The following is a 72,089-nucleotide window of genomic DNA, read 5'->3' as shown; positions in this document are numbered from 1 at the left end:
TTTCATCAGTGTAATGGGATTATATTTCAAATCACCACTCCTTTGTTCATTACACATTTAAACTCCTCTGACAGACAAAAACTTAAAGAAAATGTGCATGTCAACCCTGGTTGACTTCGCCAGCTCTCGTACTTGATTAGACAAACAGTGCACCAGGGCTCCGGAACGGGAGGAAATAATGTGCTCATTTATTCATTTTTCAGACGAGTCACAATAGATTTTTAACGACCAATGTCTGACCTCCCTTGGGTGCTTCATGTTTAGGGGGTTTAATAAAGCCTAACACTCTGGCACTGAAACGCTCCACAGAAGAGCCGGGTGAGGAGACGCCTGCAATGAAATAAAGAGTATTAGAACACCAGCCCCAACTCCAGAGAGAAAGAGAAGAGAGAGGGGAGAGAGGAAGAGAGAGAGAGAGAGAGAGAGAGAGAGAGAGAGAGAGAGAGAGAGAGAAGAGAGAGAGAGAGAGAGAGAGAGAGAGAGAGAGAGAGAGAGAGAGAGACTGGTATTCTACTTAGATTCCAATTCCACAGGTCTCTAAGGGACAATTAAACCAAGTGAGGAAGAAGTACTCTTTTTTCACAATGCGCTGGGGCATACATATTAGAAGCATTACCCATGGCAATATACGTACAGCAGGACCTGCCAAGGCAAGAAGGGGGGAGCCTGTAAGGCGGCCCCTAAACTTAATAACTATTTATTTCATGACAGAAATAAATCTGTCCTTTCAATGTTTTAAAAGTTCTGAAACCCAGTGTTTATACATCAAGGGTTACATAAACAGAGTACAGTATAAAAGCAGTCTCTCTTTCTCAGGAGAATATTGAAATATACCAGAAACGTCTTGAATCATGTGATGTCAACATAATAGTCCATAGAACGTTTTGTTAGTTATTTTCATGTCAATCACTTTTCAAAACTTGAAAATGAAATATTAGCAGCTTTGCTTTTATGTAGCTGGAGAAAATGTGAAAGTTTAGGCTTACTTACTCTCCACAGTGAGAAAAGGCCTGTGGTGTGTTGTAGTGTTGCCAGCAGACATCCATCTTGTTTCCCCTCAGCACAGTGCTCTATTTGTCTGAATCTATGTCATTTTAGCTCAGTCAGGTCAATGGCAATTCAACCTCCTCTTTCGTCGGAGGCACTTCAGATTCCTAATGTGATGCATGTACGATAGGAACCAGCTAAACACAATCCCTGTCACTGCACACACATAGCTGGATATAAATGATATATCCTGAGCTCACATTCTCCATATTTTACTCCTCATTTGGAAATACTGAATGATATGTTCTGTTTCCTTTCTTTTTGATCCATGACCGGCATGCAAGCTCCCTTCTCACAACCTCTAAGGTAGAACCTTGTCATAGTGTTACATTGTAACCATTCCCCGCAGAAACAGCCGCCATCCCAAATGTAAGCAATATAATGTGAAGAGAGAAGTAAAGTAGAATAGTTTCTGTTAATTCATTCTGGTTTCTCTCCTCTACGTTAGTGCAGCTCTTTGTCAGTGGACCACATGGGAGAAGAGAAAATTACAGACTACCTGATAATTACTAAAGTTCAGAGCAAACTAAAATCTGCAGGGCTCTCCCAGCTCTCCCAGCTTCCCGCTACTGGCACATTTCTCTTAGCAACTAATTAAGTCCGCCTCTGAGGTTCCAAGCAGCAATGGTGGTGGATGCTGTAACAGCAAAATTAAAAAAGAAAAAGACAGGGAGAGGAAAGTGGGGAGAGAGAGAATCAGAGAGTGAGTGAGGTTGAGTATTTTATTCTCGTTTTGTGTAGAAGAATAAAAAATGTCACTGGGGGCTTATTATTGTTTCACACTTGAATGGATTCAAATAGAAATAACAGTGGTGGTCACCATTATGTGCAGTTGCAAATAGCATGGCTCCCTCTGTTCAAACTATTCTTTAATTATTATAATGTCATTATCCATATGCGGCAATGTTGCATGAAAAAGAAACCCAGGCCCACCGGGTATTAAGTGCAGGTTTTTAATCTCCTCACTGTTAAATGAGATAACACCATAAAGAAGGCATTATTAGTGATGCTATCATCATCAGTGCAACACAATATTGGAGACTTTTGGCAGATGTACCACACAAAGCCTTTTTCCTATAGTATTCTCTGTTGTCTCCCTACATGATAATACTATGATGCATATTTTTGTTATGCTGCATTTGAGTATTTTCTTTTGAAATTGTCAAGCCAGATATATATATGCTCTAACCACTAGGCTACCCTGCCGTGATGACTCCATAGAGCCAGGCAGAGCCGAGAGGGAAGACATATCTACTGGGGCCATGTATATATATTTATACAAGCTACTTTAGACAGGCAAGTTAGAAAATGAATCCAACATGTTCCCCTTGAGTATCTATATTAGAACATGTATTAGTAGGCAACAAAAAAGGAAATACCAAAGACCAGGATCTAGCAGTAGAGGAAGAAATAGACACTGGAGCTAAATAACGCAAAAACCAAATACGCCACTTCATTCATAAAAAACAACAACATAGCAGACATTAGAATAGAAACCAATGGTAATCTGTCATAAAGCTGAAGTTAAACACTTTGAAGTAAGCACCTCATTAAAGACATCTGAGCCATTGGACCACTCTGATGACTAGCATTGCAAATTGAGGATGCTTTCAAAGAGGACAGAGTGGCCTCCCTGATAAAGTTCCTGGTTTCACTTAGACTGTTTGTGATGCGCAATCCATGAGAGACACAGCAACCAGGCAGGCAGTCATTATTTTCTCCACAATTACCTGAAGTCCTTGATAATGAGCAACAAAAAAAAGACACATAATTAGAAAAACACCACAAACACCATTATTGTAAGGAGAACACAACTGTATAATGAAGCAATTATAAATGAGCGCCTTTGTGCTTGTCATTCATTTCTGCTTTTAAGGATGTGGAGATGAATCATGGCTAAACGCTGGAACCTTGGAGAGTTTAGAGCATGTTTAGTAGGTTAGACTAGCGAGGCCTCTGCAGGGTTTCTCCATAGTCAGACCAGGTATGGAAAGGAAAGCCCTTGGTGATTTTTTAAAATGTAACTTACCTTTATTTAACTAGGCAAGTCAGTTAAGAACAAATTCTTATTTTCATTGACTGCCTAGGAAAAGTGGGGGCAGAACGACAGATTTGTACCTTGTCAGCTTGGGGATTCGAACTTACAACCTTTTGGTTACTAATCCAATGCTCTAACCACTAGGCTACCCTGCCGTGATGAATACATAGAGCCAGGCAGAGTCGAAAGGGAAGACATATCTACTGGGGCCAATTCAAGATATTACAACCCTCTCAGACACACTTCAATGGTACCAGTCTGCCTGGCCTCCCTAGCGTACATGACATTACATTCAGTGTAAAAACTGTGAGCCATGTGAGTGGCCTGTAAAACATGGCGTAGATACTAAGGGATACACACCAAGCTTTCACTGCTTTTGTGACAAAAGTTTTCCATGTGTTATCTGGGTGTTTGTTTGTATTGTGAGTGGTGTTAGAGGATAGTGATCGGGCTACAACTGAAAGGTAATGAGGAGAAAGTTTGCTGAGCGAGAAGCATAATAGAGAGTGATCTCTACTGGGATTGGATTTAGGAAATAAATTCCTCATCTGATTTGAAATAGACCCATGTTTACTGTAGCTTTCCCTTTGAAATGCACACAGCACTCCTTGTAAAGCCACGCAATTAAGCCTGGAGATGTATTTCATTCAAATAGCGTGCTCTTCCTCCCCGACCACTGAGCGGATTGGAGACACAACTTTTTATTAATTAGCATTTTTTCTCTTTGATTTTCAGCCCATATTTAGATTCGTCGTGACATGCAGAAATCCCAGGTTCCTCCAGATATGTGAAGAGTTTCAATGAGCTCAGTTGTTTTGCTGCCTCCACAAAGACATCAAACAATAAACATGTGAACAAAGAAAAAAGAGGAAGAGTGAGAGGAGTCACTCCGCCTAGTATACACAGGGAATTGAACTCCAAAGGAATTGTCCTCCTCATTTAGAAACACCATCTTATTAATAGGCAGACACATGCTACAGGCACACTGCATCATTATTGTCTGGAGAATGCAATTGTATGGAAGGGGCAATTAGGATGGAGAAGCTGTGAGGTTGCCATTATTTTAGCATTTAATGACCAGGCAGTACGGCAGGAGCTTGATGTAGAAATGAGGGCTGCAATACTAAAATTATGCATAATCTGGCAGATTTTACTGCACCCCCCCACACTCTCTTCCTTAGCCTTGAATAAATTTACATGGAAATGCTTATTCCTCTAATTTATTCGGGGAATTAGAATATACATTACAAATATTTCCATAGAAGACATCAACGACATGCAGTTAGGTTTTTAACGACTTATTTCTTTGTTTTCAATGGGTGTGGATTGGATTCTTACCCTCCCTAAAAAAAGCTTTTTAGGAAATCAGATAAATAATTACTGTAGCGGTATGAATATGCATTTGGATTTGTCTTAAATACTGTAGGAAGACCTATATAATTAAAAAGCTTTCAGGAGGAAAAACAGTGGCACATACTGTAGGTAGTGCACATACGATAAATACCACAGACATACCACAGGATATGAATGTAAGATGCATGGGTATACGGACACAATCCAAAAGCATGTGATATTGACATGTATGCTAGACCATTAATAAGCTGCTGTATCCGCTGTGTTCAGGGTCACCATTGCCTGCTATAACTATACCTTGTCAAGACTGCTCCAGCCTCACAATATGTACCTCATGTACCTCCTGTCAGCAGACATAATTCCTGTGTGCTGGCACACCACTGACTTCTGCATAAGTGATGCAAGCCTTCCACTAGAGTTAGGAGCTGGCGTTTTTTCACCACTGAGAGATGTTCATCATTCTTGATCTGTCTCTGTCAGGGCCTAGTGTTTTAGTGCCTCTCACGATTAGGCAGAATTGACAGGCCAAGAAGGCAGCGAATAGCAGAAACGTGTGCAACTAAGGGAGGTGTGGTGTAGGGTGGAGGATGAAGTGAAGTGTGGCCGTCATTTAATCTGCAATTTATCAGTTTAGGCTGCACCATGTAACATCAGGATATTACATTCCACAGAGGAGAAGCAGTATCTCTCCTCTGCCTTCTCTTGTATGCTTCTTAATGTCGTCTAGGGAGGCTGGAAGAAGAGAGGGGGCGGGATTTCTTTATTGTTATTATTATTATTTCTGAAACCCTTCATTAATATATAGCATTGTGGACTCATCTGTGGGGTAGATGTGGAGTGTTGGTGACAGAGTGATGGAGTGAAAGAGGTGTGCTGCAGGAAGAGAGAAAGTGAGAGAGCATCTCGCATGGTGACTGCGTCATTGCCTGTCGTGAGACCGAGGTCATACAGTATTGACACACACACATACACACCTGCAGCACACACTCATGCACACATGCACACACAGACACACACACAGAGCGAGAGAACTGATGCCAACTTTGTCTACTAAAACAGTATCTGCTATTATACATGTTCTCTCTAACAACACTGACTTCGATACATGACCTCTAACAACACTGACCTCTATACATGACCTCTAACAACACTGACCTCTATACATGACCTCTAACAACACTGACCTCTATACATGACCTCTAACAACACTGACCTCTATACATGACCTCTAACAACACTGACCTCTATACATGACCTCTAACAACACTGATCACATTTTGGAGTAATCAATGTTTAATTGGCACGTTTTCCATTAGGAATCTATTGATCCAAACGCATCTAATACATATGAAGTGCTTGCTGGTCCCACTCTACACTAAATAGATGTATTGATTTAGTAGATGGTTACATTCACTGTATAACCTTCAGTTGAAATTCCTTTACAAGACAAAAAAGTATGTAAATGATCCTGATGCATTATAATTTGATAAGATGTGTGTTTTCCTCAATAGCATTTCCCTGTGGTAACCCCTAGGATGGGAAGCCCAGGGGCATTGTCTCCTGCTTGTAGACAGGGAGCAGTGGCCAGTGGCCAAATAAACTCCCTCCTCCAGAGGTGTCACTCAGATTACCTCCCAGTAAGTGATCCCCAGCCCAGTGTTTAGTGGACTGTTACAAAGCCAAATCACAGTTAGTGGCAAGGGGCATTGCGTTTCTCTCTCAAAATGGATTCATTTCCTCCTTTCTTGGGAGAGCTTACTCCACCTCATGTCCTGCACATACGGCTAGTAGTAGTAGTGAGCAGACACTGCAAGTAGGGCCTAGTACAGGGGTGGGAAATTCCAGTCCTTGAGGGCCTGATTGGTCTCACAGTTTTGCCCCAGCTAACACACCTTACTCCAACAATCACCTAATCATGATCTTCAGTTTAGAATGCAATTTGATTATTCAGCTGTGTTTGCTAGGGAAGGAGAAAAGTAGGATGTGTGCAAAATTATGAACCAAAAAGTATGCTAAATGAAAAGAGAAATGCATTGATAATTATTCAAGTTAAAGTATACCTCAATTTTAAATCACGAATATACAACAATAGCATAGTCATCATCATACGGATAATGTAGTCTGCCCAGTACATCACTGGAGCCAAGCTTCCTGCCATCCAGGACCTCTATACCAGGCGGTGTCAGAAGAAGGCTCTAAAAAGGATCAAAGACTCCAGCCACCCAGGTCATAGACTGTTCTCTCTGCTGCCGCACGACAAGCGGTACCGGAGCGCCAAGTCTAGATCCAAAGGGCTCTTTAACAGCTTCTACCCCCAAGCCATAACCCTGCTAAACAGTTCAATCAAATGGCTACCCGTACTACTTGCTTTGACCCCCTTTTTTTACACTGCTGCTACACACTGTTTTTTTATCTATGCATAGTCAGTTTACTTCTACCTACATGTACTGTACATATTACATCAATTACCTTGACTAACCTGTACCCCAGCACATTGACTCAGTACCAGTACTCGCTGTTTATAGCCTCGTTATTATTATTTTATTGTGTTACTTTTTTAAACTTTAGTTTATCTATTTATATATTTTTAGCATTTTTTTTTTTACTTACTCTACATAAAAACTCTGCATTGTTGATTAAGGGCCTGTAAGTAAGCATTTCACGGTAAGGTCCACACCTGTTGTATTTGGCTCATGTGACAAATACAATTTGATTTGATTTGTACAGTCAGTATGTATTAATAAGGCTGAGAGCAGCAGCTATTGATCAAGCTACATTGTGTTTTTAGTGGTTGATCCATTTGGCTTCCAGAGCAAGAGTTAACCTGGAAGTGCAATGGGTGTTTAGGTTACAAAAGGCAGACAGGATAATAAGAGCAGACCAAGGTGACCAATCTGAGCTGGGTGTCTGTGCGCAGTCCACCTACAGCTAACGACAGACTGGAGCCTGGGCTGACACACTGTGCAGGGAATCAGGCTCTGAACCCTTTTAAGCTAGTGTTCGACAAACAGACTTGCACAGCAGAAAAATTCTGTGCAAGTCAAGTACCTTCAGGGCATACGGAGGGGAAGAGAGGGGGAGCGATCTAGGGCATCTGAAAAGGTAAATTAGTAGGGAGCTATGACTGGATTATGCAGGCAGCAAGAAATAAATGTTTTAGTTATGCATTGACTCTAGAAATACATTTACAGTGCCTTCGGAAAGTATTCAGTCCCCTTGACTTATTCCCAATTTTGTTGCGTTAAAGCCTTATTCTAAAATTAATTAAATAGTTTATCTACACACAATACTTCACTATCTCATAATGACAAAGCAAAAACAGGTTTTTAGAAATGTTGGCTGATTTATATATTTAAAAAAAAACGGAAATATCACATTTACATTAGTATTGAGACCCTTTACTCAGTACTTTGTTGAAGCACCTTTGGCAGCGGCTACAGCCTTGAGTCTTCTTGGGTATGACTCTACAAGATTGGCACACCTGTATTTGAGGAGTTTCTCCCATTCTTCTTCCCATTCTCATTGCAGAACCTCTCAAACTCTGTCAGGTTGGATGGGGAGCGATGCTGCATAGCTATTTTCAGGTCTCTCCAGAGATATTTGACCAGGTTCAAGTCCCTGCTCTGGCTGGGCCACTCAAGGACATTCAGAGACTTGTCCTGAAGCCGCTCCTGCGTTGTCTTGGCTGTGTGCTTAGGGTTGTTGTCCTGTTGGAAGGTGAACCTTTGTTCCAGTCTGAGGTTCTGAGCAATCTGGAGCAAGTTTTCATGAAGCATCTCTCTGTACTTTGCTCCATTCATCTTTGCCTAGATCCTGAATAGTCTCCCAGTCCCTGCCACTGAAAAACATCCCCACAGCATGATGCTGCCACCACCATTCTTCACTGTAGGGATGGTGCCAGGTTTCCTCCTGACCTGATGCTTGGCATTTAAGCCAAAGAGTTCAATATTGGTTTCATCAGACCAGATAATCTTATTTCTCATGGTCTGGGAGTCTTTAGGTGCCTTTCGGCAAACTCCAAGCGGGCTGTCATTTGCCTTTTACTGAGGAGTGGCTTCCGTCTGGTCACTCTACCATAAAGGCCCGATTGGTGGAGTTTTGCAGAGATGGTTGTCCTTCTCCCATCTCCACAGACGACCTCTAGAGTGACTGTTGGGTTCTTGGTCACCTCCCTGACCAAGGCCCTTCTCCCCCGATTGGTCAGTTTGGCTGGGCGGCCAGCTCTAGAAAGAGTCTTGGTGGTTCTAAACTTCTTCAATTTAAGAATGATGGAGGCCACTGTGTTCTTGGGGCCTTCAATGCTGCAGATATTTTTTGTTACCCTTCCTCAGATCTGTGCCTCGACACAATCCTGTATCAGAGCTCTACGGACAATTCCTTCAAACTCATGGCTTGTTTGTTTTTTGCTGTGGGACCTTTTATAGACAGTTGTGTGCCTTTCCAAATCATGTCCAATCAATTGAATTTACCACAGGTGGACTCCAATCAAGTTGTAGAAACATCTCAAGGATGATCAAAGTGTCTGAATAATTATTTAAATAAGGTATTTCTATTTTTTATTTTTTTAATGTCATTATGAGGTATTGTGTGTAGATTGCTGAGAATTTTAATTTATTTAATCGATTTTAGAATAAGGCTGTAATGTAACAACATTTGACTGAGGTTCACCACAATTTATATTTTTATATTCCTTTGCAAACAATTATGAATTTATTGGTTTTACTGTAACTATTTAAACGATACCCATAACATATCCATGACATGTACTTCAACTATTTAAAAAACAGCATATAAGGTTACCATTTTGAATTACTTAGATAAGTGACTTACTGTATTTTCTCCCACAAAAATCGTGTTGCCCACCATGGAATAATCTACCCTTCCAGGAGGATCATAAGCTTTACTGCATGCAGGAGCAGCACAGTACTGTAGTTAAGTCTCAACAGACAGCTCTCCTCTCTCTCTCTCTCTCTCTCCACAGCAGAGAGAAGCCTGCTTCCCTCACTACAGCCTCCTATTCCCACCTGGATGCCTGTAACCTGAATACCGGACAGCTAGCCTGGGTTCATCCAGATCCTTCACAGTGCATGGCTTCTCACTGAACCCTGCACTGACACAGAGCTGTAGTAAAATGTTAATGCCTTTGTGCAATGCCTAAAAGAGATGGATGGGACACAAGCACAAGAATTACTGACTTTTAAATGGCTCCAATTGTAAATTGTGTCAATGCTACTGTTTTTGTAGCATGCGTGTTCATATATTTTAGATATAGACTGTGACAATGTATGAGTATACAGAAATGTCAAAAGTGAAAAGCAGTTCTGTTCCTACCATCTTACATAATGAAGCAAGAGATAATTTAAATGTAATCTTTACACCTTGATTAAATGCCATATTTTTAAATAGTGTATGATAGGGCAACTGTATGTCTGAAAAGGATAGGGATCTGAGGATACACGTATCTTCATGGGTTCTCTCCAATGACAGAAAACTCGATTCCTCCTGAAATGTGGATTGAACTCTTCCAAGATGAAGACATGACATGACATCTTCCGCTCACTTGATGTCAATGATAGGACAGCTCACTTCTAGATCGGGCACGTTGCCAGCCAGCCCTCCTCGGGTCCTGAGATCCAGTTGTCGTCTCAGAGCCCATATGAAAAAATACTATGGTATACTATGTTGAAATACCGTAGTATTTACTGTAGTTTTGGGGGCATGACTGTAGTATACTGTAGTAGTTACAGTTTACTACAGTAGAAATACTGCAGTGAGGAAAAAACTGTAGTGTATACTATAGTAATTACTGTACTGTTTTTGTGGACTTTAATATACTGTAGAATTTACTGTATGGTTTTGCAGACATTACTGTAGTATTTACTATAGTGTTTTTGTTTTATTATCTTTGACATAGCAGTGGGGGCTTTATCCTTCAGGAAACCTACTGGACAAAATACGAAAAGAGAAAATGTTCCATAACCTGTTGGTAGGTAGATAAGATTGATGTCTGAAGAGAAAGTTCAGCTCTTTTGCTATTTTTTTTAATAACCAGTAGGGACCACAAAATATGCTCTATACTTGGGCATGTAGATTTCTCACGTATGGATGGCACAAATTGGGATATGGGGGATGTGAATGGGCAGGGTATATGCAAAATAAATACTGTAGTATATACTAGTAATTACAGTAGTGTTTTTGCAGACTGTGGTGTTTTTGTGGACATTACTGTACAATTCACTGAAGTAATTTTTGCAGACAGTAGTGTTAATGCAAACATTACTATAGTATTTACTGTAGTGGTATTGTGGTCTATACTATACTGTAGTATTTACTAAAGTATTCTACATTATAATACAATATTCTATACTAAGTACTGCACATGATTGATATATACTACAGTGTGTAGTATAGTATTCTACAGTATACTACAGTTTACAGTAAAATCCTATAGTAAGTAATGTAGTATTCTATAGTAAACTGTAGCATTGTTTCATGTGGGGGCAGAGGCTGATGACACAGACAATGCCTAGGAAAGCCCATCAGCTATTGCTGAAAAGGGAAATCTGCAGTTGAAACCCTGTTATAGTTTTGAAACTATACAGTGTTTGTTAACAATTGAACAAAGATGTAAAACAAGCTTATATTTTGGGTTCTGATTGGTTGAGCTATATTTAATCTGTATCGCTGTCGCGTTACAGATTGCCCGATAGAAATGAAAAGGTAATTTCCGATTGAGCCGACATATGCAGCGTTTACCGTGAATCCAGTCTCTGCTTACGCAGGATCATAGCCTTGAAATTTAAATCACGCTGTAACTCTGAACTTCCACAATACAGATTGAATAGATCCATAAAGCAGATGAGCTAAGCTCATGAGTCATGTATAAGTTATACTCTTCAAGAATCAATGGGTATATATCATGAATTTAAAAGTCAAAAAATGGATGTAGAAAATCGCAGATTGCCCTTTTAAGGACAGCATAACCAAAGTAGGTCACACAAGGACAGAGGAGGTACCCAAGACATCTTCAGTGCATGTGGGTGGGATGATCATCTAACCAATCCGATGCGCCCAGTCAAATCCCTTCTCAAGCTCACAACTGATCTGTGATATCCATCCTGACAGAGATCAACATAATCAGAAACAGCATCACATGCCCTGTCCAGATCACACTCACTGTGAAGGCCAGGCATTGACAGTACGTCCTGCTGGACAGCATGTGTGTAGTAGTAGCTGACGTTTTTGAGGGAATGATTCAGTTGAGAATAGTCTGTGGCACTTAGGCTGATTGTGACAGTATTGTAGGACTATGACTAGTTCATGTAACTGATGAATGGTACAGTTTAATAAGAAAGAAGTATCACTTTTTGACTGAATACATCACACGCTCATGCACGAACGCACACACACAATTCACAAAACTCTATATTGCTGTAAACAATACATAAGAGCTCAATTCATTTAGAAGCATCATAGAAAAATGCATGGTTCAGGAATCACATCTTTCTCCAGGGGATTTTCTTTTTAGAATAGAAGTCTTCCCTAACTATGCTGCTTAATTTGAAGAACAAAGGAAAGTGCATGTACAGTAATAGCAGCATCTCATTGTTGCCATGTATGGGAATGCTATAATAATGTATGAAAGTGAAATGAGGGGTTTGTGCACCTTCACGTGTCAAGTCCACCAGGTAATTGCATGTTGATTGTTTCCATTTACATGATGGCTAAGTGCATCTAATTCTTGTTATATTTCCATTTCCATGGTTCAATTTGATGTCACCACCTACACTTTCACCCGTAGGTGATTAGACATGCATAGAAAACTGTTTGTCTCAAATGGTGTAGGTAAGTGCAATTTTATGAAGGTGTGCTGTGTTCTAACCACCACAAGCACAGATGTAAATGACACCAATGCCTAATTAACACTTTTTAGTACACAATAAAGGAACATGACAGACACATTTAATTTCCTATCTCTTATTTCAGAACTAAACCACTTCTATTCACTGGCAAGGATGGATTTGGCAGGGCTGTCTTTGACCATACAGCCTAATTCAATGTTATATTATATCTGCCTCTCTGTCTGTGAGTCTAGGTTGATACAGTCTCAGAGGAACAAAAATGTTCTCTTGAATAATTTTCCTGATCATGTTAATGAAATCAGCTTTTTTATATTATGCACCAATACCACAGGCTCCTCCATTTTTTTGTTGTCAATTATTTTGTACTGCATTTCAGTTTGTAGAATGGGTCTATTGACGTGAGACAGTGCTGAGTTTTCAGCTGCATCATATCAGCGGGAGATCTCCATCACATTCATTCCCAGTCTGTGTAGTTTGGGAATCATCATAGAGAAGAAAGCTGAGTTTCATTATTTACGCCTGTTATCACCTCAGGCACAGATACTCTGTATCCTCCTGGGTTTTAATCTGCTCGTCTCCTAGCATCCTCCAGGCTATTTCATTTAGGTTTTAATATGTGTATTTGACATTTTGTTCATTTAGCCTCTCCTTTAATTTAATTGACGTGCTGCTGCCTTGTGCTGTTGGTTTTCTCCTCGGTGAAAGGACTCCTTACAATTGCATGCCTACTTCTCATAGTTGGCCTATTGCTTATTCAACTTCTTCTCTTCACTGCATCCCCAGGTGGAGTAGGTTGATTAGTATTAGAGAGGAGGGAAGAAAAAAACAGAAATAGGACTTTTGAACATTTGAACTAAAGTATTAATAGTGACCATTTAGACATACATAACACATAGACACACACACACACACAGTCCAACTTCCAATGTATTTAGACAGTTGGTGTACTACTTTGAGCCATAAATATATACATGTAAACCTATATTGGGTTAGATAGGGAGTTTTGCAATGCCATCATCAACTGTTTTACCACTTGAATACATGCAATGTATGAAAAGTAGTTAGGAATAGAGGAATTATAAAACAGTGGTGACCACAGACAGGTATGTGCATGTAAATATGTATCGATTCTGTCTGTCTACCCAGTAATTTGAATGTAGGGCTGTGTGATGGTAATATGCATTACTTCGAAAATAGCTTCGGCTGTGGCGATTTGTTTGAGAGCGCAACTGTGCAACGCTAATGGTGAACTGCCCAAATTAATGGGGACGCACACCTTTCATTATTACGATTAGATTAGGTGGCGCCAATTGATGGATTCACTTGTGGCCAAATTTACCGCATTACCGCGGTTCCCATCAATTTGGTTTAATACCAAATACAGGTCTTAATGTTATGGGCACTTGCTAAGTAGCTTTTTGTCTTTGTCAGTCATTCATTAATTGTAATGATAAGTTTACTTCTATCCTTAGGGATTTTGATATCATCTTTATTTAGCAGGGCACCACATAACCTAGCGGTTAAAAGCGTTGGGCCATTAACCGAAAGATTTCCGGTTCGAATACCCGAGCCGACCGTCTGAAAAATGTTTAGGCCTACTTGGGCAAGGCACATAAACCTTGTTGCTCTGGATAAGAGCGTCTGCTTAATGACTAAGGTGTATATAGACAACAAATAAAGAACATAGGCTTCTCTACAAAAGTAAAGCTTTATTGATATAATAAATTAAAGATATAGAGACAATAATAATAAAGCGAATAGGCTTTATAACATTTGTGTATAACTTACTTTCTAACGCTTTATTTGTCCATACATTTAGATATATATATTTTTTAATAATCCACGTTCGCTCTATCATGGATATTGTTTACAATTACATCAACCGACATGCCTGTGTCCATAGACTTTTAACTTGGTAATGTTCCATAGGTCCCTGGTGTTCTTTGTCTAAACTCAGCTCAGGAGACCGTCGTCGGGAATGGTGCGTCTGCCATCTGCAGGAGAGCGACCGCACGCCACATTAAATGACCGTTCCATTGGCCACAGTCCACACATTCAGACGTTCTCAAGGCTGCACCTCTTCTTTTCAGACTATTGATTTACCACATATCGTTAAAAAGGAAAGTGCACTAAACATGTCCAGTTAGAGTGAACATTCATTTCCCTCAGTTCCCATGGTTTGGGTAGGCCTATTTTCCATTAGAAAACGTCAATTAACACAGTGGAGGCCCACTGTACACTAGTAGCCTAAATTCCTCCCTGAAGCTAACCTTTCAAATATGGATTGGTGAGGCTTACAGAAATGTACCATGGTACTGCTATGGTACTTTAATTCATACCATAGTACTACTATGGTACTGGCATAGATGTGGATCATGGAAATATCATGGTTTTAAAATGCGTCATAGCATACATTCTACCACAGTAACGCACCATTATGATAAATGGTACCAAAAATGATCATATGGTCCCATCTTTATCAATGTGTTAGTTACCATAGTACAATTGCAGTATAATGCACTAACCCCCTGATTTCAAAAGAGGTTGGTTGGCATTATATTGATTAATCTATATACCATTATAGGCTAGTTTCTGATAAAGTCAGAGGCAGGCTACTAGTGGTCCTGGTTTGTCTGTAACATCAAAGAAAAAGGGAAATAGTTGCTGTTAAAAAGGAGTAATACCTTCTATATTAATAGTACAGTTTTTTTTCTCATGTTTGGGTTCCCTGTGTTGCCAACCTGAAATATCGATCATGTGAGATTTTGTAACGTAATTTTGGGCATTTTGTCATCATTTTCAGTATTTATAGTCAAGGGGTGTTACTCTTGTTTTGGCCCGCAGAGGGAGCCGCTCGTTGCGCTAGCCTGCCTCGTCATTGAGTCAGTTGAATGAGATCCAACTGAAAACTAAAGAGTGAAGAACCGAATAAACTAAATATTTTAAACGTTATTATCACGATGAGTGAGTTATAACGCATATAATATGAAACCAAGTTAGACGGAGTGTAATGATATGATTGTTGTTATTTTTTGACGATGCTTAATGAATTTCAATAAAAAAACGTAGTTAGCTCCAGTCAAGCTAACCTGTCTATTCATGGCAGCAGGACCACCGAAAGTTCACACAGTGTAAACAAAGGGAAACATTGTAACTCGTTGTTTTGATGGATATGTGTAGAATTACATGATGGAAATGTATCTATGAGATATTATGATAATTTATACATTTTTGCAAATAGTTTTTTAGTATGTTGACTATTTAGAATTGTATAAGACTAGCCAAGTCAGTTGAATGAGAGAGAGACAACTGAAAACTGTAATGAAGAGAGAAGCACCAGATTAAATAACTTTTTTATATCTTCAAGGTGTCAGACTCAATTCTTCTCACCATACCCTATCCAGGTTTTTATTTTATTTTTCATTTAAGCTTTATTTAACTAGGCAAGTCAGTTAAGAACACATGCATATTTACAATGACGGCCTACCCCATCCAAACCCGGATGACGCTGGGCCAATTGTGCGCCGCCCTATGGGACTCCCAATCACAGCCGGTTGTGATACAGCCTGGAATCAAACCAGGGTCTGTAGTGGCGCCTCTAGCACTGAGATGCAGTGCCTTAGACTGCTGCGCCAATCAGGAGCCAGGTCCCCAGGTTTAAGAGGATGCACTACTCTATTGGACCATGTGTGTTGTGGTTTTTTACTATGACCTAAAGTGGTTTAAGAGGGTACTACAGCTAGACTTTGCCATTGCAGAGCGGGTAGTCAATGTTGCATTATGTTCATTTTTGTACCATGGTAGCTAGACATAAATGCAACATGCAACAATGTCAAAGATTTTACTGAGTTACAGTTCATGTAAGGAAATCAGTCAATTGAAATAAATTAAATGGAAATAAATGGATTTCACATGACTGAGAATACAGACATGCATCCGTTGGTCACCGATACCTTAAAGAAAAAAGTAGGGGCGTGGATCAGAAAACCAGTCAGTATCTGGTGTGACCACCATTTGCCTCATGCAGCGTGACACAGCGTGACATCTCCTTCGCATAGAGTTGATCAGGCTGTTGATTGTGGCCTGTGGAATGTTGTCCCACTCTTCTTCAATGGCTGTGCGAAGTTGCTGGATATTGTTGGGAAATGGAACACACTGTTGTACATGTCGATCCAGAGCATCCCAAACATGCTCAATGGATGACATGTCTGGTGAGTATGCAGGCCATGAAAGAACTGGGGCATTTTCAGCTTCCAGGAATTGTGTACAGATCCTTGTGACATGGGGCTGTGCATAATCATGCTGAAACATGAGATGATGACGGCGGATGAATGGCACGACAATGGGCCTCAGGATCTCGTCACGGTATCTATGCATTCAAATAGCCATTGATAAAATGCAATCGTGTTCGTTGTCCGTAGCTTATGTCTGCCCCTACCATAACCCCACCGCCACCATGGGGCACTCTGTTCACAATGTTCACATCAGCAAACCACTCGCCCAGACGATGCCATACACGTGGTCTGCGGTTGTGAGACCGGTTGGACGTACTGACAAATTCTCAAAAATTACGTTGGAAGCTGTTTATGTTAGAGAAATTAATATTAGATTATCTGGCAACAGCTCTGGTGGACAATCCTGCAGTCAGCATGCCAATTGCACACTCCCTCAAAACTTGAGACATCTGTGGCATTGTGTTCTGTAACAAAACTACACATTTTAAAGTAGCCTTTTATTGTCCCCTGCACAAGGTGGACCTGTGTAATGATCATGCTATTTAATCAGCTTCTTGAAATGCCACACCTGTCAGCTGGATGGATTATCTTGGTAAAGGAGAAATGCTCACTAATAGGGATGTAAAGAAATTTGTTCACAAAATTTGAGAGAAATAAGCTTTTTGTGTGTATGGAACATTTCTGGGATCTTTTATTTCAGCTCACGAAACATGGAACCAACACTTAACATGTGGTGTTCATCACTACCATAGCACAGAAATACCATGGTATTTGTGACCAAAATATCTTTATAGTACCATGGTATTTTTTCATTGTAGTATCATGGTACATTTTTGTAATGGACAGTATTAATATCTACCTAATCGTGAAATAACTTAGCAAAGAAAAAAGAGCCTCTCAATAATTGAGTTTGTTCTAAGTTCACTGAGGTCAGACTTACATTACATTTGCAAACACTATTCAATTCCCTCCTAATTCAAGGAACTTACTGCACTGAGGCTGGACTACAGTATGTCCCCTGTAATAAATGTTATCATTAAAGAATATAGATGACCACAGTACTCTATTTTGTCTATAGACCTGTAACACAGATATAATTTAACCTCTCAATGTAGGCTACTAGTGGAGGAGCAAGGAGAGATATGACTCTCCATGGTTCCCCCAGAGTCAATGGAAGTGTTTGGTGCAGACCAGTGTGTGTGAAGTCATGCACAGGCCCCGCTGGACTGATCATCTGTTATTCCAGAGCCATCTGGGCCAGGCTCCAGGGCTGTTTATATCCTCAACAATCTGACATCAATATGAAACAACAGTTGCGTCAGAGAAGCCCAGTCCACATTTTCTTCAATTCATCCGCCAAAAAATAAAAACTGCAAGCATCTTTTGTATCTAATTTAAACATCAGCATAGAACAAAATGTATGCTGTTGCCCATACAGCAGAGGAAATTAGAGCGGTCTAATATGACCACATTGGGATCATGTACAAGCAGAGAAGGGGGAAACAAAGACCTCATCCTCTATATATCTGAAATCAACAGAGTAACAAATAAACAAAAGAGCCAATCTGCAAATGAGGCCAGTTTAGCTATTGGCTTATTAATCCATCTAATAAACTTCACAACATTTTGTATTTAAATGAACAATCGGGAGATATCAGGAGATGCAAGGCACCCCACGAGTAGTTATGATCTTGCTCGAATGCCCTCTCCAACAGTTATGTTCCATGTAAAAAATGTGGTCAACATGAACCACCTATCGTGCAGCCTAAATCTCAGAATTTCTCAGAACCTAAATCTGAATTAGGAAAAGGAGGCCCGAGCACGCCCCCATTCTCATCAACGGGGCTGTAGTGGAGCAGGTTGAGAGCTTCAAGTTCCTTGGTGTCCATATCAACAACAAAGTAGAATGGTCCAAACACACCAAGACAGTCGTGAAGAGGGCACGACAAAGCCTATTCCCCCTCAGGAAACTAAAAAGATTTGGCTAGGGTCCTGAGATCCTCAAAAGGTTCTACAGCTGCAACATCGAGAGCATCCTGACTTGTTGCATCACTGCCTGGTACGGCAACTGCTCGGCCTCTGACCGCAAGGCACTACAAAGGGTAGTGCGTACGGCCCAGTACATCACTGGGGCTAAGATGCCTGCCATCCAGGACCTCCACACCAGGCAGTGTCAAAGGAAGGCCCTAAAAATTGTCAAAGACCCCAGCCACCCCAGTCATAGACTGTTCTCTCTACTACCACATGGCAAGCAAACTGCCTTTCTCTCTACTACCGGAGTGCCAAGTCTAGGACAAAAAGGCTTCTCAACAGTTTTTACACCCAAGCCATAAGACTCCTGAACAGGTAAACAAATGGCTAACTGGACAATTTGCATTGTGAGCCCCCCCCCACACACAACCCATCTTTTTTTACACTGCCGCTACTCTGTTTATCATATATGCATAGTCACTATAACTATACACTCATGTACATACTAACTCAATTGGGCCGACCAACCACTGCTCCCGCACATTGGCTAACCGGGCTATCTGCATTGTGTCCCACCCACCACCCCCTTTTACGCTACCGTTACTCTGTTTATCATATATGCATAGTCACTTTAACCATATCTACAATGTACATATTACCTCAATCAGCCTGACTAACCGGTGTCTATGTAGCCTCGCTACTGTTTTTCACTCTTTTTACTGGTGTTTTTATTTCTTTACCTACCCATTGTTCACCTAATACCTTTTTTGCACTATTGGTTAGAGCCTGTAAGTAAGCATTTCACTGTAAAGTCTACACCTTGCACGTGACAAAAACTTTGATTTGAATTACAGAGCTCTCTCTCCCATAGCATGATATTTATGCATTTTATTTAACCTTTATTTAACTAGGCAAGTCAGCTAAGAACAGATTCTTATCTACAATGATGGCCTACACCGGCCAACGCACGTCCGGTTGTGATACAGCCTGGATTCAAACCAGGGTGTCTGTAGCCGCCACTCGGGAACTAAATGGAACAAGACTAAACTACAGCATACACCTTCCCTCCGTCCACAAGAGAGCCCTCACATACTATTACCTGCATGCACAGAAATAACAGGATACAGGTACAGAAAAATGCATTTTATTGTTTTAAAGAATTATATAAGACAAACGCCTTCCCCTTCGCATATGTCATAATTGTGCAAGCTTACAAATGTACAATGGATTATTTTCTGCTTGTTCTGCCTACTCTGTACCGGGACTAGAGCACAGAGAGGATTGTAAAGCTTTGAAGACCAGATTTCCATAGTCAAGTCTCTTTTAGTCCACCATTCTGGCAACTGTCCACTTGTTTGCATACAATCAATGCTAAACTTAGGCTATAGTACAGAATTATTCTCAATGTTAGGATGTGTATTTGTACTTTAACTTCACAATGTGAGGTATTCTGTCACTGTGTATGAACAGTATGAATCAGGTCAGACACAAAGGCTGGTTGTAGTTTTCTAGCTATTGAAAAGTATCTTTGTTCACTGATATGTAGAAGGCAACATTAATACACAAGCCAGGTCCAGATTGTTTGATCACATTGGTCTGTACTGTACATACTTCTAAAGTGACATCACAAACACTTCTGGTTACAGTCTATCTACATTTTGTGACCAATCAGTACATGGGTATGTTTTCAAACAGGTTAAACAGCAGTATCATCCATTTTGCACAGGTGTATTTAAAAACCATTAGATGCTGTACACACATTACTCAAAAAACAGGAACATAAGTCAGGAAATGGGGAGACAACACTAATATCACAACTTGAGATTGCTTATAAATGTGTGTCCTTGACTGATGTTATTGGATAAAGTGTAACAGTCAGACCTAGCTAAGCTACCCATATAAATCTCTGTTACAGTATCATTTGTAATGTCAGAGGCTTTAGTTAAAACGAGTGTGACTCATTACTAAAGAGCAGAGTAGAAAACATGTGAAGTTCTGCATGTCAAATGTACGGAGCAAGCTTCGCTTACCTTGTACAAAAAAATCCAGAGTAATTAAACTCCGAACATTGAAAAAGAAATTACATCAGTGAGACAGACAAGAAAACCCAGCCTCATTCTTCACAACCCTTTCAGAACTGGTCTGAGTTCGAAATTAACTCTAGAAATATTTTAGGTTTTTCACCAACAAGGATTTACAGCTCATCGAGGAGTACTGTAGCTACAGTAAGGAGATCGTCCTGACGTTGTGAAAGAGGAGGAAGAGGGTGGACCTCTCAAAAAAACACTTAACAAACCAACATATCACACATTCACTGTACAAACCTCTCACGCAACATAGCCCACACTGCCTTTTTCAAATGGTCAGTAACATATCAGATAGTGTTCTGATTATTTGCTCTTTTTGTTGTGCTGTCTATTAATGGGATACTGTTTGAAAGTAGTGATTTAAAAGAGAAAATAAGACATACACTTGGCACAATGGAAAGTTGCACAGAGGGGGCAGTGTTCCTGCTTTTTGTAGCTGCAACAAACAGATGATTTTATGAGTTTTGGTGCCTTTGGCTGTAAGTGATTAGAAACATGCCTGTAAATGAAAGAGCATGAAACTGGAATATCCCTGCACTCTAAAATGAAAGAAGAAATCAAATAATACAAGAGTGCATATACATTTAAGAGTCCCTTTCTTGATCGTGTGAGGAGGTAAAGAGCTAATCCAATCACTAGTCTTTCTGCTCTATGCTGAAACATGCATGCATTATAACAGCTTAAACTACAGAAATAGTCAACTTGTTCATTTGGAAATGCTTTACTACCTTGTTATACCATGTAATTGCAAGAGAGCAGTCATCAGTGTCAATAGAGGAAGCTGATGCTAAACAGTGAATACCTGTTCCATTACTCTTCATATCCAACCAATATTAAAGAGTATTGTGCACAAACAGAAACGTCAGGCTCATTGGTTCTAACTTTGAGGTAGGATATTAAATATTGAAGGGGAAAACGGAAAGGGGATGAGTGCAAAGGGAATGAACCGAAACAACCAGTGGTGTTCCACTCCCAGCACTAAGGTTGGAAAGAGGTTTCTCAGAGAGACCGGCTGTGGGGATCAAAGGTGATAATGCAGGGGTGGGCAATAATTTAGGCTTGAAGGCTTTTCAAAATTCCGTGGAGAGGCACACAGATTTTTTTCCTGGACCGATTTGTTCGTCAAAAGTAATTCGCTGGCAGTTAATTGAAAACGTATAGGTCATTATAACATTTGAATTTTTACATACTTGATCTTGTTTTAGACGTTCAAGAGTGGCCTGGATTATTTTTTAACCCAATAATAATAATTTCCCCAAAATATATATATTTTTATTACTCAAACGTCCCGCGGGGCCAGACTGAATAGGGCTCGCAGGCCGGGCTGTATGTTGCCCACCCCTGTGATAATGGTATGGGGAAGTAATGCCTATCCTTTATGGAAAACCAAAAGCAGAACCCTCATTCTCAAGAAAACATGTTTTTTTTTGTGTTTTTTTTTAAAACAGACTTACACAAAGTGGCCCTCCTCAAGGCACATTTCAGTATTTCTAAAAATACCAGCACTACTGATATTGTGCAGGAGCTGATCAGTGGTGACCCTGTCTATAAGCTGTAGCAAACAGCCAACAACTTATCCTGGGGGCTTCTCAGTCTGAGGACAATGTTGTGCTTGCCCTCCTAACAATATTAAAATATCTCAACCCTTAACAGCTGCCTTAAATCTCCTAAATAGGCATGATGTGTGATTTCATTTATAGAAATAAAATACAATTCCATTAAATAGAATGAAAGAAATAAATACATTTTATATATAAATATGTGGGCCCTTCTGTCCAAATTGCCACGGAAAGTATTTAGGGAAGGATGAACCGAATAATGAATACATCTGTTTACATTTTATGAAAAAATCTGTCCTATTATTGATGTGCCAATGTCAAAAAAATATATACTAATATTAGCAGGATTATTTTGGGTTGATTTTATATTTATTTACTTGAGTCACTAATACTCAGTCAGTATCTATTGAGTTATGTGATTCTCCAGGATACGATGCATCTTGAAGAGCATTAGGATGAAGAGTATTTCAGGGGAAAGATTGCACAATTTAACAACCTTTCTCTCTCGCTCACCTTTAGGTAGTCCCCCTTCCACAACATATATCTGAGATCATCTCTAGGAAACATGGTCCCTTTTCATCTGGTTAGACGCTTTATCAGTCAATTTAACGTCAGAATCGCAACTTTAGATATAACATTCAAGACATAGACCCCCACAACTCACCATGACTAGAGACAAGAGATTAAATGAAAAATGCTAATTAGTTTAAGTTAACATTTGCCATTTTTTCCAAGGACTTTTTCTCCATGATAAAAACCTGGATTTTGTCCACATAATAATCATATATACTTTTTAAATCTCTCAAAGTCTCTGACTATGTACAGCTATACAGACAGGGTGTGGGTCTGGGTCCTGGGGAGCAGAGGGAGAGGGTTGGTTGGGAAGTCTCCCAGTCTCCCATCTCCTTCCCCATACAGGTGGCGGTTCTGCTTCACTTGCGATCATCGATTGTCTTAATGAATTCCACTGCCGCGGTGAACTGCATCCACCAATAGCACTCCTCCCCACTCAGCCGGCTGGCGTAGAAATTATTGATGTACTGAATAGTGGACAGCAGGCAGGGCGGGTTTGCCTGGGGGGTAGGGGGGCTCACATTAACCACAGAGAGCCATACGCCAGGCCATGTATAATACATGCCATGGGTAAATGTCTATACAGGTTATCATACAGCAAGATCTTCATGCTACTACACATATACTATACAGCTGTCAATGTGAGAAAGGATTGTCAGAATGTGTGCTGAGGATTCAGTTTCTCCCTCTGTGCATTAGGGAGACTGGGTTCATCCTTCTAGCAAGGCCTTTTGCTCACAGTTGAAGCAGTTTGACCATTTAATGAGGTACAATTTGTGTTATCTAAAGTGAATATGATATTGACGTAAACATCTCAGAGTAACTTGATATCAATGTACGATGGATGCTCACCTTTATCAGGACAAAGACAAGCACAGGGACGAAGTCGTCAGCTCCAGGGACAGAGTCCTCGTTGGCCAGACTCAGGAGGTTCATGATGGTGGAACACATGCGCAGGATACACTGCACTTTGTCCCGAGGAGTCTTGTAGGCACTGATGGTCCGGATCTCTGACTGGGCAGATGGCCAGGGAGCCTCCCTCGCATACACCTGGAGCCAGACAGAAAAAAGCATTCAGCATGTCAACTCTGTTGAGCTCCAAACATCAACACAAAATGAAAAAATGACTGATGGACAATTGAGGGGATACAAATCTGTGGGGAGTTACCTCTGGGATTTGAAGAGCTTTGTGATTTGCCGTCACCACCTTTGAGAGACGCGCTATATGTTCCTGTAGAAGCCTAGAGGGGGGAACATAGTGTATTGACTGTTCACTTAATCTAAGCTTGAAACCTACTACTATAGCAATACAGTGTAATCTTCATTCAAATCTGTAAAGGATAATGACGTAAACTAGCATCCGAGGAGGACAGGAAGCTGGGTAATTTCTAAGCATGAGTGGCAGCAGCCACACGAATGCTGGAGCCATGTGACCGAGGTGAGGTGGCTGCGGTCACAGTTACTCACTGGTCTCTCAGGATGTCCCCGTCCTGGTTGGGGTAGAAGGCCAGCTTGAAGATGCGGTTCATGACGCTGCGCTCTATGGCCATCTGGGCATCCTGCAGCTGGTCCTCGCTGGCATACTGCCAGATGGCATCATGGGCCATGGCCCCGTACAGGTAGCGCAGGAAGTCCTCCACCGCCGCCGTCTTGTCGTCTGACGCTGTGCACCCCTGGAAGGCTGGGGGGGGGGAGGAATCAGAGATAGACACACTGAGCACTGGAACAGAAACTGAACACTGACAGACACACTGAGTACTGTTCACCCCTGGAAGGTTGGGGAAAGAACCTGAGGTACAGACACACTGAGCAATTAAAGTATTTTAGAGGTTCCAGATTGTAAATGACACACTGCAATGTGATGCAGGTAGTTAGGTTGAATTTCAGTGTCTGTATTTTGAATTCCATACTATGGCCCTTCAGAGGTCAATCAACTAGCAGAGACACCATCAGTCAATTCATGGTTCCAAAGTCCCAGTCAGTACATCAGTAATAAGGAGCAGAGACCTTTGATGAAGTCCAGGGACTTCGCCTCCATGTGTTCCAGTAGGAGGCGAACACAGACTGTGGTGAAGTAGCGGTTAGCCACCTCCTTGTCCCTCAGCACCCGCTGCAGCAGCCGCTCCAGGTGGGCCTGGGACGTCTGCAGGCCTTGTCGACACCGCGTCAGATACGCTATGTAGGGCGCCCGCTTCCTAACGGGGGGGGGGGGCGACAACATGCAGGCATTACGGATTATGCTTCTGAACGGTTGCATTCGGTGACAAAATTAGATAGAACTACTGTAATCGGACATTACTCACAGCATTCATTGATAGGCTATCTATAGGTTTATTTTAGCCTTCCAAATAGAGCTACAGTTGAAGTCGGAAGTTGAAACGTATAAGGTGTAGGTAAACTCAGTTTTTCACAATTCCTGATATTTAATCCTAGTAAAAAATACCATGTCTTAGGTCAGTTAGGATCACCACTTTATTTTAATGTGAAATGTCAGAATAATACCAGAGAGAATGATTTATTTCAACTTTTATTTCTTTCACACTCCCAGTGGGTCAGAAGTTTACATACACTCCATTAGTATTTGGTAGCATTGCCTTTGAAATTGTTCAACTTGGGTCAAATGTTTTTAGGTAGCTTTCCACAAGCTTCCCACAATAAGTTGGGTGAATTTTTGGCTCAATCCTCCTGACAGAGCAGGTTTGTATCTTGCTCGCACATGCTTTTTCAGTTCTGCCCACACATTTTCTATGGGATTGAGGTCAGGGCTTTGTGATGACCACTCCAATACCTGGACTTTGTTGTCCTTAAGCCATTTTTCCATAACTTCGGAAGTATGCTTGGGGTCATTGTCCATTTGGAAGACCCATTTGCGACCAAACTTTAACTTCCTGACATGTTGCTTTAATATATCCACATAATTTTCTTTCTTCATGATGCAATCTATTTTGTGAAGTGCACCAGTCCCACCTGCAGCAAAGCACCCCCACAACATGATGCTGACACCCCCGTGCTTCACGGTTGGGATTGTGTTCTTCAGCTTACAAGCCTCCCCATTTTTCCTCCAAACATAACGATGGTCATTATGGCCAAATAACTATTTTTGTTTCATCAGACCAGAGTACATTTATCCAAAAAGTACGATCTTTGTCCCCATGTGCAGTTGCAAACCATAGTTTGGCTTTCTTATGGTGTTTTTGGAGCAGTGGCTTCTTCGTTGCTGAGTGGCCTTTCAGGTTATGTCGATATAGGACTCGTTTTACTGTGGATATAGATACTTTTGAACCGGTTTCCTCCAGCATCTTCACAAGGTCCTTTGCTGTTGTTCTGGGATTGATTTGCACTTTTTGCACCAAAGTAAGTTCATCTCTAGGAGACAGAACACATCTCCTTCCTGAGCGGTATGACAGCTGCGTAGTCCCATGGTGTTTATACTTGCATACTGTTGTTTGTGCAGATGAACGTGGTACCTTCAGGCGTTTGGAAATTGCTCCCAAGGATGAACCAGACTTGTGGAGGTCTACAATTGTTTTCCTTTGATTTTCCCATGATGTCAAGCAAAGAGGCACTGAGTTTGAAGGTAGGCCTTGAAATACATCCACAGGTACACCTCCAATTGACTCAAAATATGTCTATTAGCCTATCAGAAGCTTCTAAAGCCATGACATAATTTTCCAAGCTGTTTAAAGGCACAGTCAACTTAGTGTATGTAAACCTCTGACCCACTGGAATTGTGATACAGTGAATTTTAAGTGAAATAATCTGTCTGTAAACAATTGTTGGAAAAATTACTTAGGACATCTACTTTGTGCATGACACAACTGACTTGCCCAAACTATAGTTTGTTAACAAGAAATTTGGGAAGTGGTTGAAAAACGAGTTAATGACTCCAACCTAAGTGTATGTAAACTTCCAACTTCAACTGTACATATTTCAAACAAAACAATACAAAGTTCAGTGGTACAGTTGATATGTCCTTGCAGTAATAGCAGTGAATGTGCAGTGCTGCTCCTTTTGCAGTTACCTGTAATCCTCGGCGATGGCTGCCAGCAGCTTCCTGCAGGTACGTGCGTCGAAGCGGCTGACGCAGCGAGTGGTCTCCTGGATCTGGGCCATCTGGTTCTTATCCTGCAGGTTGATGGCCTCCGCCAGCTGGACCTTCAGGAAGCACACGATCTCATTGTCTGGGAAGGAGACGGGAGACAGACAGCGGTGGGTGAGACGCTCAGACACACTGGCCCCTCGCTGGGAGAAGGACTACTGCTGTAATCGGATCAGCCTGCCATGCTCCGCCCTGACATGTGGATGTGACTGATGACTACCAAGAGAGTGTCTTATGGATTTCAAATGTAACCATTTCAAAAGGATGTCACTTTCTATTGTGTAGTCATGTCCTGCTGGTAAACGTGCAGCGGGCAGGCTTACTTATAGGAATGAATGTGGCCAGATATAACATGGCCAGAAATAATAGAATGGTACCTTCAGAGTCCGTGTGGTCAGGCAGCCCATTGCGTGTGGTGGCAGGAGCCATGAGGGGGAAAGCCACAGAGTCTGCTGAACACAAGGCCAGTCTCAACTTCTTCTTTGCATCACTGCAACATATGAGCAATAAAAAGGAAAATGGAGATTTGGTTTGGTTCTTATCACTTTTGTCTTGTGTCAATTTTCATGCCTCTGAAGCACCTCTTGGTAATAAAGCATTGCATGAAAGCTGAAGTATTAACACATTTTGTATTATTACTGTTATCATAGGTGTGTGACTTCTGTGAGCTGGTAAGGGTTTACTGACCTGAATGAGAACTTGCTGGAGTCGTGTTGCTGGGCTGTCTGGCTGGCTGAGTCTGGCAGGTCGTCTGTGGACATGTTCTGCAGAGCTTCGTCGTGTAAACCCTCCTCTCCACACAGCTCTGTGCACAACACATTCACACGCTCAAATTAATTCACTGAATGTGTGTGTGTGTGTGTGAGAGAAAGACACTGACCTCCTGTGGTGTCATAGGCTGCAGCGGTGGCTCCTTCACTAGGGCTGGTCCTCTTGATGTTCCTGTATTTGTCCAGGATGTCTTCTGCTGCCTGGGCCTGGGAGTTCCTGGACATAGTGTCATCTGACAAACACACAGGACGCATTTGGGTTAAACCTACCATGGGAAACATACACACACACACCCACACACACACACCCCCCCCAATTCAGCAATATCTGAGTGCAATGACAAATCAGGACAGACCTTGTGGGACGCGTTCATGGCCCACATCGTCTTTCTCCTGCCTGTCCCTTTTCCGGAAGGCTATCGGAGCTGTGGAGAGAGCATAATGAGTAGGCTAGGAGAAGTGATGCTCTGCTTTCACTCTCTCTGGACCGCAGTCTCATCATGACTCACTTCATGACAGCAGAACAAGAAGTGTTGTTGCACACATTTACGGTGGTTTTTACCATTGACTAACAATGTAGATGAGACATGCACACAGTAGCATAGCAGCATATAAACTGAACAAAATTAAGATGTGTCCCTATTCTGAATGCACGATAATAGCAAAGGAATGCTAGAGAGGTAAATAAAAGCAAAATGGCTGAAATAATACAACTGCCAGACCGTAATGGACAAAACATGTCAGATTCACCCCGAGTGTAGAAAACATAAGGAACATTTCCAATGACAGGCTGACCAGGTGAAAGCTATGATCCCTTATTGATTTCACTTGTTAAAGCCACTTCAAAATCAGTGTAGATGAAGGGGAAGTGGTTAAATAAGGATTTTTAAGCCTTGAAACAATTCAGACATGGATTTTGTATGTGTACCATTTAGAGGGTGAATGGGCAAGACAAAATATTGAAGTGCCTTTGAACGGGGTATGGCAGCATGTGCCAGGAATTGTGTCAAGAACTGCAACGCTGCTGGGTTTTTCACGCTCAACAATTCTGTGCGTATCAAGTATGATCCACCACCCAAAGGACATCCAGGGAACTTGACACAACTGTGGGAAGCATTGGATTCGACATGGGTCAGCATCCCTGTGGAACGCTTTTGAAGTCCATACCCTAAAGAATTGAGGCTGTTCGGAGGGCAAAACGGGGTACAACTCAATATTAGGAAAGTGTTCCTAATGTTTTGTCCACTCAGTGTACACATATTAAAAGACAAATATATACAGTGTGTGTGTGTATATATATATATATATATAGCTAGATAGAGATATAGTGCGATAGAGATATATATGCAAATAAGCAGGTGAGGCTATTAACACACGAGTGTCAAAAGGACAAACAGGGGGTCTAGATCCAGATGACAGAATAATCTTACAGGTCGGTATTTACAGCCAGAGAACGTGGAGAGGTATAGCAATGTATAAATGCGTTGCCATTCTGTGAGCCCTAATGCTGCATTGCAAACATTACAGTACAGAAAAATGGGGGCATCCAAAAGAAATGCATGAATGAGGAGCCGGGACATCAACTCAGGCAGCACCATGTCACATCACAGCTCTCTCTATCACAAAGGGCCACGTCTACAAGCGTCACGGCTTACAGCACTCAGCCACTAGCACTGCCGTCAGGGCAGCTAGCTCGATGATGACAGCTAGTGTTGGAAGTGTTACCTGGGACTTCACTCTCAGCCGTCCAATACAGCACTGTGTGAGGAACACAACAGACAGGGTTGGCCTTTCACACACTCAAGTCTACCTGGCTGACACTCTGAGGGGCTAGGCTACACATCACCATGATATTTCACAGCACAGCAGCAGCAGGACCAGGCCAACAGAAAGTCCTTTTTGTGGACTCAGGTTTTCAACAGTTCGACAGAGGGGTTGATGTAGAATGGATGGACAAGGACATTTTTCCCTCAAAGACTAAAATATTAAATAGGCTATTCCATGTACACTAAACGGTGCTCTGCTGTTCTTTGTCAAACTCAAACTTATCGGGTTTACACTTCTCTGTGCAGAGCAGGCTTTATTAATACAATGTTTAATGTTTACTAAAGGAACATCATTATCTAAAAGAGTAATAAGCAGTCATCTCTTGTAGGCACAGCTCATTATTTCCCTGACACTTCTATGAGAGATGGTTTTGGAGTTTAACCGCAACAAGAGATGTGTAATCAATCAGCTGCGATGACAGAGAGGTCTATGTAATGACCATTTGGCTGGGGATGACAGGACCGCTGGGAGGGGTACCACTGCACACTCTACACCCACTCAAACCCCTCACGACTGATTTGTTTTTAGAAACTAAAAAAGAAAATCTAGTGCAAGTGAGATGTAAGAAAACACTTGTCCATTTGTCTGGTGTAACATTCAACAACAAGAAACTGTATTTTTCAAAGCAGAACATCGACGGTGGAGTGGAGCGATCATTCTTCTCACATTACAAATAGTTAAAGTACAGGTCTTTAAAAAAAAGTGTACATTTTCTGCAATAGATGTTATTAAGAGAACATCGTGAAAGAGTGAAAATGAACGAAACATAGTAACAATTTCATGCAATTTTCAAAGAAATTGTCAAAATGCTTAACCCACTAAAAGCATTTGTTGCAACATAGAAAAGAGGGTGTGCCAAACTGACAAAGAGATGGAGGGGGAAAGAGCAGGTTTAGAAGTCCTTACCTTTGGGAATGGCTGACTGAAAGCGTTTCTTCCACCATGGTCTGTTGCGATCAGACTTTTCCTCATCACTGTCCTTTCTCTCCTCAACCTTTGGAAAATAAATATTCAAGTATGTTTTTGAATGCATACTGACGCTGTATGGGTAGCACAGGAAAGAAAGGTTTAATGTACTGACAAAGTGACATTCTACTTCCTTATCTCACTTCACCTTTTATAAATGTTATCTTTAGTGAAATGACTAAGACTGTTCCAGAATGCAGTTGGTATAAAACTGGGCTTGGAGAGCAGAGCAGCATGCAGGACTGATGTGACAATGATGAACAGCAGCTCTCACCTCTCCTTTTAGGGAATCCTTGCTGGGGGACGAGGACGGCCCCATGGAGAAGTGCCCGGCAGGATCCCGCTCCTCGGCTGCCGCTCTGCGGTTGAGGCCCGGGTCGCTGGTAGGCCGGCGGCCTTGGCAGACAATGTCAGAGCTGCGACTGCGTACCAGCCTGTCTGGGTAGGAGTGGCGCTGCTTGGTGTGCTCCAGCTCGGCTTGGGCCAGGCAGTGGGGCGTGAACAGGGAGTAGCGGGGCTCCTGGCCGAGGGCACAGGTCTCTGGGATGGGAGGGTCAGGGGGAGGATGAAGGGGCCTGGCGTAGTGCACTTTGGGCCTCACGATGGTACCAGTAGAGAAACCTGTGGGAAAAAAAGGCTTGGTTTGGTTATACAGCTTAGTACATAGGGGTGTATCTGAACAACAACTACCTCCTCATTCCTCAGAAACACTTTCACAATTTTCGAGTGTGTCCAGAAACAAAGGAAACACAGCAAAACAATGAGGAAGTGGAGGAAAGTGAGGCTGGTTGGTGGGAGACTAGCCCTAGGTGTGGGTAGGCCACCTGTTCCAAGGGTAGATTCTCTCTCCTGAAAAGCTTCCAATGGCAGCCTGGTGCCATGAGCACAGTGGCACAAGGGACTGTGCCAATGTGCCTGAGGTGAGGTCTCTCAACCTGTCATCCCCGTCACCTCACTACCCTCACTCAAATTAGCTAATTGAAATGACATTCCCACCCAGTAGACATTTTTATTGCACTAATGTTTTGTCCAGTAATTGGGGCAAGACTGTTTTGGTTCATTTTCTCAGAGATCAAGCTGTTCTGTGAGCCTACGCCACTAGAAACTTAATGATGCTAATTTCCTGGTCTGATTGGGGGAGCAGAAATTACCTTCCCCGGAGGATAGGGGATCGAACATGGCCAGTAAGGAGTCTGCCTGCGAGGCCGGAGAAGCCAAACTGTGGTGTGCTCCTGAAACAAGAATGTTATTCATACATTAAACAGAGAGACACTTTCTGATAGAATTGTTCATGCCATTAAAAAAAACAAATGGGCTGTTCTTTGTATTGGCCATCATGTACCTATGCTTGATATGAGCCATCTGGTCTAAACATTCATTAGAAAACAAAGCAGAACATTTCCAACAGGGTCAGCAGCATTCTAGTATAGTGGAAAGGTTATGGCAGCTCATCTGACAGGGATTGATAGGTCTAGCTGCTGACAGTGTAGTGATGCCACGTCCAGGCCACACGGGAGGTGACACTCTCCCCTCTCTCCTACCGTGGGACGACTCCTCCCCATCTGGACTGGTCACAGAGTCCTTCCCCCCAAAGTCCGAGCTGCACTCCGACCGCAGGTCCTCCGTCTTGCCTCTATCTTCTGATGTCGCTGCAGGAAAAATAAAGAAAAAAACATGTTAAAATCTGTGCCATCCAGGAGTTGGTAACATTTTGTGGAAGACTTGGTTTGGATTTGGCTGACTAGCTTCTATTCTGAGTGACGGGGAATGTGTGACAGTTAGCAGTCAGAGCATACAAAGCGTATTGAGAGGATATGCTGAACAGTCCCTCTCAGACAGGGGCCCACTGGGACCTCTAAATATGGTAGCAGGAGCTCCCTTGGGTGGGAAGTGAGATGCAGCAGTAAGATTGATAAATCAGACAGAGCCTACCCATCGGCACAGCCCTTGTGGGACAGGTTCCTACAGGAGCTCAGCCGTGGGCACAGGCCTAGTCATCTTAATCTGAGATGCTACGTCAAGCATGTCAATGCACCCTGTTCACCTGAGCTACCAGTGTTAACCTCTGTGTCCTAGCCAAACTCTCACAAAGATCTGGTTGTACTGGCTTATCTAGCACTATCTGACTGCTCTCCAGCTAACACAGACAAAACCCAATGTGGCTCTGAAATACATTCATTATAATTCTTTGACTGGTTAGACTTGTCTTATTTCAATATGTAAGTTAGTATAGAAACTGATGTGTTAGGCATACTGTATAGCTTCTATGAGTGAAAGAGGTGCAGGGTACCTGAGATGACGCTGAGCCCTGGGGTGCTGGGCCGGGAGCTGACCTCTCTGACCTCTGTGTCATCGGAGGTGCTGCCCAGCCCTGAGCAGCTCTCCAACTCCTGTAGACGCTCTTCCTGCTTCAGGTCTGGCGCTTCTGGGGGGGGAGGAGCAACACACACAGAGAGTACAGTCACTTCCAGTTAGTCAACAATGTAAGTTGTTCATAGGCACATGGTGCATGTAAGAATGCAAGTGTAGGCATATACCTTACTGTATGTTTAGTCTCCCTTTTCTGGCAGGATAAAGTAATAGCTAAGAAAACTAATATGCACGAAAGCAAACAAACCATCTACAATTGACAAAGGGAAAAGCGTAAACTCGAGTCCAGGCCGTTTTGTGGCTGCCCAATGGAGCTGTTCAGCTTAACCCAGAGGCCCCAAAGTAACCGCAGTACTCATTTGCATGCTCGTTAGTAATAATGTGCTAGTGAAGTGCTCTTCGGAGTGTAGTTTTCTGCTGCATAGCCATGAAACAAACGCTCAACTCCAGGCGCGCATCAGATAGCCCTATTACAGAGCAGAACAGGGGGAGCAAACGGAAACAAAAAGCAATCAAGACACTCATGCATGTCAATTTAACACTGCACATATTGCAATGGTGCACTTCAATTAACAGAGAGAGTCCGGGCTTGTACTGCTATTACTAAAGTAATCTATTGATATTCATGAAACACTGACTTTCAAGGGGGTTTGACCATGTAATCTAACATACGTTTTAGGACATTGTGTTAACCAAAGAGACATATTTTAAGATTGATTTGACTCCTACTGTTCATAATAACGTTTGGTTTGTAATTGCTGCAATGGGACCATATTCACACTGTGCTGGAACTGCTCAGCACAACATGTCCATACATAAACACACCCCCCCCCCCACTGTCAGAAGATTGTGTTGCAATGCCTACAGATTTGTGAGAGGATGTTGCCAGCAGAAAGGTTGACACCATGTCAATAGACTGCAAACAGCTGCTGTCCTTAAACATTTCCTCATTGCTGTTCCTCCACTACAGGTGCAAACACACCTGGAGGTTCCTTTGGGGAAACCCAGAGCTGTATTTTACTGGCAAAGGCAGATCTACCCTGATAGACAGGGTAGTGTACACAAACATGACAGATTGCACCCACTTCCTTGATATGGAACTGAGGGGGCACACCTGGCGTGTCCACCCACACACATGGAGTTATACCGTAAACACACCTACTGGAGTGATTCCTGCCGATGTAGTGCACAGAGGAAGACAAGGACAGTACTTCTACGTAGAAACTCATGGAAAAAGTTTGTAGAGTTACGAAACAGACAAGAGGAGACTCCATTCAGCTCCTAGAACCCCTTCTCAACATTGAACCCACCTGAGTCGCTGGGCAGGACCTCCACACTCCAGGCCTCGCTGGTGGTCTCTGAGATGGTGGATCCATAAGGGTCTAGCAGCACTGAGCTGGAGCCTGGTAGGCACAGCAGGCTGCCCAGCATGTTCTCAACAGTCGCCCCTTAGCACAGACAGACAGAGAGAGAGAGCCTGAGGTCACAGGCATTTCACACTGGGCCCACAGGCACACACTACTGTGCCAAAGTTCAAAGGTTAATGGTAATATCTCACCCCACCATTGCCTCCTGAGCCATGACTTTGAGATGTTGATTAAGCTGGGCATTACTCACAACTAAATTACCCCACACCCACAAAGTCCTCCACACGACGTCCCTCCATTTCCATTTGGGATGCGGCAGGTTAACAAGGCGGAAGAATGCGGAGGAGGGAAAGATCTAGCAGGTGTGACTGGGAGTATGGTGGCCGGGGAGCGGATCAGGAGTCGACCCGTGGTACCCGCACCCACAGGTACGCCATGTTTCCACTTCACAGCACACACACCATGGGCGCACATGCGTGCCAGCGCCCAGGCAACAGTCTGCGGGGCTGGGAGGGGGCAGGGCCCTTTCTAGCGGCAGGAGAGCTCTACCCTGCTGTCCATGTTTACAGTCTTCAAGGTAGGGGCGCAGAGCACTTGTCTTTCAGGTGGATGATTAAATGAGTGGCACAACAAGAAGTGAAACAATTAGAATTTCTGCCTCATTATCATGGTAATCTTATCAGTGGGATAATGAGGTATTAATGGATATTTAATGTGCATCTCATAACCCAATCCCTTGGAGAAAACACATAAGGAAATCGCTGTAAATTCACTTAATGATGGAAAAGTCCCCCAACGCCATATTCCAAGCAATGAAAAATGGTGGATGCAAATGAGAAGGAACCAAGGTCAATAAGACTGCAGGGACTGAGTGAATGTCAGAGCGAGAGAGAGAAACCAGTGAGGGAAGAAAGGAGAACGGAGGAAGAAAGGTTTGTGTGGAATAAAATGAACATTCTGATAATTATGTCTTAGAGAACATTGAAGGTTATCCTTACTTATTTAACAATTGAAAAAAATAGATGGATTGCTCCAGAATATCGCCCCGTAGCGCTCACATCTGTAGCCGTGAAATCCTTTGAAAGGCTGGTCATGGGCTCACAACACCATCATCCCAGACACCATGGACGCACTCCAATTCGCATACCGCCCCAACAGATCCACAGAATGACGCAATCTATTGCACTCCACACTGCCCTTTCCCACCTGGACAAAAGGAACTACATGACAATGCTGTTCAGTGACTACAGCTCAGCAATCAACACCCTAGTGACCTCCAAGCTCATCACATAAGCTAAGGATCCTGGGACTGAACCCCTCCTCCTGCAACTGGATCCTGGACTTCCTGCCACGCCGACCCTCAACACGGGGGCTGCTCACGTCCCCTCCTGTACACTCACGTCTCTAAAACCATCATAAAGTTTTCTAACGACACAACAGTGGTAGGACTCATCACCGACGACGAGGCAGCCTATAGGGAGGAGGTCAGAGACCTGGCAGTGTGGTGCCAGGACAACAACCTCTCCCTCAACTTCAGCAAGACAATGAGCTGATTGTGGACTACAGGAAACGGAGGTGCGAGCACGCCCCCATCCACATTAATAGGGCTGTAGTGGAGCTTCAAGTTCCTCGGTGTCCACATCACAAAGGAATTAACATGGTCCACACACACAGCTGTAAAGAGGGCAAGTCAGTGCCTCTTCCCACTCAGGAGGCTGAAAAGATTTGGCGATGACCGTCAGATCCTCAAAAAGCTCCACCACTGAGAGCGTCTTGACTGGCTGCATCACTTGGTACGGCAACTGTAAGCACCCGACCGCAAGGCGCTACAGAGGGGGGTGAGTACGGCCCAGTACATCACTGGGGCAGAACTCCCTTCCACCCAGGACATCTATACCAGGCAGTGTCAGAGGAAGGCCCAAACATTTTTCAAAGACTCTAGCCACCCAAGCCATACTGTTCTCTCTGCTACCGCATGGCAAACGGTACCAGTGCACCAAATCTGGACCCAACAGGAACCCTGAACAGTTTATAATCCTAAACCATAAGACTGCTAAACATGACTTCTAAATAGCTAATCAAATAGCTACCTGGACGACCTGCATTGACACTTTTTTTACACAGACTCTATACACACAACCTAGACTGACACCCCAACCCACACACTAGAGACACACAAATAACATGTATACTGACGCAAAACACACTCACCACATACGCTGCTGCTACTGTCTATCATTTATCCTGTTGTATAGTCACTTTACCCTACCTACAGTATACTGCTGCTACTGTCTATCATCTATCCTGTTGTCACTTCACCCCTACCTTTATGTACATAGCTACCTCAATTACCTCATACCCTTGCACAGGGAGTAGAAAATAACAACGTGGCTGTGCATAGCCACGCTGTTATTTTCTACTCCCTGTGCATAGCCACGCTGTTATTTTCTACTCCCTGTGCATAGCCACGCTGTTATTTTCTACTCCCTGTGCATAGCCACGCTGTTATTTTCTACTCCCTGTGCATAGCCACGCTGTTATTTTCTACTCCCTGTGCATAGCCACGCTGTTATTTTCTACTCCCTGTGCATAGCCACGCTGTTATTTTCTACTTCTGGTATATAGCCATGTTATTTTTACTTGTTGTTATTCACCGTGTATTTTATTCCTGTTGTCAATATTTATTTTTATTTTTGTATTTTTTATATTTAACTCTGCATTGTTGGAAACGACCCATAAGTAAGCTTTTCACTGTTGGTCTACACCTAGTGTTCACGAAACATGAGACAATTAAAATACAATTTGATTTGATGAAGGCTTAACATGCCGTTTTAGCCATAAACCACAAGGTGGCAGTATTCTGCTACATTTTCTGATGTAGTAAGGACCTCTATGTCTTTGGGAGAATCTCAATTGCATACTCCTCGCATCTTCTCTCCCTGCCCCCTTCTCAAAATCAATTGTTAAAGAAGGTCAGAGGGGAGGGACCTCTGGCTTATAAATCCAATGGATTTTAAGAAGGAGGTGAGGAGATGGAGATTCTCCCTATGACTTACCAGCTATTTCCTGCAGTCGATCCTCATCCATGTTGGGGTCAAAGTCGCTGCCCAGCACGTCTGTGCTCCAGGTCTCACTCACTGTCTCAGAGATGTCCCGGTCATCTGTCAGGCCCATCATGTCGCGGATCTCAAACTTACGCAGTTTGTCATCCAGGTTGTCCTGAGTGGTGGCTGGGGGTGAGACAGGGATAATGACAATGTTATCATGGCTCAATGTAATGATCCCTGACATTGATTTCCCACAACACACCATGTTCATGCTCCAGCAGTTGTAGAGCCTCCACCCCATTGCTCCCTGATGGCCCAGCTCCCAGCTCAGACACAGACTCTCCCTCCAGGTCCAGAGACGACACGGAGTTAGACCGGTTGGATGGACCTGTGCAAAGAAAACAATTACATTTAGAGATCTCCAACTACAACGCATCAGAATACACAAGGTCCTATTTTTGTGGTACATGAAGAGTTACTGTTTACATTAGAACAGATACACTTATTACAGTAGTTTAAGAGCCATTAACACCTCATTCCATGGTGATACATTAAAAACATTATGTTGTGTTGCTGTAGTAACTAGTAAGTCAGCAGGGCATGTGGGCTGTTAGAACGCTGACCCTCTGAGATGCCCTCCAGGTTGTCACTGCAGAGGGAGAAGCGTAGGGTTTTGTCTGGCTTGCCATGGTGCTTGGTGTCATCTGCAGGAGTGTCCCCTTGTGACCCATCAGTCAGCTGCATGGTCAACACCTGAGAGGGAACAGCACTGGTTACTGCCATCCTGGCTCTTAATGTGGGCTTCCGATAATGACAAATATACCTGTTATATAAAAAAATGCATTGACCCTTCATTTCCAATGTTGTGTGCAAGTATATATTACACCATTTACTCTCCATAACAACATGCATGTTCCAGGCTCGTTAGTTACCTCATTCTCTGACATCATCCCAGGGATGGTCTGCGGGCTGCTTCCTAGTGAGATCACCAGCACCTCCTCTGGCATAACCTCCTGCAGGGACTCCAGAGAGCTAGCCTCTGCCTCCCCCTGCTGGGCCAGCTCGGAACGGCTACGACTGCGGGAGGCTGCTGGGGGAGCAGGGAGAGAGACAGGGTATAAGGCTTTACTCTTTCACTGACAGATTCAGGGAGAGCAGGGGCCGAGATGTTACTAACTGACAGAGACTCAGGGGCCGAGATGTTACTAACAGAGACTCAGGGGCCGAGATGTTACTAACTAACAGAGACTCAATGGAGGACGAGATGTTACTAACTAACAGAGACTCAATGGAGGACGAGATGTTACTAACTATAAGACTCAGGGGCCGAGATGTTACTAACAGAGACTCAGGGGCCGAGATGTTACTAACTAACAGACTCAGTGGGAGCAGGGGACGAGACGTTACTAACTAACAGAGACTCAGTGGGAGCAGGGGACAAGGTATTACTAACTAACAGAGACTCAGTGGGAGCAGGGGACGAGATGTTACTAACTAACAGAGACTCAGTGGGAGCAGGGGACAAGGTGTTACTAACTAACAGAGACTCAGTGGGAGCAGGGGACAAGGTATTACTAACTAACAGAGACTCAGTGGGAGCAGGGGACGAGATGTTACTAACTAACAGACTCAGTGGGAGCAGGGGCCAAGAAGTTACTAACTGAGACTCAGTGGGAGCAGGGGACAAGGTATTACTAACTAACAGACTCAGTGGGAGCAGGGGACGAGATGTTATTAACTAACAGAGACTCAGTAGGAGCAGGGGACAAGGTGTTACTAACTAACAGACTCAGTGGGGGCAGGGGACGAGATGTTACTAACTGAGACCCAGTGGGAGCAGGGGACAAGGTGTTACTAACTAACAGAGACTCAGTGGGAGCAGGGGACAAGATGTTACTAACTAACAGACTCAGTGGGAGCAGGGGACAAGGTATTACTCTGTAATACTCACTGAGATTCAGGGGGTGCAAAAGACAGGGATCGGCTTCAACTATAATAATAATAAAAGCAAAAAGGTAGGCTATACTAACTATAAACAAAAACTCACGTACCTATACACAACTACATACGGACTGCATTGCTTCTTTGATTACCTGTTAGTTGCTCCCAACCCGTTAGCTGCTCCCAACCTTTCAGTTTTGCATTGTGAAAGAGGCATTGCAGTGAAATGACTCAATTGGATTCAATCATTAAATCAATCAATCAATCTTTCCTAATAGAGACTGGATATTTAGCTCTGCACTGCTTAGACAACCTGTGCTGTGTAACCCGTCCAGTGTAATACAGGTCAATGAGTGCATCCAATAAGGTTCACAAATCACAAGTGCATGTCGGACATGGTGAGGCAGCCACACTCCACATCCCAATCAGCACGTGGCATGCATACCATTCTAATGACTGACCTGATTGTGCTCTGGATGGTAATTGTGATACATTGCTTTATGCAGAAGGATCTAAGATCCCAACATGAGCAAAAAAAAACACCCCCAAAAAATGTCTGACTTCAATCTTCTCTTTAGCCAAAAGCACATATCATTAAACACAATAGAATTTACCACGCGAGTGAAAACAAGCAGCAGAGAACCAGGTATAAACCAGGTCAACAAGACTAGAGCACAGGGCAAAGCAGGCATGGTGAAAAGGCATGGTGACAAGAGCACATCTAGCAGCTAGCTCTATCTGGTGGTGAAGCAGTGGGACTGCAGCAGGGACCACGGCTATGAGTATGGCTGGTACTGGGTGTATGTGACTGGCAGTGGCACATGACTAGGTGGCACAAACACGCTTTAGTTCTAGTCAGCCTCACAGGGCTGCCAGGCTACCCACCAAAAGGGGTAACTAATGGAATGTGAGCAGACAGGGTGGTGGTTGTGGAGTCCCAGGAAGTTGCTAACTGTTGTCCTGGGTCGATCACAGGCAGCAAAGGAGGAAAGGAGGAAGAAGGTTGAGGGCAACAGAGAGAATACAGAGCGAGTAGCAAGCAACTGCGTAAAACAGCTTCAAATCAAAACGGTTCACATTTCAGTAGGGCAGCTTAAAGTGGCTTATTTCAAATGGAGGAGGATGTTGTCGCCATCACATTTAACTGATTTATTCCTAATGATGGAGAAGGTATATATTTCTCCATCCATACCAATTAAGAAAGGGTTCATTTATATTTTGTAATTTAATTGGCTTTCATTTGCATAATGGATCTCCAATCTAGAGGCTGCTAATTACCTGTAGAACAGGCCCAGAACCTCATTAGCTTCCTACATAAGAGGCTTCCTGCAGCCATTACAACTTGAGCTACTTCACCTAGTTATTTATTACCATGAATGAAAGAACCTATAGTTAGTACATAAAAAGGCTGGTTTCATTGTCATTTCAAACTGAACTCTCCAACTGGTACAATGCTATAACAAGAATAACAAATACTGGAGATAAACCACGTATATCATTATGCAGTATGTATTTCTCTGTCAGAAAGCCAGTGGCTGCAGGTCTACAGTAACAACAGCCGAGGAGGTCGGTAGGTACCTATGTTCCTGTTTTTTTTGTTGGCGGGGGTGGTGGCTGGGGAGAGCTGGGGGGTGTTGGAGGGGGTGAGCTCCAGACTGTTGCTCTTCACCGTGCGGGACTGGGGAACGTTGGCCAGCATGGTCTCCAGGAGCATGTGCTCCTCCTCCCGGAGGTGGTCCCCTGCCATCACACTCCGTACAAAGTCCACCTGAACACCATAGGAGTTAATTACTTAATTTCATACTCTCACATCCTAGTTTCTATGAGGAATCCAATTACCTTTTTACTAAGGCTTCAATAGCTAAGTTGGTGGAGAACTTATGACAAGGGTGATAAATGCAGGGCTCTTCACAATCAAACTAAAAGTGGGGCTTGAGACATGCCAACAGAATACAGCTAGGGTAATTATTGATTACCACACTAATGTTATAAGGAAAGGTAACTAAGGGAGGAGCCACAGCACCACAATTCCAGGAGGATGTGGTAATACTTTGTTTCTTGAGTACGCTACGGTAACTCCCAGTCGTTGAGACATAACAGCACCCTCAACAACCTGTGTGAAATGTCTCCTCCCTTTCTGGTCTGACAAGCCTGGGCATGTCAAGTTCACTTCCTGTAAACATAGGAACGCTTACTGTTGCCCGTCTAAAACATGTGTACATACTGTTCAAGACTAGGCTAACTACAACATAAGCCACACAAGATTCAGACTGAAACAGTCAGATCAGCAGCGTACCAGGCAGAGGAGCTGACTGTGTGTCATGTACGCCACAGTCCTGCTGAGTCCTTCTAGTAGGTTCATGGAGGACATGGGCGGTGTCTCCACAGCTCTCCCTCCGATTACCACATCCAAGAAGGCAGCTACACAGCTCTGAGGTGACACAACCAGACAGTCAACTTCAATAATAACGCAAGAAGCAAAACATGTATTCAGAATGTAATAAAAGCTACCCCATGGACAAACCGGTTATATATTAAGACGTGTGTTTGAGGATGTTACCTTATCGAACTTGGCCAAACTGTTTTTCCTCCGGGGGTCTCCATCATCGTCAGCCATTGCCAACTGTTGAAGAAGCTGCCCTACCTACAGGACAAAGATAATGATTAGAATGCATAAAGGGGAAAGGTAACAATATTTAATCGTAAGCGGTCAATGTCCAGGCATGGATAAGAATAGTGTGGATGTATGAGTCTGTTGGGTTGTCCACTGACCTGCATGAGGTTGAAGCGAGCCACCTCGTTGATAGGGGCGTCTGAGATGATGCCGTACTGCTCAGGGTTGACTATGGCTGGGCAGATGAAGCAGGTGAGCAGCAGGTCCGTGCACATGGTCCGCACCTCACCCACCTCCAGCCGTTCCACGCACGATAGCGTCTTGTACATCTGAGACACTATCCAGCGCAGGTTGTGGGGGAAGCAGTAGGTGTTCTGCTTCAGGTAGCCGATGAACTTGTTGACCAGGGTCACCAGCTTGGCCTCGTTGGCTTCCACGGCAGCTGCCACCTTCTGTCTGTAGCCCTCCGAGCCCTTCTCCCCAAACAGGCGCTCCTGCTGGGCCGGCGTGAAGCGCTCCGTCACCTTGGAGGGGTCCGTCTCCAGGTGGTCCTCGTCCTCCACCAGCAGCTGCATGATGGGCTCGTGGAGAGTGGCGGTGAGGAAAAGCTTGGCCGAGTACAGCCCCTCGGAGAAGAGCTTGAAGAGGATGCTGAAGGCGCACGTGCCCCGCCGCAGCAGCCGCCGAGGGTTGTCGCTCTCCTTCAGCTCAAACTCCACCAAGTAGCGGAGGACCTGGAATTGATAGAAACAGTAGCACCATTACCATTAGATTTAGCAGTACAGAGGTTAGAAATGGCCTCATCACACTACCTATGAGGACAGGTAATAGTGGTAAATAAGAGGTGGCTGCTGTGCATTTGGTGAGTGCATTTGGCTATTGGCTGTGTGTTTATAGTACAAGTGTCTAGATCATAGATCAGAATATGTCCGGGCAGCTCACCTGCAGCAGGTAGCGCTCATCCTCCTGCATGATACAGTTACCGTAGAGGGAGGTGAAGACCGTGTAAATGACCCCCTGTGTGTGCTCCTGGTTCAGCCTCTCCCCAGCCACCAGACAGGAGGCCAACAGCCGAGGGTTCTCGCGCACCCGACCCAGGAACTCCCCATAGATGCTCTCCTGAAAGCCCAGAGTCTTGTAGCCGTCCAGGAACTGCGTGTCCTCCAGCACTTTGGCATGTTGGCAGCATTCGGCCGGGGAGGCCTCAGCACTGTAGGACAGGGAGCTTTAATTACTACGAGAGGAGAAGGCTCCACAAACCAGTGGCTGGAAATGGGCAACAGTGAGCAACAGAGCTGTTGATTACTGATTGGAGTGACATGCTTGTATGACATGCTTGCTGATCACAGGACTCCTCTGATTCCTTGCTATTTCCCTTTTGGGCTGCTAATCTACATAGTGCTTGGCTGGCTCTGACACGCACTCTGTTTGGCAGAATTTACAACAAAATCACCACATCATGAAGATAAGACAGTTTAATACGGTGGGATCCTACTTTAGGACTACTAAGTTACTAGTTCACTAAAGGTCACACTGCCGAATGCAAACAAGTGGAGGACAACTCAAAATGTATTTTTATAATGGCGAGTTCCTATTAGAACTGTTTCTATTCTCCAATTGGATCAATCTCATTGAAATGCCCTGGTAAGAACAGCTCTGGGGGGCCCCATACTGACCTGGTGAGAATGAGCCGGTCGAGGTTGATCCTCTGCTGTTTGGTGATCCAGGCAGCACGGTACAGCCTCTCAGCAGTCTTCAGCACGTCCCCGTTGAGCCGTTGGATCAGCTGCTTCTCTGAAGCCACATACAGCCGCTCCTGCTTCAGGTGGTGGGCCAGAGTGTGGATGTCTGGCTTCACCATCTTTACCAGCTCACTCAGAGGCTAAAGTCTGCAGAAGAGTGAGAGAAGAGGGAGATCAGTGACACTGGGGGATAAATGGTAATGAGGATGGTAATGACATTATTGGCGAGAGAATGAGTACTGGACAGTCAGGACAGAGCACAAGTTGAAAGTTTACATACATGTTTTTCAACCACTCCACAAATTTCTTGTTAACAAACTAAAGTTTTGGCAAGTCAGTTAGGACATCTACTTTGTGCATGACACAAGTAATTTTTCCAACAACTGTTTACAGAGATTATTTCACTTACAATTCACTGTATCACAATTCCAGTGGGTCAGAAGTTTACATACACTAAGTTGACTTTGTCTTTAAACAGCTTGGAAAATTCCAGAAAAAAAATGTCATGGCTTTAGAAGCTTCTGATAGGCTAATTGACAATTTGAGTCAATTGGAGGTGTACCTGTGGATGTATTTCAAGGCCTACCTTCAAACTCAGTGCCTCTGCTTGACATTATGGGAAAATCAAAAGAAAACAAAAATAGAACTGTTTGGCCATAATGACCATCGTTATGTTTGGAGGAAAAATGGGGAGGCTTGCAAGTCGAAGTACACCATCCAACCGTGATTCACGGGGGTGGCAGCATCATGTTGTGGGGGTGCTTTGCTGCAGGAGGGACTGGTGCACTTCACAAAATAGATGGCAAATGGAAAATGGGTATATTGAAGCTCTCAAGACAAATGGACAAATGGACAATGACCCAAGCAAAGTTATGGCAAAATGTCTTAAGGACAACAAAGTCAGGGTATTGGAATGGCCATCACAAAGCCTAGAACACTAGTGGGCAGAACTGAAAAAGTGTGTGAGCAAGGAGGTCTAGAAACCGGACTCAGTTATACCAGCTCTGTCAGGAGGAATGGGCCGAAATTCACCCAATTTATTGTGGGAAGCTTGTGGATGGCTACCTGAAGCGTATGACCCAAGTTAAACAATTTAAAGGCAATGCTACCAAATACTAATTGAGTGCATGTAAACTTCTGACCCACTTGGAATGTGATGAAAGAAATAAAAGCTGAAATAAATCACTCTACTATTAGACATTTCACATTCTTAAAATAATATTCCTGAAAACAGGGAATTTTGACTAGGATTAAATGTCAGGAATGGTGAAAAACTGAGTTTAAATGTATTTGGCTAAGATGTATGTAAACTTCCGACTTTAACTGTACATGCAGGGCAGTTTGGAGTAGATTTACAAGTGAGGACAATGGATAATTTTTATTTCTCAGAGTGGAATCCTGAGGAAGAGCAGGGAAGGCCATGTTGGCAGAATCCTAGCTCACACACTGACAGAGGAAGTAGACTGTCAGTAGTCAAGAGAAGGCAGAAACACTAGTTCTATTGGCTAAGATTGACAGTGGGGTGGGGAGGCTTTTAAACAATAGCAAGTCCCTACTCTCGCTCATACAAGCATCTGGTAGCATTATTCACAGCACGAGAGTATATGCAAATCATATTAGTCTCCCTTTCCTTCACACACAAACCAGACAAGAAATTTAAATGATTTCCTAGAGCATTCTTTGACACAAGGTTCTTTGTGGATGGCTGCTACCGAGGAAAACAGACAAGATTGTGAGGCTTGGAGGCCTGTGAAAACAGCCCAGAGAACCCTGCCTCAGAGCTTGCACACAACTACAAAGGCTTGATACTATTAAACGTATGTGGTTTGAGGCATAAATATTTTGATGAGGCTTAGAAGCGTTTTCTTAACCATGTCATGCCAGATAAGAAAGGTTAATCATGGGTTATACACAAAGTGTGTTCCTTTAGTAGGAATTACATGGGCTTGCTCCTACCCATCTCTCTGATTTGGTCCTGCCGTACATACCTACACGTACGCTACGGTCACAAGACGCAGGCCTCCTAATTGTCCCTAGAATTTCTAAGCAAACAGCTGGAGGCAGGGCTTTCTCCTATAGAGCTCCATTTTTATGGAACGGTCTGCCTACCCATGTCAGACGCAAACTCGGTCTCAACCTTTAAGTCTTAACTGAAGACTCATCTCTTCAGTGGGTCATATGATTGAGTGTAGTCTGGCCAAGGAGTGGGAAGGTGAACGGAAAGGCTCTGGAGCAACGAACCGCCCTTGCTGTCTCTGCCTGGCCGGTTTCCCTCTTTCCACTGGGATTCTCTGCCTCTAACCCTATTACAGGGGCTGAGTCACTGGCTTACTGGGGCTCTCTCATGCCATCCCTGGAAGGGGTGCGTCACCTGAGTGGGTTGATTCACTGATGTGGTCATCCTGTCTGGGTTGGCGCCCCCCCTTGGGTTGTGCCATGGCAGAGATCTTTGTGGGCTATACTAAGCCTTGTCTCAGGATGGTAAGTTGGTGGTTGAAGATATCCCTCTAGTGGTGTGGGGGCTGTGCTTTGGCAAAGTGGGTGGGGTTATATCCTTCCTGTTTGGCCCTGTCCGGGTGTGTCCTCGGATGGGGCCACAGTGTCTCCTGACCCCTCCTGTCTCAGCCTCCAGTATTTATGCTGCAGTAGTTTGTGTCGGGGGGCTAGAGTCAGTTTGTTATATCTGGAGTACTTCTCCTGTCCTATTCGGTGTCCTGTGTGAATCTAAGTGTGCGTTCTCTAATTCTCTCCTTCTCTCGTTCTCTCTCGGAGCACCTGAGCCCTAGGACCATGCCCCAGGACTACCTGACATGATGACTCCTTGCTGTCCCCAGTCCACCTGACCGTGCTGCTGCTCCAGTTTCAACTGTTCTACCTTATTTTTATACGACCATGCTAGTCATTTATGAACATTTGAACATCTTGGCCAGGTTCTGTTATAATCTCCACCCGGCACAGCCAGAAGAGGACTGGCCACCCCACATAGCCTGGTTCCTCTCTAGGTTTCTTCCTAGGTTTTGGCCTTTCTAGGGAGTTTTTCCTAGCCACCGTGCTTCTACACCTGCATTGCTTGCTGTTTGGCTGGGTTTCTGTACAGCAATTTGAGATATCAGCTGATGTACGAAGGGCTATATAAATACATTTGATTTGATTTAGGCTAAATCCAACGATGGACTGGCCACTGTGGAGTTCTGGAACCATGAAGATACTGGGGGATCTCGGGCAAATAAAAATAAAATCTGTCAAACACTTACTTAAGGCTAATCAATAGATTAATGACCAACATAGTGTACCAGTCCATGAGAATACGCATGTGCCGTAGGCTCTGGTAAGAGTAGACTACATTTGTCACAGTCCTGTGTGGAAGGGTGTAGGCCTAGGGCCGACACACAGGTGATACTGTAGGACCTGTGGCCTGGTACAGGTAAAGCAGTTTCTGAGTTGAATATTTGTTGAGTAGACCTACTTAATGAGTAAGTAATGGAAAAGGACAGGGGAACTCAAAAGCAGAAGAAAAACCACTGTAGGTGGTGTGAAAAGGCACAGGCGGGGGTGTGTGAGAGAATGACGGTAGTTAGTGGTAGGTACACTAGAAATAGAATTCAGTCCAAAGCCATCCCTCCCAACATTACGTACATGATGCTTAGGCTCAGAACAAGGAATCATTGTGAAGCAAACCATCTGGAAAAGAAAACTGAAAAGCACCTCAACCAATGATGCAGCTCACCACAAGAGCACATTTATGGAGGTGTTTGGAACACAGCCCAAACATTCCCTCAGTTGAACATGCAACACAAGCCAACAGAACAAAGTGCTTTTTATAGACACACAGAAAGGAATCACTTTCTAAAGGCACTCGAAACTCAAACACAAAGTCCCCTTTTCACTTCCCCTCAACATGAGATCAAATAGGACTGTTTGCATTAGCAGGTTAACAACTCCAGTTGTATTATCTGTGGTACGCCACGCCACTGCCTAGCCTAACAGCTAAGCAGCAGCTTCAAAGGCTGTGTCCCTTTGAAATTCGTCAGGCCTTCTTCCGTTGGACTGCAGACATTTTACCAGCTCCTGTGTGCAATGGTTTGGGGTGCACGCTGCACCTCCCAACAATCACCTCTCAGAAGGGGCTCACACAGCACAAAGAGACATGGCAAAACTCTACCCAACCAATTCCAGCAATCCTGCCCCACCACATCCAACTGACATCATAAGATAGTCAGATATTTGGTCTTAGATAATTAGGAAAATACAAATATGAAACTGAAACCAGGGTAAGCAGGGTAGCTGAAAGTGAGGTAGTGGTAATAAACAGCCTAAAGTACTTCAGTCAGAACAAGGATCTGAGAAATTATTCACTAGGCTACATCACCGAAGCTCAGGAATAGTGGGTGTCGGACAGCACAATAAAAATGTGAATAAGAGACCCTTGTCTCTTTCATGCGTGAGTTCCCCACAGACATTGTTTGTCACATCTAGTAGGCCTACCATATGCCTGTCCTACAACTACTCTGTAGGAACAAGTTTTTTTTGTTTGTTTTTTTAAAGACCTGCCACATACTTTTGTATATGCGTTATACAGTGTATGTGGATACTCCTTCAAATAAGTGGATTTGGCCATTTCAGCCAAACACGTTGCTGACAGGTGTATTCAATCAAGCACACCGCCATGCAATCTCCAGAGACAAACATTGACAGTAGAGTGTAGAGGTCGACTGATTAATCGTGCATGTCCGGTGATGATTTAGCAAAAGCACAATCGTTGCATGAATGTACCTGACCATAAACATCAATGCCTTTCTTAAAATCAATACACAGAAGTATCATTTTTTAAACCTGCATATTTAGTTAAAATAAATTCATGTTAGCAGGCAATATTAACTAGGGGGAAACTGTGTCACTTCTCTTGCTTTCATTGCACGCAGAGTCAGTATGGCTCATCAGGCATCAAGCTTGAATGTTCAATCAAAGCTCTATTTAAATCCAGACATAGGCATATTTATATGCTTTATAATGCTTTTGAATGACACTTCTGGTTTTGGCGGGAAATACTGTGTTACTCGGGAGAAAAAGGATTTATTCTCGGGGTTGAAACATTTGTAAAATACTGGGAAAAAAATAACCCTAGTGATATCATCAATGCCTACAACCTTGGGTTAGGCAATCAGATCCCAGGGATAACAAATTAGTAAACATTTCCTCTTACACAACCATACCAAAAAGGAGGGCATTCTGTAGGTCAAAGCAGTGCAATATCTACAAAGGCTTTAAGTTCAGAGGTGGGAGCAAATGGGTAGCTTCCAAATATAAGGAAAGGAGAAATTCTGGTATGCCTAAAATCAACACCTTCACTGAGATGTATGCTCAAAATCTTATTTTGCTAAATGTAGGCCAAATGCTTCCTGCAAGGAAGACAAAGCCTGACAGCGCACTCCTACGCTGAATGAGACATCCTGATCCTCTGCTCTGGAGCGTTCAACATCCTAACTCCTGACCTTGCCAAAACAAAGACTTCAACCTTGCCTCGGAACAACACGACTAGTACTCCAGGGGCAAAGTCAGTTGATATTCAAAGGAACCTGAATGATATCCAATGTCTGGTAGATCACTATAACTCAATAATAAAACATTTAAAAAGCTAGGAGCGCACTCTTCTCTTCATTTGTGTGATTGAGATGTATTCATGTTTTGGCTCTAACAATTAGCCTAATCAAAAGGTAAAGTGCATTCCTTAAATCAACGTAAATTATTGTGACCATTTCTGTTTTGAAACCCTTTTGAGCCCCGCTTGATACACACACACACACACACGTATGAAGTTCTCTATGGTTCATCATACTACCCTAGTCATGGATAGTCACGGCCCATGCACTGGGTGGGGCTCAATTCTACACCTAATGTAGGGGATCAGGTGGGTAGGGAGAGGCGACCGCCGTTCGCTAGCTAGTTAATTATTCCAGCAACAACTTGCCCATCTAGTCATTTTTAGGGCCCCAGCCTTGTCTTGTTCACTTTTGCAACACAGTCGACATCTTGCGGAATTGTTAGTTTAACTAGCTAGTTATCTAACTAACGTTAGTTACTAATACTAGCTAATGTGTCACCGTCGGCCTCTGTTGTAAACAGTTAGCTAGCTTCCTTTCATCATACTGGCATACGTTAATAACAGTGAAATGCTAGCAATCTAGCTAACGTTAGTTAGAAAGCTTGCTATTAGAGGCGCATTGGATAGCTTTCTAGCAAACTACCTAATTATCTAACTAACGTAACTAGCTAACGTTAACACTAACAGGTCGCTATAGCGTAGTTAGCTAGGTGCCTAGGTACTCGTTTACAATCAAAATTGTTAACTAGTTATCACAGAGAGCATAGCTAACGTTACTGTACTTAGCTAGCTTTCAACAACGGTAACCGTTAACTAGCTCGTTGGTTAAGTAACGCTAGCTAGTGACCTAGCCAACTTGAAATGTTGCAGCACTGTTACTAGCCAAACATCGAGTTACGGTGGGATACCTTTATAGGGATATGTCAATGTTGCCCGGGTAGGCCAGGCTGGCCAGTTGTGGAAGAAAATAGCGTTCAATCACGGAGGACATCCAATAAGTAGCTAGCTAACGTTAGCAGAAGAAGGCCAGCGATGAAAACAGAACTAGCTAACGCGTTAGCTATAACAAGAATTCAATGACTTACCAAACAAGTTGTTGATAGTATACCAGTTCTTTATGGAATCCCTATAACCGTGAAATAATGTCAGTGTCTGACCAGTTAAATCGCTAGATATGTCTATTCCAGACCGTTCCTGATCTCCCCTTTCCTTCAGCGCGCTAGCTCAGTCAGCTGTCATCTGCTGTCATCACGAGTAGGCGCGCTCCACCCGCATGCGCGCTGGGTCACTGAGATTTTAGTAAATATCTCAACCTGGAATAGTTTGGTGAGTTTTCTGTTTTTACATTTAATAAGAGCTAAGTAAGAGCTTGTTTATGAATGTCGTCTGTAGTGGACTTCAGGATGCTAAACTAGGTTTTCTTACTTACTGTACACATTTACGGTAATGTTAAAAAAATATCACATTTACTAATAATCGATTCCTCTAAATACACATGCAGTTAAAATACACCAATAAAAACAAAAACACTTATGTAAAACATATACACAGTACCAGTCAAAACTTTGGACATACCTACTCATTCCATGTGTTTTCTTTATTTTTTACTCATCCCAAACTCATCCCAAACCATCTCAATTGGGTTGAGGTCTGATGATTGTGGAGACCAGGTCATAAATTGCCAACAGACACTATCCCATCGCTATAGCGCACCACCCTGCAATATATATATTTTTGCTGGGTCAGGAGGATATATGAACTGTGCATATGATGCTCTTAGAATCTCAAGGCTGTGAGTCCCTGACCTTTTCTTTCTGGGGATGCAAAATCTAGAAAATCTTTGTCCATGACAAGCCCATCTTTCTTTCTTTTTTTACTGTAAATGTGTAGGAGGCATCCCTACTGTTCAAACTAGGCGTACTACCTGAACAAAGAAATCATACTATTTTTACAAATGCAGGTCAGATTTGTATGCTATAAACTACAACCTAGGTTTTCGAATCATATGATATACAGTAATTTGACTTTCCTGATTTGCCACTTTAGCAATGTCTACATTTCATCAATAGGTGGCGATCAAGTTCCATGAATTTATACACTCTTCAAAATGACTTGTCTCCAGGTTTTTCTCGCCATCCATCTCCATTTGTAAAGAAAAACAAAGATGAAAACTGTCTTACATAAGAATGTTGAGATGTCTGTTTTAAGACCAGCAGAAGTAGTGCTGGTTTCTCACATTTAACTGCATATTGCAGGGTGGTGTGCTATCGTGATGGGATAATGTCTGTTGGCAATTTACGAGGCACTATCAAAATGGCAATAGAATATTGATTAACCATTTAAATGACTATCTGTATTATCTTTGTCTGTATAATGGGCTGTAGTCCTTCCGGATATCTAGTTTCCAGTGCAGAGGATGTGCCATGGCTAATTTGATTTACAGTCTGTCTATGCATTAGTTAGAAAAGGATGTGCCAGTTGCTCATCAATCTTGAAGTCATCTGAATGTCCTTCAGGGCTATCTGATAGAAGTGTGAATAACTACAGGCTTCCCATCTACTTGTGCATAAATTGGTCAAAATGGAACAACACATGGAAACCATCAACAAAAGACACTGATGTACTGTAGCTTGTAAGACCAACAAAAAGGGGAAAGACTAAATACTTGGTCAATTGATCACATTGTATGATCATTGTTTTAGTTTTCTGTATGGTTTACTTAAGAGACGTGAGATGGCTGAATACAGGGCTCTGCATGGTTTACTATAGAATACAAATGCAAAGAGAAGGGTCTGTCTTCATTTTGTGTTTATTATACATGGGTTATAAACATCACAAAATAGAAAATTGGGTAACATCTAGCAGGGGGAAATATGATGTAAAAGATCAACCTTAGATTTTCAGGCTCTATCAATGGACATTTAACATGCTCGTTTCAGTGCTGTGTAGCTAGATGCATTAGGAGACATTCTGTATAATTTATGTTCAAGTGCAATAGAAGCTTTTAGCAGCTCAACGCTCCAGCTTGTCATTACCAATATGTTACTGTTCAAATATGAAGGTTGCTCTTTCTGTTTCTTCTCTTTATTGCATTTTTGTGTTCGTTTAAAGGTATGAAATACATTAGGCGGTATATGATATTAATGTATATTCTTCAACAAATGTGTTAATTATACCATAAATATATATCTCAAAAGGAAGGTGTATTTTCTCAACCAAAAATAAATAGTACTAGCATTTTATTCTTTAAACATAATATTACAATTCAAATCATTAAATGTCAGTTTATTATAACCATTGTCAGTTTTTCATAAGCATAATCAATATTTAAAATACCTGAATATAAATAACATGCTTTAAGCAAAGTAAATATTCATTTGCAATGTCAAGCAAATGCACCACACTCATTTACAGTCAAGAGTCAAGCCTTACAAAACAAATCCACACATTGCTTTCTGTCAAATGCATTTTCTACTGAAGGCCACAATCTAACAAGTTATCAAGCGTGTTACAGTGAATTGAACAATGTAGAATCAATAGAATGTTAATAAAGTGATGAAAGAGGATGCAATTAATGCCTAAAACAAAACTCAAGGGGGGAGGGGATTCAGAGCATAGGTGTAGACACCTGATTTTTCTATCCATAAGTAGACATAATGAAAGCATTATTATCAGCAGTGATATTAATCATCTTAACTAAGATGTATACCCAGACTCTGGCACAGCACAGCAATTTCAAGACAGACTTTGATATTCAAATATTTTCAGGATATAATGAAGCATGTGCAGAAATACAACTGTCAGTATTTTTTTTTGTATATATATTACAGCTGCTGAGAACAGCTTCAACACGGAGAACACTAGTGGAGCTCTACATTTGGAGAAAAATGATGCTTTGTAGGTTTAATCTAGATTGCTTTAGAAATGTTCTGAATAGCAGTGCCTCCCTCAGTTATATTCAGCCAGGCAGAGGTATTTTTCTAGATAATTGTGAATTATTTGTGCATGACAACCCAACCCAATTCATGTGGTATCAACACAGACAGTGCCTTGTCTAAACAGGGATTAAAAACAAAATAATGACTTGTAAATACAGTATGACCATTTTACATGCAGATCAAGCTATTTCCAGTGTAACAGGATAAAAACAACACTACTGCAACAAAAACCAACAATGATAAAGTGTTACATTATAGTTTGTTTGTTTGTGTGTGTGTAACATCAGTCAACACTCTCCTCATTGTTTTAATAATTCTTAGTGATTGGAAACATTAATAACAGTAGTCTTATTAACAATCTTCCTTTCTGATGTAAAATACATATGTATCTACAAACATTCATCATAAATATCTGTTAAATGACATGTATCTACATGTACATATAGGTGACATCAGAGGTGCACAGGTCAGTACTATATAATATCATCAAGGAGATGGGGGGTGCCTACCCAGTCTAGCGTTCTGGGCTCAGAAGCAGCCATGATCATACACATGAACTGCTTCCCTGTTCTCTTATCTATGGGGTAAATGGTAGTGGGTGTGAATCTCTTGTTGCTCTCCACAAACTCACAGAGTTGATTGTATATTTTGGGATACTCATGACGCAGGAAGACTCCCCTGGTCCTGAGCGCACGTTGGATATTGATAAAGCAGATCTCTCTGGCTTTCATACCCTCCTTTCCCTCTTTGTCAATATCAGGTGTGCCTGGAGGCGGGGTCAGAATGAGTGTCTCCATGTCACTCTCCTTCTTGAAGACATTTTTATCTGGGCTGGAGGAGGCCAATGAAATCTTTGCATATTTTCGGACTGTTGGTGTTTGGACTCTTGGTGAGGGTCTGTTAGGCACTAGTTCACCAACAGCTATGGATACATTCAAGAGGAAACATTCATTGGGGTCATACTCATTGCCAGCCTGCTGCAGGTCCTTGCAGTAATCCCCCAGGTTGTCTTTGAAGCTGTCCAGCTCTCTGAGAGACAGATATGTGGGGGACATGACGAGGCTCTCAAGCCCGACCTTCAGGAAGTTGTCAGCAGTCCCTGGGTTAGCAAAGCCCAGGAAAAGAATACCTCTCCCTCTGGAAAGGTAGCCAGCTTTGGAAATGCGAGAGAAGACTTTATGGATCTCAGAGTTCTCTCTGCAGTACTTCAGCATGTGTCTGCACACACTGCTGATACGTCCATACAGACAGTTCTCTTTATGGCTGTCCCAGTCATCCCGACGGCAGTTCCGGGAGCAGTAAAAGGTGTAGCAACTATGACAGGATTTGAAGTAAAGACAGGCATTGAACAGGGTCTCTGTCCGCTTGCACTTCCTGTTGGCACACATCATGGTGTCATTGTCGTCTGTGCTATGGTCTGGGGAGATCTCCTCTGGACTCCTCTGTAAACTCTGTAAGCCATCACACCCACTGTCTGGGTCTTTGATAGTGTCAGGGCTGGTTTTAGTGGAGGAGGGTGGTGTGTTGAGAGGTCCTATACTCTCTAGGCCTCCTAGACTCTCTAGGCCCGAATATTTTATCTTTCCTTTTTCATCATCCTCACTAATCAAGTGTTTTATTTGGTTCAATAGATCCTGACTAGGCTTCCTGTTGGTCGGTGGTTTGTAATCAATGACAAGATCAGCTAGCAGCTCATCCAGTTGCTCTAGGCTCTGCTGCAGGGAATAATTGTTGTGTTTTCTGTCTTTGGTCAGTTCTGCTGACTCAGATGGCTGCTCTTGATGATGAAGAACATTTTGAGTCGGTGCCTTTTCACAATCCAGTGTATCCCAGCTGGCTGAACGCACATCTCGCTGTTTGTGGTTGCGTGCACGTATGTCATTGTCGGTTATCGTGATCTCAGGAGTTGCAAACCATAGCCCAGCCTTAGTGTTCCTTCCAGGATTGTTTGGTCCTTTCTCTAAGGAGTTTTCAGAGATGGACCGGGCAGCATAGCGCCTTGGTGAACTAGATAGATTGAGTATAACTGGCTGTGATGTATCACTAGGAAACAGAGGATGTCTCCCCTGGTAAAACAGATTCTCATAGCTGCGTCCACGTGGTACTGCTTGCTCCCTGTCATGACGAGGATAAAGAATATTGTCCCAGGATTTGGAATGGTTTCTGACTTCTGCTACCAGTCTGTTTGGCTCCACATAACTGTTTGCAAACCAGGGGGACATTACTGGCTCTTGTCTTACTCTCTGTGGTGTCAGCTGAGAGGACTGGTTCGAGTATCCAGATATACTTGAACGATACCAGTCATCTGCATAAGCCTGGGACATTTGTGGTTGTTGACGGCCCTCTGTGTGATACGCCTTGTATGGAATATACTGTCCTGCTGGGGGGTTGTACGGCTTGCTGTAGAACACCTTGGAGCCATTTGACTGACAAGGATATGCTCTGGGATCTTCCCCATAGTATGCTCTTGCCTGTGGTGTTTGAGCAAGGTATGGCCCTGCTTCGCTTGTGGAGTAAGGTCTGGTATAGACAGCCTGCCCAGGGTCTCTGCTGGACATGTGTTGCTCTGTGTAATATGGTCGGCCTGGGAGAGTGTGAACCCAGCGAGTCCTTGGATCATGCACATACTGACTATTAAGAGTACTGCCTTGGCTGGTGAGGCTGGAATTATCATCCTGATAGTACGCTCTAGCAGACGGATGGACAGGATATCTAGTCGGATCCTCAGTGTAGAAGAATTTAGTTGGTATATTGGGGTTTGAGAGAGTCCTCTGCTCCCTTGACAAGTATTCCCTTGGCATTATAGGGGAGGGCACCCTTCGCATGTCTACTGGCTGAATGTAGCTGGGGGTCATGCAGGTAGTGTACTGATATGCTTGTCTATAATCACCACTGTAACATTCGCTTGGCGTGGGTGTCCGTACCTGCCGTGGCACAGACAGACCTCTACTCTGACTTGAGTAGGAATATCTCTGCCAGGGATGTTCAGTCCTCATGTTCTGAGACCTCCGGGCTGTGTGCTGCAGGACTGCCGCATCTGGCTTGATATCAACACGACACCTGACATGAGGAGTGATGGCAGGCTGATCCTGTTTGCTCACCTCGGAGAAACAGTCCGAGACATAGAGGGGAGAGCGTGGTTGCAGTTTTATAGGGTGTACCTCATTCAAAAAAGCCCGGTTAGAGGAGTAAGAGTCCCGGTGTGGTTCAGATGTCCTTATAGGGTTTGGTACAGCCTGTGAGACATCTCGTCCCCTCTTGTTTGCTGGTGGGGAGACTGAAATGGGCACCGGGGTAAAGGTAGTCTTGACTCTGGGGGCACTTTTAGATCTAGACCTCTTCTTTGAATCTGACCTCGTGGCCTGACTGGTACTGGTTTTGTCTGGGTTAGCATGCTGTGGTGGTGGTAGTCTAGTGTTAAACAGATCAGGGGAGGAGAAACGGAGGTGTCCTGGATGATCCAGGCCATTCCAGGTCACCTCTTTATGCACCCCCTGATGCTCAGTCCTCTTGTAAGGGTATTCCATTGAGGCGGAACAGGACTGTGGGTCGTCCAATGACTCGAGGAAGTCAAAGCTACGGCAGTGTCTTTTGTTGATGGTCTCTGTATGTCGCTCCAGTTTGTCAATCATTTGCGAGTCACATTGTTGAGAGTGCCCAGTGATGGGGTTTAATTTGATGTCCCGATACAGAGTGGATACCAGTATATCAGGGGGATCTGTGCGTGTCATCTTAGAGGGACTCCTCCGATCTCCCCCTTCTAATTGATTCAAGATCAATATGACCTGAGAAAAGAAAGATAGAGAAGCATTTTAGATCCATAGTAAAACATACACACATACACATTTTCTTTTCAATGTAACAGTGATTCTACACAGACATTAAGGTGTTGTGATGACGGAGATTACCAACATAAATAATATAATGATAATAACAGTCAGTAGGTTTATCGTCCATACTGTAGACCTATGGCCTATATCCTTCCGGATCCAATAAAAAGAAGGAAAAGTTCACCTCTACTGAAGCATCTGTCATCTGTGGATTTTCACACAGCTTGAGATAAAAATGAAGGATTTAATTGTATCATGCATGCTGTGATGTCCTTTTCTGCAGTGTGTTCTGTATCAAGGTCTGGATTTAAAGAACTCAAATCCCTGCCAAAGGTTGTTGTAATTTTAGGAGAGTGGGACATTTAGATTTTACTGCCCATCATATTGCCAAGATGCTTTACACTATCTACAGTACATCGAAGACGAATCTCTTGCACGAGACACAACATTAATATACACAAGGCCCATAAATATACATTTTAAAGAGAGATATAATAGATTGTATTGCCTATCTAACAGAGAGATAGTTACCTAATCGGTATTGTATTTTAATCTCAAATCAGACTCTCTTAGTTGGATCTTGCATGCAAAGTTTGGTAATGAAAAGAGTGCAAAACTGCGCTACACTGTAACTGTAATCATTCACTCTAGAGAAAAGGAGTCACTAAACCACACTGAATAATGCAATGGTTTGTTTCAAGCACTTTGGGAATGATTTTGTAAGGATCCAAAAGCAAACACACAAATAGTATAATAGTGAAGGGCAACTCCTCAGTAAATAAATCCCTTTCCATTGATTGTAGATGACAGTCAATCCATAAAAAAGGCTATGTAAGATGCAAATGGTTTGATTTGTAGAATGATCACTGACTCTTTCTTTCACACAATATATTGATTTTGAAAGATAACTTAATTCATTGAAACAGAATAGATACAGTGGCACAGTGGCTTGCAGTACACACAGAGAAGTTCACTAGTACATAGCTTGCCATTCATATCATAAACAACAGTACTTCATAATAAACAAAGGGGTATAGTTCACCACTGTTTATATGGAGAAATAGTGTCTGTTTAAAACCAAGAATAAGCGAGTATGTAAGCATTGATGTTTCAAACTGTGCAAACATTTACTAGCATTCCTTTTTATATTTTTGCACATAGAACTTGCTTCTAATGCTTTTCCATTGGACTTTTAAAGCACATTTTCATGACAGAGACATATAGAGAGGCTCCCTTGTTGGCTCTCGCCCATGAGCTAACCCTGAGATACCATCTGTTCATCCTGAGTTGATAGGACTGACCAACCATCTCCCCCGTCATGTCTCCACAACACACCTAAATATCATATTTTGAAACAACCAACCTTACCAGACCTACGGACACTATTAAATAATGTAACATGGTTACAGTCACTGATTCATCTTCTAATTAAGATTCAAACCAGATTTCAACATTCAGCAAATATGTTTGTTTTTTAAATCGTAACACTTAGTGTAATACAATTGCTAACAACTTGCTATCAAAATACATATGCACTGGTGTGTTTGTTTAAATGAACAAAATATAATTATTGGATTATTATAATGCTATTACTATTTTAAAAGGTTATTTCTGAGACAATACCTGATAAATATTGTGGCAGACTGTAAGATAAAGTGTAACCACATCTTTTTTGACAAAAGAAATGTTCATAATTATTTATTTTTCATAAATATCCAGATGTCTTATTGATGGCCACTGCTCAAATTTCACTGAAGCATGAATATTTTCTAATCAATTTTACATCTGTGTGAGCCAATGCTTCCCAAAATAGAATTAAAGCGGATAGAATTAATGATTAATATACAGTATTACTCAAAAAGTAGGTAAATTGGCTTGTTTGTTGCGTGTGTGTGTGTGTGTGTGTGTGTGTGTGTGTGTGTGTGTGTGTGCGTGTGTACTATCATACCCTTGTTCCAACATTATGTCAGCTATTATGCCATTGTCCATCGAAACATGGCACTCTCATGCTGATTAAGGCATTGAATGTCCTTTTTAGAGGGTAAGTCATCACAGTGACAGCAATTTTTTTAAATTTGTTTTTACAAAAGACATGTGAGCAATGTTTGATGAATAATAAAGAACTACTTAGCTAATTAAATACCCTGTTGGGAGCTGCTTTAGTGCCCCATACCAAAAAGTGTATGTAAAGTGGGCCTCATGTTATGGTTAAACAAGTTATTTATCCAGAGAGGCTCTTAATGAAAAAATAAAACACATCTTTGAGCTAAACTATTGTGGATCTCTGGAATTTGTAACTTTTTGAAAATCTTGATGTTGTTGACATCCAGATATCTAGAAGGACAATTAACATTATAATGTTGAATCATGAAAGACCTACTCTGTTTGTATAGTCTCATCTGAAAATGGCCATCTGTCAGTGTGAGAAAATAGCCCTTTCCCACTGGGCACAGACGTAAATTCAATATATATTCCACGTTAGTTTAAAAAAGTAAACATCTACTCCACAGAGACAACTGTGGGGAAATGCGTCGGCACAATAATACGCGCATATTGTAATAGTGTCATTATCAGATTGCTACATGATCTGATCATTGCGATCTGAAGCACACTTTTTCCTCGTTTATTGATGCGGCACGGCCCTGCTCACTGCGCTCGCATCCTTCCCAAGCTGACCCAATGTCTTTGAGCATCGATGACATCATTGGAAGAGGTAATCGCACACTCAAATATACCAACATGTTGTGGCCGTACTCAGAGGAAAAGGAAGAGTTTTAATTCCACCATCAAATAGGAGTGGATCTCATCTTACCCTTCTGACAATGATCCTCTTCCATCATCTGTAGGCTACATTATCAATCCATTTCTCCTGTACGGTTCAGCCTAGCTGTATCTCTTATATAGTCTTTATAATAATCATGCCATCTTTGCATCTTGTGCTACATGTTGTCCACATCACAGTCCCCACGCAGTGATTCAGTGCGCCCTCATGGTTTATCTGAAGCATTCTGAGGAAGGGGGTGTGTCTGAGGCTGCGTTTATGGGCGTACAATGATGCGCTCGCGTACAATGATGCGCTCGCGTGCAACTTGTGTGTTCGTTCTTGTATGCGTGCCTGCTTTCGTGCGCGTTTATGGGGGGGTTTGTTACGCTCATTAAATCCATGTCTCTGACCAGGTTTTCATCCAACCTTTTTTTGCGAGTAAAGTACATGTCGGATAAAAAAAATTGTAATGACAGTCCTGATGGAAAAATAACATTAGTCGTTAAACTTTCCAAATGTCGACTAAACTAAATAACCTACACTAGGCAATGTGGGATCTTTTTGTGTTGGTAAAATTAATTATGCGAGAAATGTGATATTGCCAAAATAACCATCAAATCGATGTAATTTAGAGTCATGCGATGACATATTGTGTGGCCCTCCCACTACTACTCGTTGGGAAAGCAAACGATTTATTCGGATACTGATGAATCTCGCAGGGTGGTGCGAGTGCAAGGTAATGAGCTTTGATGCTGCTTTCCAATCATTATCGAGTCTTATTCTGGTGACATGATCATCGATGCTTGGCTGCCATTTGACAAATACAAACAATCTCGCTATTTTGTCCATAATAATCTCATAGTAGGCTATACCCGCAAGGTACCTGCGAGCTGTTGGCTAGAGTGCACATGCCAATACCAGAGTGGGTACACTCGCTATATAACGCAATCTCTTTGGGAGAAAGTTGAAAATGATATTTATCTTGTATTTTTCATTCTGTACATGGGCATTTGACCGCAAAATGTATTTTTATGTGCACACCGTCATCACGCACTGATTTTTATCTGCAACAAGTAAATTTGATGGAAACACATCTGGTTGGAAAATGGAATATTATTTTTATGCCGATTTTAAAATATTCCCATGAAAATCTGTCCCCAATTGGATGGAAACCTAGATGCGAGGAGAATTGCATCCTATCTGTGTTCACGAAAGTAGCTGCAGACACAAACATGAAGGCTCATTTTTCCAAAAGGGATCATCACTGTTCATATGGGAAGATAATTCACTCATTAAATAATTTTCACTTAGCTCACACAAATATCATGTAAAAAAAATGAACTTTTCATTATGTGCTTATTAATTAATAGTATGTTATTGATTAAACAGCCCATTATATCCTCACCAAAAATGTAGGCCTACCATGTGAGATGAGGCATAGCAGCATGTTCAAATCCACACCTAAACAGTCCCCTGCTGTGTTCACACTAAGCCTCACATTCTTCACTCATTTTGTCACATGATCATCCTCTCTCACAACAGTCTCTTGCACAACAATAGAAAGGCTACTGATTATAACATGGTGAATTCATGTCAAAATGATTTGGGGCGCTTCAGTGAAGTGAAAAACAACATAGCAAAGCAAAAGCTCTGAAAATGACCTCTCATCAGCACAGGGTAATGACTGCAGCTCCCCACACCTGCTCCTAAATCTCACCTAGACACAGTTTCTGCATTAGTTGAATTGATGATGGTGACAGCACTGTGTGGGCCCCAGAGCAGCATGTGACTAGCTGCAGCATTAAAACTGCTTACTAAAGCAGTCTCACAGAGAGAGGAGAGAAACATGTAGCATACAGACAGTGCTCATAAACTGGAGATTGAAATGATGCTCAATTGCAGTGGTACCCATTTTGTTAGAGGGCAGAACTAGCCCTTTGCATCTCTCTGAGCTCATAACATACAGCACCAGATCAGTTTCCAATTTCATTAGAGAGCATTGACACTGTACTTGCAATAAAAAAAAATCATGCCTGGGCGATCAGTTTTATCAGGGCACTGCAAAACAGCTCCCATTGATGAGCCTGAGTCCTCCATCTGTCTCATCCCACGTGTATAAGATATGATTCAGAATGACAGCAAGGAGGATCTCACTCTGCGATGTGTTTTAGCATCCAGTCTCACAGAGAGTGAATCACCTTCTCCTACCCCACACTATGACATCAGCTACTGTCAGCTGTGTGCTAGCAGGTGTCTCAGCCTCTGCAGAGGTTTTTGAGGGAGGAAATCAATGGCCTTGTGTTGATCCGAGGCCCCTCTCAAAGGGATCAATCAGACAAACACCAGATAGTAGCAAAATGGAACTGCACACAGAGCTTGACTGCTGCCCTCTGTCTGTAAACTGAGCCACTTTGGCTCTTGACTACTTTCAACTACCAGTATGCTCTCCAAATAGCCATGTTGCCAAAGTCATTGAAGAGTCCTCTGTACTCTGAAAAGTCTATATGAGTTGTTATACTACCGCTGGGGGATGAGTGGTCCCCAACATGAACATATTGCATAAGTCTCTGTGTCTCTTAGATGGACATTTCTATATCCGGCATGGAGTGTTATACAATTATATAAGATATGTAGACTACAGCTTTCAAAGACATTCAGACCAATTCTCTATAATATAGCCAGCCAATAATAGCAGATCCAGCAGCCCATCAGAAGCAAAGGCTTCACCTTCAAGTTAAATAAGCAAAAAGGACAAAAAAAACACAGAAAATACATTAGAGGGGGTTGTCGGGGTAAATATAAGCCTATGTGCTTGTAAAGAAAATGCATTCAGTTTAAAAGTTTCAAGTGAAATTCTCCAGGGAATCTCAAGATGTCTGTGCTCCCCTTGGTGGTGAATATTTTAAATACACAGGCTTGGGCCTTGAATTATGTGTGGATTTTTTAATTATGTGTGGTTTCTAAGAGTTCCTACAGTCCATGGAAGTTCATTATAAAATATGTAGATGTTTTAAATCAGGCCAGGCTTTACCCCAGGCTGAGACTCTGGGGATTGAGTTAAGAACAGTGTTGTGAATCTGAGGAATCCTTTGGGAGACTTTCCATAAATCCATTGGTCAAGACTGAGAGGATTAAACAGTCAAAAAATTCAACTACACCACTCTCTTCTCAAAGGCCCCATATATATCTGCATTGCTCAAACAAACCCGAGAAACCGTTGTGAGATACTACTGTACAGTTGGAGCTAGGAACACAAGCATTTCGCTACACCCGCAATAACATCTGCTAAATATGTGTATGTGACCAATCAAATTTGATTTGATTTGATGCTGTAATGAGGCACTAGCCTCTGGGCTCAAACGTCCATGAGTATAGGGTGATGATTTAGACACAGCCAAGAGTGCAGTAGTGTTGAGGCTTCAAACTAATAGGGAACTGAAGCCTCCACCCTTGCACAGCCTTGGGTCAAGCCTGGAGTGGAGTGGATTGAGTCAGGCTGGCTCATAGACAGACAGGATGATTGGGCTTTTTCATGAGTGAGAAACAGTATAGTCTTGAATCTCTTTTATCCTCATCACACTGAATTTTCTTGGGACATTTTGTATGGTGATGAAATTTGCATAGGGATTTAGTATAGCAGAGATTTTCTTATGAACCCCTAATTGAAGCGGTTTAAAGTGGTGTTGAGTATTTCAGTGAGGAAAAATGCATCAAGCATGCCTTCACAACAGGCTACATGTTAACATCAAGAACAGTGTATTGCATTTATTTTTTGTTGGGATATACAGCGGGGAGAAGAAGTATTTGATACACTGCCAATTTTGCAGGTTTTCCTACTTACAAAGCATGTGAGGTCTGTAATTTTTATCATAGGTACACTTCAACTGTGAGAGACGGAATCGAAAACAAAATCCAGAAGATCCCATTGTATGATTTTGAAGTAATTAATTAGCATTTTATTGCAAGACATACAGTGCCTTGCGAAAGTATTCGGCCCTCTTGAACTTTGCGACCTTTTGCCACATTTCAGGCTTCAAACATAAAGATTTAAAACTGTATTTTTTTGTGAAGAATCAACAACAAGTGGGACACAATCATGAAGTGGAACGACATTTATTGGATATTTCAAACTTTTTTAACAAATCAAAAAACTGAAAAATTGGGCGTGCAAAATTATTATACGACTGATTGTTGTCCTATGGACAGAGTCTCCCACCTCAGCTGTAGATCTCTGCAGTTCATCCAGAGTGATCATGGGCCTCTTGGCTGCATCTCTGATCAGTCTTCTCCTTGTATGAGCAGAAAGTTTAGAGGGACGGCCAGGTCTTGGTAGATTTGCAGTGGTCTGATACTCCTTCCATTTCAATATTATCGCTTGCACAGTGCTCCTTCGGATGTTTAAAGCTTGGGAAATCTTTTTTGTATCCAAATCCGGTGCTTTAAACTTCTTCACAACAGTATCTCGAACCTGCCTGGTGTGTTCCTTGTTCTTCATGATGCTCTCTGCGCTTTTAACGGACCTCTGAGACTATCACAGTGCAGGTGCATTTATACGGAGACTTGATTACACACAGGTGGATTGTATTTATCATCATTAGTCATTTAGGTCAACATTGGATCATTCAGAGATCCTCACTGAACGTCTGGAGAGAGTTTGCTGCACTGAAAGTAAAGGGGCTGAATAATTTTGCACGCCCAATTTTTCAGTTCTTGATTTGTTAAAAAAGTTTGAAATATCCAATAAATGTCGTTCCACTTCATGATTGTGTCCCACTTGTTGTTGATTCTTCACAAAAAAATACAGTTTTATATCTTTATGTTTGAAGCCTGAAATGTGGCAAAAGGTCGCAAAGTTCAAGGGGGCCGAATAATTTCGCAAGGCACTGTAAGTATTTGATACATCAGAAAAGCAGAACTTAATATTTGGTACAGAAACCTTTGTTTGCAATTACAGAGATCATACGTTTCCTGTAGTTCTTGACCAGGTTTGCACACACTGCATCAGGGATTTTGGCCCACTCCTCCATGCAGACCTTCTCCAGATCCTTCAGGTTTCGGGGCTGTCGCTGGGCAATACGGACTTTCAGCTCCCTCCAAAGATTTTCTATTGGGTTCAGGTCTGGAGACTGGCTAGGCCACTCCAGGACCTTGAGATGCTTCTTACAGAGCCACTGCTTAGTTTCCCTGGCTGTGTGTTTCGGGTCGTTGTCATGCTGGAAGACCCAGCCACGGCCCATCTTCAATGCTCTTACTGAGGGAAGGAGGTTGTTGGCCAAGATCTTGCGATAAATGGCCCCATCCATCCTCCCCTCAATACGGTGCAGTCGTCCTGTCCCCTTTGCACAAAAGCATCCCCAAAGAATGATGTTTCCACCTCCATGCTTCACGGTTGGGATGGTGTTCTTGGGGTTGTACTCATCCTTCTTCTTCCTCCAAACACGGCGAGTGGAGTTTAGACCAAAAAGCTCTATTTTTGTCTCATCAGACCACATGACCTTCTCCCATTCCTCCTCTGGATCATCCAGAGGGTCATTGGTAAACTTCAGACGAGCCTGGACATGCGCTGGCTTGAGCAGGGGGACCTTGCGTGCGCTGCAGGATTTTAATCCATGACGGCGTAGTATGTTACTAATGGTTTTCTTTCAGACTGTGGTCCCAGCTCTCTTCAGGTCATTGACCAGGTCCTGCCGTGTAGTTCTGGGCTGATCCCTCACCTTCCTCATGATCATTGATGCCCCACGAGGTGAGATCTTGCATGGAGCCCCAGACCGAGGGTGATTGACCATCATCTTGAACTTCTTCCATTTTCTAATAATTGCGCCAACAGTTGTTGCCTTCTCACCAAGCTGCTTGCCTATTGTCCTGTAGCCCATCCCAGCCTTGTGCAGGTCTACAATTTTATACCTGATGTCCTTACACAGCTCTCTGATCTTGGCCATAGTGGAGAGGTTGGAGTCTGTTTGATTGTGTGTGTGGACAGGTGTCTTTTATACAGGTAACGAGTTCAAACAGGTGCAGTTAATACAGGTAATGAGTGGAGAACAGGAAGGATTCTTGAAGAAAAGCTATCAGGTCTGTGAGAGCTGGAATTCTTACTGGTTGGTAGATGATCAAATATTTATGTCATGCAATAAAATGCAAATTGATTACTTGAAAATCATCCAATGTGATTTTATGGATTTTTGTTTTAGATTCCGTCTCTCACGGTTGAAGTGTACCTATGATAAAAATTACAGACCTGTACATGCTTTGTAAGTAGGAAAACCTGCAAAATCGGCAGTATATCAAATATTTGTTCTCTCCACTGTATATATATCCACTACTGTTAACAATTTTGGGGTCACTTAGAAATGTCCTTGTTTTTTGAAAGAAAAGCAAAAGAAATGTCCATTAAAATAACATCAAATTGAACAGAAATACTGTGTAGACATGGTTAATGTTGTAAATGACTATTGTAGCTGGAAACGGCTGATTTTTAATGGAATATCTACATATGCGTACAGAGGCCCATCGTCAGCAACCATCTGTGTTCCAATGGCACGTTGTGTTAGCTAATCCAAGTTTATGATTTCAAAAGGCTAATTGATCATTAGAAAACCCGTTTGCAATTGTGTTAGCACAGCTGAAAATTGTTGTGCTGATTAAAGAAGCAATAAAACTGTCCTTCTTTAGACTAGTTGAGTGTCTGGAGCGTCAGCATTTGTGGGTTCGATTACAGGCTCAAAATGGCCAGAAACAAATAACTTTCTTCTGAAACTTGTCAGTCCATTCTGGTTCTGAGAAATGAAGGCTATTGCATGTGAGAAATTGCCAAGAAACTGAAGATCTCAAACAACGCTGTGTACTACTCCCTTCACAGAACAGCGCAAACTGGCCCTAACCAGAATAGAAAGAGGAGTGGGTGGCCCCGGTGCACAATTGAGCAAGAGGACAAGTACATTAGAGTATCTAGTTTGAGAAACAGATGCCTCACAAGTCCTCAACTGGCAGCTTCAGTAAATAGTACTTGCAAAACACCAGTCTCAACGTCAACAGTGAAGAGGCGAGACACATGAAATTATACTTCAGTATTCCATAGTAACATCTGACAAAAATATCTAAAGACACTGAAGCAGCAAACTTTGTGGAAATTAATATTTGTGTCATTCTCAAAACTGTTGGCCAAGATTGTACACTGAATATGGCAAACATTAAGAACACCTTCGTAATATTGAGTTGCACCACACGCTTTTGCCCTCAGAACAGCCTCAATTTGATGGGGCAAGGACGCTACAAGGTGTTGAAAGCGTTCACAATCTACAGGGATCCTGGCCCATGTTGACTCCAATGCTTCCCACAGTTGTATTAAGTTGACTGGATGTCCTTTGGATGGTGGACCATTGTTGATTCACACAGGAAACTGTTGAGCGTGAAAACCCAGCAGTGTTGCAGTTCTTGACGCAAACCAGTGTGCCTGGCACCTACTACCATACCCCATTCAAATGCACTTAAATATTTTGTCTTTCCCATTCACCCTCTGAATGGCACACATACACAATCCATGTCTCAATTGTCTCAAGGCTTAAAAATCATTATATATCCTGTATCCTCCCTTTCATCTACACTGATTGAGGTGGATTTAACAAGTGACATCAATAAGGGATCAAAGCTTTCACCTGGATTCATTTGGTCAGTCTATGTCATGGACGGAGCAGGTGTTCTAAATGTTTAGTATACTCAGTGTATATATAAAACCAACAAAAAAAGAAACGTCCATTTTTCAGGACCCTGTCTTTCAAATATAATTCGTAAAAATCCAAATAAATTTACAGATCTTCATTGTAAAGGGTTTAAACACTGTTTCCCATGCTTATTCAATGAACCATAAACAATTAATGAACATATACCTGTGGAACCATCATTAAGACACTAACATCTTACAGACATTAGGCAATTAAGGTCACAGTTATGAAAACTTAGGACACTAAAGAGGCCTTTCTATTAACTCTGAAAAACACCAAAAGAAATATGCCCAGGGTCCCTTTCATCTGCGTGAGCGTGCCTTAGGCATGCTGTAAGAAGGCATGAGGACTGCAGATGTGTCCAGGGCAATAAATTGCAATGTCCGTACTGTGAGACGCCTAAGACAGCGCTACAGGGAGACAGGACCGACAGCTGACCGTTCACACAGTGGCAGACCATGCATAACAACACCTGCACAGGATCGGTACATCCAAGCATTGCACCTGCGGGACAGGTACAGGATGGCAACAACAACTGCCCGAGTTACACCAGGAACGCACAATCCCTCCATCAGTGCTCAGGCTGTCCACAATAGGCTGAGAGAGGCTGGACTGAGGGCTTGTAGGCCTGTTGTAAGGCAGGTCCTCACCAGACATCACCGGCAACAACGTCGCCTATGGGCACAAACCCACCGTCGCTGGACCAGACAGGACTGGCAAAAAGTGCTCTTCACTGATGAGTAGTGGTTTTGTCTCACCAGGGGTGATGGTCGGATTCACGTTTATCGTCGAAGGAATGTGCGTTACACCAAGGCCTGTACTCTGAAGCGGGATCGATTTGGAGGTAGAGGATCCATCATGGCCTGGGGTGGTGTGTCACAGCATCATCGGACTGAGCTTGTTGTCATTGCAGGCAATCTCAACGCTGTGTGTTACAGGGAAGACATCCTCCTCCCTCATGTGGTACCCTTCCTGCAGGCTCATCCTGACATGATCCTCCAGCATGACAATGCCACCAGCCATACTGCTCGTTCTGTGCTTGATTTCCTGCAAGACAGGAATGTCAGTGTTCTGTCATGGCCAACGAAGAGCCCGGATCTCAATCCCATTGAGCACATCTGGGACCTGTTGGATCGGAGAGTGAGGGCTAGGGCCATTCCCCCCAGAAATGTCTGGGAACTTGCAGGTGGAAGAGTGGGGTAACATCTCACAGCAAGAACTGACAAATCTGGTGCAGTCCATGAGGAGGAGATGCACTGCAGTACTTAATGCAGCTGGTGGCCACACCAGATACTGACTGTTACTTTTGATTTTGACCCCCCTTTGTTCAGGGACACATTATTCCATTTCTGTTAGTCACATGTCTGTGGAACTTGTTCAGTTTATGTCTCAATTATTTAATCTTGATATGTTCGTAGAAATATCTACACATGTTAAGCTTGCTGAAAATAAACGCAGTTGACAGTGAGAGGACGTTTATTTTTTTTGGAGTTTAGTTAGATACTGTAGATAGAGATGTAGATATACAGTACTGTGAAAATGTATTTGCCCCCATTCTAATTTTCTTTACTTTTGCATATTTTTGATACTGAATGTTATCAGATCTTCAACCAAAACCTAACCAAATGGAAGTAGTTGTTGATCAGTCTCTCACGTCACTGTGGAGGAATTTTGGCTCACTCTTCCATGTAGAACTGCTTTAACTCAGCGACATTTGTGGGTTTTCAAGCATGAACTCCTTGTTTCAAGTCCTGCCACAACATCTCAATTGGGATTAGGTCTGGACTTTGACTAGGCCATTTGTTTCAAACTTCAAATGTGTTGCTTTTGAGCTATTTTCAGGTAGACTTGATTGTGTGTTTTGGATCATTGTCGTGCTGCATGACCCAGCTGCGCTTCAGCTTCACCTCACAGATGGATGGCCTGACATTCTCCTGTGGAATTCCAGGTGTTCCATTTAACTAATATTAGGTTTTGGTTGAAGATCTGATAACATTCAGTATCAAAAATATGCAAAAATAAAGAAAATCAGAAAAGGCAAAAATAATTTTTCATGGCACCAATCAACTAGTTCATGAAAAAAAAGCTAAGACAGTTGGGAGCAGTATCCATGGTAACCCATACTGAGTAGGAGCAAAAAAGTCTGCATTGATTTCAAAGGGAATGAAGTAAAGTGCTGATGGGAGCCACCAATGGAGACCATAAAAATCTACTTCAGGAGCTGGAGATGATTGAAGGCAAAAATTGCTTGTAAACATGTAACAGTCCGTGAATTCACTGTAGATTTGATCTCGGGGTTAAAACTTTCTTCCTCATTTGTTGATGCAATGATGTCAACAAAATCCAATCACTTCACCATCCAGTCCATATTATCAAGAATAATCAATGAGAGATTTCTATTATGCAGGATACTATGCTGTTGGGGAATGGAATGTTATATAACCATAACAGGAACCAAACCCTTAGGGCAGTTCCTCAAAGCAGCATTTAGGGAATATAATGTTTTTTATTGTTTATTCTTATATAATGTAAGAATAGATAATACTATTTGCTTCTGCGTTCTGCAAACACAAACTCGTCTCTGCTAGTCTCCTGAGTGGCAGAGGCATCCTGGGAAGCGGTTTAATTAAATCTGTGCCACACAATCCAGTCTCTCATCTTTCATCATCTGTCATGTTGGCCAGAGAAACACTCAGTGGGCTTAGACCATGTGTGCAAACATAACACAGACCATCATTCGAAGAGCACCATGGAAAAATGGAACTTACCCCTTCTAGAAAATGATGAAGGAAAAAATTTTTTCTAGTGGTTCAGACAGTTACAGACAATCCCAATATCCCACTATACTGGTGATAAAACTACCATAAATATCACATGAATGTGCATGTTCCTGGTTTTGTGCAGTATCAGTATGTTGGCCAAACTTCTGAGCCTAATGGATTCTAAGACACGGAGGAATCCATTGTCATGGGAAGTTTAACTTAAATGTAATCAGAGCTTTTAGATTATACATACAGTAATTTGTTCATTTATTGATCGATTCTTTTAAGAGTAAGGTTGTCAATGAGAGGTCATTCATGCCTTTCTGTTAAAAAGGCTTTATTCATGACTTGACAGACAACAAATCTTCAGTGCTTCAGTTAATAAAATCAATGAGCTCCCGTCAATGCTGAAACCACCTCAACAAAGGGCTCATACAAGCCTAATCATGCTTGGTTGAAGAATGTAAAAAGCAATCACAATTTATGAGACCAACATTTTATCCGATTTTTACAACTGACCAAATATGCAGTTGTTCTACTTGCAAAATATGAGGGAAGGGGGTGTGTGTCTATTTGTCAATATCTGCTGGTGTGCAATGACTAATATTAAAGAGGTCTCGAGGTATTGCTCACCTGAGGTAGAATACCTAATGATAAGCTGTAGACCACACTATCTACCAAGAGAGTTCTCATCTATATTATTCGTAGCTGTCTATTTACCAGCACAAACCTATGCTGGCACTAAGACCGCACTAAACGAGCTGTATAAGGTCATAAGCAAACAAAAAAATGCTCATCCAGAAGCGGCATTCCTAGTGGCCGGGGACTTTGATGCAGGCAAACTTAAATTTGTTTTACCTCATTTCTACCAGCAAGTCACATGTGCAACCAGTGGGGAAAAAAACCTCTAGACCACCTTTACTCCACACACAGAAACGCATACAAAGCTCTCCCTCGCCCTCCATTTGGCAAATCTGACCATAATTCTATCCTCCTGATTCATGCTTACAAGCAAAAACTAAAGTAGGAAGTACCAGTGACTCGCTCAATACGGAAGTGGTCAGATGACGTGGATGCTACGCTACAGGACTGTTTTGCTAGCACAGACTGGAATACGTTCCGGGATTCATCCAATTGCATTGAGGAGTATACCACCTCAGTCACCGGCTTCATTAATAAGTTAATTGACGACATCATCCCCCAGTGACCGTATGTACATATCCCAACCAGAAGCTATGGATTACAGGCAACATCCGCACCAAGCTAAAGGTTCGAGCTGCTGCTTTCAAGGAGCGGGAAACTAATCCGGACGCTTATAAGAAATCCCGCTATGCCCTCAGATGAACCATCAAACAGGCAAAGTGTCAATACAGGACTAAGATTGAATCCTACTACACCGGCTCTGACACTCGTCGGATGTTTGATTTGATATTATTAGCATCGCTTCAGGTCCTCATTTGGCCTAATCTTCCAAGGGTTCTTAAAACTGTTGCGACTCTAGGGGCAGTATTTTCATTTTTGGGAGAAAAAAAAGTTCCCGTTTTAAACAGGATATTTTGTCAGGACAAGATGCTAGAATATGCATATAATTGACAGCTTTGGATAGAAAACACTCTAACGTTTCCAAAACTGTAAAGATATTGTCTGTGAGTACAACAGAACTGATGTTGCAGGCGAAAGCCTGAGAAAAATCCGATCCGGAAGTGCCCCATATTTTGAAAGCGCTGCGTTCCAATGAGTCCCTATTGAGCTGTGAATGTGCCATCAACCAGCTTACGCTTTCTACGTATTCCCCAAGTTGTCTACAGCATTGTGACGTAGTTTTACGCATTTATGTTGAAGAATAGCCATAGGCGGCTACATTGCGTAAGTGGTCACCTGATGTCTCCCAGGGTGACTCTCACGTAAAATACAGAGGTAGCCATTACTCCAATCGGTCCTACTGAAAAACGAATTGTCCCTACGGATATATTATCGAATAGATATTAGAAAAACACATTGAGG

At 42.6% G+C, this 72,089-nt stretch overlaps 2 protein-coding genes across 7 annotated transcripts; both read right to left on the bottom strand.

Moving 5' to 3' along the window:
- Positions 1–19,634: 19,634 nt before the first annotated feature.
- LOC112262972 (GTPase-activating protein and VPS9 domain-containing protein 1) lies at positions 19,635–50,325 on the bottom strand. Of its 6 annotated transcripts, XM_024438877.2 has the most exons (29): positions 50,156–50,324; positions 43,403–43,615; positions 42,669–42,936; positions 41,885–42,460; positions 41,673–41,756; positions 41,409–41,543; positions 40,691–40,880; positions 39,998–40,072; positions 38,104–38,258; positions 37,795–37,924; positions 37,434–37,559; positions 37,181–37,354; positions 34,068–34,205; positions 32,678–32,812; positions 31,929–32,036; positions 31,539–31,619; positions 30,662–31,008; positions 30,328–30,415; positions 29,320–29,352; positions 27,951–28,019; positions 27,705–27,827; positions 27,512–27,629; positions 27,202–27,314; positions 26,747–26,906; positions 24,733–24,920; positions 24,193–24,406; positions 23,894–23,966; positions 23,578–23,775; positions 19,635–23,225 (listed from the first exon to the last, which is right to left on the bottom strand). In XM_024438877.2, exons 2-29 carry the CDS (start codon positions 43,585–43,587, stop codon positions 23,085–23,087), a joined length of 4,425 nt encoding a protein of 1,474 aa, XP_024294645.1. In that variant the 5' UTR covers positions 43,588–43,615; positions 50,156–50,324; the 3' UTR covers positions 19,635–23,084. The 6 variants fall into 6 exon arrangements, with proteins under 6 accessions (XP_024294645.1, XP_024294649.1, XP_024294646.1 ...); XM_024438881.2 differs by lacking the exon at positions 34,068–34,205 and having other exon boundaries at positions 50,156–50,325; XM_024438878.2 differs by lacking the exon at positions 29,320–29,352.
- Positions 50,326–51,861: 1,536 nt separating this feature from the next.
- LOC112262971 (apical junction component 1 homolog) lies at positions 51,862–59,836 on the bottom strand. The gene is made up of 2 exons (XM_024438876.2): positions 59,651–59,836; positions 51,862–56,793 (listed from the first exon to the last, which is right to left on the bottom strand). The coding sequence occupies exon 2, from the start codon at positions 56,737–56,739 to the stop codon at positions 53,482–53,484; it is 3,258 nt and encodes a 1,085-aa protein (XP_024294644.2). The 5' UTR covers positions 56,740–56,793; positions 59,651–59,836; the 3' UTR covers positions 51,862–53,481.
- Positions 59,837–72,089: the final 12,253 nt, after the last annotated feature.

Source organism: Oncorhynchus tshawytscha, linkage group LG12, assembly GCF_018296145.1.
Source record: "Oncorhynchus tshawytscha isolate Ot180627B linkage group LG12, Otsh_v2.0, whole genome shotgun sequence".
In the NCBI taxonomy this organism is placed as follows: domain Eukaryota; kingdom Metazoa; phylum Chordata; class Actinopteri; order Salmoniformes; family Salmonidae; genus Oncorhynchus; species Oncorhynchus tshawytscha.
Note: the sequence above shows the minus strand (reverse complement) of the source record. Positions and strands in the feature narration are given on the sequence as shown.

Bases quoted from the DNA above. Each gene is read 5' to 3' on its own strand.
- LOC112262972 (XM_024438877.2), bottom strand. From the start codon at position 43,587: ATGGTGAAGCCAGACATCCACACTCTGGCCCACCACCTGAAGCAGGAG. The intron at 34,206-37,180 runs GTAAGTCATAGG...GTCTGTGCTAAG, and splicing joins TCGACTGCAGGAAATAGCTG to GGGCGACTGTTGAGAACATG. The intron at 24,407-24,732 runs GTCTCTGCTCCT...CCCCCCCCCCAG, and splicing joins GTCCCTGGACTTCATCAAAG to CCTTCCAGGGGTGCACAGCG.
- LOC112262971 (XM_024438876.2), bottom strand. From the start codon at position 56,739: ATGACACGCACAGATCCCCCTGATATACTGGTATCCACTCTGTATCGG.